General features: G+C 36.2%; 4 protein-coding genes and 2 long non-coding RNA genes across 6 annotated transcripts; 4 read left to right on the forward strand and 2 right to left on the reverse strand.

Annotated features, from left to right (window-relative positions):
* Nucleotides 1-9,624: 9,624 nt before the first annotated feature.
* On the forward strand, nucleotides 9,625-10,328 carry LOC113311436. The gene is made up of 2 exons (XM_026560275.1): nucleotides 9,625-9,715; nucleotides 9,798-10,328. The coding sequence occupies exon 2, from the start codon at nucleotides 9,804-9,806 to the stop codon at nucleotides 10,326-10,328; it is 525 nt and encodes a 174-aa protein (XP_026416060.1). The 5' UTR covers nucleotides 9,625-9,715; nucleotides 9,798-9,803.
* Nucleotides 10,329-10,335: 7 nt separating this feature from the next.
* On the forward strand, nucleotides 10,336-11,250 carry LOC113307562. The gene is made up of 3 exons (XR_003339173.1): nucleotides 10,336-10,574; nucleotides 10,651-10,788; nucleotides 11,089-11,250. It is a non-coding gene; the product is annotated as an uncharacterized LOC113307562 (long non-coding RNA).
* A 1,921-nt stretch (nucleotides 11,251-13,171) lies between these two features.
* Nucleotides 13,172-15,058, reverse strand: LOC113314037 (protein ENHANCED PSEUDOMONAS SUSCEPTIBILTY 1-like). The gene has a single exon (XM_026562811.1). It carries the CDS (start codon nucleotides 14,992-14,994, stop codon nucleotides 13,570-13,572), a length of 1,425 nt encoding a protein of 474 aa, XP_026418596.1. The 5' UTR covers nucleotides 14,995-15,058; the 3' UTR covers nucleotides 13,172-13,569.
* A 27,675-nt stretch (nucleotides 15,059-42,733) lies between these two features.
* LOC113311437 (scopoletin glucosyltransferase-like) lies at nucleotides 42,734-44,209 on the forward strand. Its single transcript, XM_026560276.1, has one exon. The coding sequence runs from the start codon at nucleotides 42,734-42,736 to the stop codon at nucleotides 44,207-44,209; it is 1,476 nt and encodes a 491-aa protein (XP_026416061.1).
* Nucleotides 44,210-45,094: 885 nt separating this feature from the next.
* Nucleotides 45,095-46,012, reverse strand: LOC113313825. Its single transcript, XR_003342062.1, has 2 exons — nucleotides 45,777-46,012; nucleotides 45,095-45,618 (listed from the first exon to the last, which is right to left on the reverse strand). It is a non-coding gene; the product is annotated as an uncharacterized LOC113313825 (long non-coding RNA).
* Nucleotides 46,013-62,734: 16,722 nt separating this feature from the next.
* On the forward strand, nucleotides 62,735-64,649 carry LOC113313570 (3,9-dihydroxypterocarpan 6A-monooxygenase-like). The gene is made up of 2 exons (XM_026562363.1): nucleotides 62,735-63,687; nucleotides 63,817-64,649. The coding sequence occupies exons 1-2, from the start codon at nucleotides 62,773-62,775 to the stop codon at nucleotides 64,450-64,452; spliced, it is 1,551 nt and encodes a 516-aa protein (XP_026418148.1). The 5' UTR covers nucleotides 62,735-62,772; the 3' UTR covers nucleotides 64,453-64,649.
* The last annotated feature ends 7,440 nt before the right edge of the window (nucleotides 64,650-72,089 follow it).

Below are 72,089 nucleotides of genomic sequence, written 5' to 3' on the forward strand. Positions count from 1 at the left end.
TCTACATTTGCTTGCTGCCAATAAGAAAATTCAAGTATAGCTGGATATTGCTCTCATGATCAAGCCCAAGCGGATATGGGTATAGGTCACTACACGAAACCAGAATCTTTTGGCAAATGGGGGTTCAACCAAGAAGTATAAACTTTAAGATTTAACCATTTAATCAAGAGAAGAATTAGATAAAAATAAGAAAATATCTACCTCATCATTGATATTAATCCCAGAATAAAATGGCATCAGTAAAAGCGGATGCAAAAGCTTCTTTCGGAATAGTACTACATATGCTTTATTTAATTTATGGATCATCAAAGAACTTTGTAATCAAGTTGTCCACAAACTTGACGCAGCTAGAAAAAGTTTTCAATACAAGTAATTCCATAAGAAACAATCAACTACTTGTCGGTGATGATAAGAACCATGAGTTCTTCTGAAAGAAAAAATGATTCTCTCATATAGAGAGAGCAACAAAGATTGGACGGTGGCTGTTCTGATGGCTTTAAATCAAAAGAAAGATATTATAAAAGTTAGGGTTTCTGCGGATATTTTTAACAGATAATGGGAATGATTAAATATTTTTTATTCAACTAAAAATTAAGCTTGTTGCTAGGTGACCAACCAAAAATTTTGTTTAATTTATTTTAAACAGTTAATTGTAAATAATTTTCAGTTATTTAGAAATTTGAGATAAATAGAGCAAAATATATATAAGAGAAATTTAAGTTTAGTTAATATCTTCGGTTCTGGATGGTTTTCAAAATATTTTACATATTATTAAAATTAAAATATTGGGTATATGCCTTCTTGCGATACCGTTGTAAGCATATTTTGCAAGAAACTACTCTTTTGCCGCACCACATGCTACATGTGGCTATAAAACTGCTTATTGCTACAGATAAGCCTATGCGTGGCAATAAGGCTTATATTGCTACACCTAGTCCAGAATACGTGAGGCAATAAAGCCATTTTTTTGGAATCTATGATTTTTATTTTAATTTAAAATAGGATTGAGATTAGTTCCCAGTTGTAATTGGTAATTTACATATAGTAAAAATTTGATGAAGAGAGGAATTGGGTTGAAAAGCACAAAGAAATTTAATAGACCGGGTTCTATATTAGTTTTTTTGGTTATAATAATAAAGAAGATTTGAAAAATTTTCCATAGTTGATTAGAAATAAATATAGGATTGAAATGGATAATGACTTTCTTGAGACGTGGTCTTGTTGCAGGAAAGGCTGCGAAGACGACGATAGAAAATCAGAAAATGCTCTGAAATGAGTAGTAAATATATTTTTCTTTGATGGCGGGGAACTAATAAACAAACACCTCATCTCACAACTGTACCTGCCACGTAGGATCAATTGTCAAAGAGTTGTTAACTAGTTGGCCAAGTAGTACAGTTGATTCCAACTGTTGTCTTATAATGTACCGAAATCTCTCTTTCTATGAAAATTCATATTAGAAACCATACGACGTATGCTTAACTAAAATAGTCGCAAGAGATATGATAACCCATGGAATTTGGAAAACATATAATTCCGAAAATCAAAGTTAAAAGATTATCGAATAGTTCTATGATTCTAATCGATATAATCCTTTGATTTTTCTTCAACTACGAAACGAATTTCGTATCACTAGAACATTTTCCTTGATTAGTAACGAAAATTCTTAACGGCCCTTGAAACTGGCTAGGTGTTGAAACGGCTTTGAAGCCGTTACGAATCGTAACGACAAATACTAGAACATGTGTGGTTCGCGTGCATCGGCGGTCACACCTCGGTTACTTTTCCACACAGGTTAGATAGAACTAGAAGATCTTTCCTCTAGTTTCTCTATCATACTTAGTCATTTCTCGATTGTATTCCCCCCATTTCTTCACTCTTTTTTCCTTTCTTCCACTACACCAAATCAACGATTTTAAGACACTTATTTCCGTTGTTATTAATTTAAAACACACATATAAATGTCTCAAATCGTGCGTCCGGAATGCTTTAAGGCGCCTAAAGAGACACTTATAAGTGTCTCTTAATTAATGTATAGGAAGGAGTAAATGAAAGAGTTTAAGGTGGCAATAAGTACTGAAAGAAATCCGACGATGAGTATCAAAAGAAACCTTTATCAACATGAGTATGAAGAGGCTAAATATGAAGATGTGTAGATTTCAAAGAAAATGGGTCGACCAAAGAATGGGGATAGTGAGACAAGTGGCGCACAAGTCAAGACAAATGATCCAATCGTTGCTTCTCAAAAAGGGCATGAAGAGGCGCCGGCTAAGAGGAAAAGTGGTCGACCAAAGACGGGAGAAAGTGGGACAAGTAGCGTTGATAGACGCATTTATGTGTCTAATTTATCCTCAATGTTTCGTATTGTTGGTACTCGTTTTCGTCCTTATTATGGTGTTTTGTGTATTTTTAGGTATTTTTGGAAAATAAATATTGTTGGAAAAATCGGCTTGAAAAATCACTCGGAACACCCCCGGAGGACACTTGATATACGGAGCCCAGATTTGGTTAAGGGGCACCTCAATTACTAAGGGGCACCTCAAAAAAGCATATGATATTCACACCCTACAGCTGGTTAGGGGGACACCATCTTCTTCGTTTGAAACTTAAAAATTGGTAGGAAAAATGTGACAGCTCTCTGAGAATTTTCGATCGAAATTTGAAGATGTTATAGTGTGATTCAATGGCTAAAACTTCACGGGAACACTTGACTGAGATATACAGGCGTGGTATGGGCTTCAAAATCATCCGGATTTGGTTGGATAATCTTCAGTGAAGAAAACAGGGTTGCTCGGGTTTTGGTTGCTCCATCACGAGTTATGTGTAATTGGCGTGTGGATTGATAGAGTTTTACTTCTGGTGGAACGTGAAAACAATGCCCTGAGAGTATATCGACATCAGCAGGCGTGTGAAGAGGCGAGAAAGGAAAGAAAATTTCTTTATTATTTTTTCTTTACTGTCGAAATATGGGAAGATTTTCTGGAGTAATGAGCGAAGATTCTTAGTCTAAAGGTGTATAAATAGGCTACTGGGTTCGAGCAGAAGAGGGACAGAGAGATTGGGAGAATTTTAGAGCACCACAGAGTCAAAAAATCGAATTTGCAGAGAGACCACCTGATGTTGCTGCTGCCATTGAAGAACACTGAAGAACACGAGGAACAGACTTGCCACAACCGTCGTTTTTAAACAGTGTCAGCGACTCATGCTGTGGGTTGCAGATCAGAAACAGACTTAAAAATGCAACAGTACAGTAACGGCTCTTTGTAACGGCTTTTGCAACAGTTATAAGCATTGCAAACCCGATTTTTATTATAATTCTCCCTTATTCATCATTTGTAACCCTTTGAGCATAAATGAAATCAACTTTTGAGCGTGTTTCCAACATGATGAGCGGTTAATTCTCTCGTAACCAAGACAATGGATGAATCTATTCACACATGAACAATGGGTAACTATTTCATTTTCTATATTATTTAATTATAATTCACTCAATCACTGCTTTTGCAGAGTTCTTAAAAGTTTACATAATTTTCTTCATTAGTTTTGATTCAATTAGATAGGTTATGCTTTGGTTAGATAATCTATGCTTAAGGGATACAATTAATTTTTGAGAATATGTTTGATTATTTGTGGATTAAGAAATAAAGGATTAAAAGGATAATTAGAGTTATGAAATATTTGACATCATTCATGTGTAATAGTGGATTCTAGTGTCTTGGTTATTTTCCAATCACTTGAAATCAATTTTGAGTTAAGTTTTCTATATTTTTAAGTTCTATTAAGTCTAGAATTCATTGCCTTCACAAGCCTCAACGAACTCTTTACTACAACATCATTGAAAATATCATCAAGCGTGCATATAGTCCTATAAAATGATACAGTCGTTCATTCACAACATGAAGATCCAATCGATCATTCTCAAGAAAGTCAAGCGCCTACAATACATGAGGAGACAAATGATCTCATCGTTCTTTCTCAAGAGATTCAAGCGAGTACAGGAGGAGTATCAAGGATACGCGTATGGAAAGGACAAGCAAGACAAATGGGTTTTATGGTGACTCTAAGGTCCTCTCTCGGTGATGGAGCAACGCCTAGTGATGAACGAGGTAGACCCATCAAACGTGTTACACCATATTCGAGAAGTATTATTCAAAACTTCTTAAAATCATTAAGCCCTATGTGTTATCAACCGACGACGTGGATACATATGGGAATTGTGGTTATTACGTTGTGTCAGAACAAATAGGCCATATAAGTTTGGCGGACGCTGAGAACCTAACCCAATGCCAATATTTTAGAAAGATGATGGCCATAAGCCTAGAAGATGTTTTGAAATTTTACATTTCGATGATGAAGGAAGGAACAAAAAAAGACAAAGAGTAAAATTTGATGAAATTGTTTCCAGTGTACAGGGGCCAAAGGGGAATCGACCAATTACCCAAGAATATTGGATGAGTATGGCTCTATGTGGTCATCTCTTGGCGGAAACGTGGAGTTGCGTTGTTCATCTATTTGGTAAGGGAACATATTTTACATGCGCATCGAAATACACCATTTGGGATGAATCACTCAAGGAGCAAAGAATTGTTCTATTCAACCCTAACAACATACCTTATATCGGTCTTAGGCTACGTGAATATTGTCCATTACCACTGGTGCGTAGGTTTTGTGAAGACTCAGATCTCACCAAGGAAAGGCTGAAAAAATACGAGCCCAACATGAAGCGGTGGGAAGAGTTGGCGGAGCTGGATTAAATAAAGGGTATCCAAGTGTTGGAATAAGTATTTTCCTTTCTTAAGAACATGAACTATATCAAATGCTTATATTTTTTCTCTTTCGTATATTTTCTGTTGCAAATTGAACCAAGCTTAATGAATGAATTTGCTATAGCATAGCTCGGTTGAACCCACCAAGAGTTGGTATGTCAATTTTGGTTGTCATATTTTAGTGAATCAAAACTCATCTAAGAGTCGTTTGATTATGTAACTAGAGACAACTTCGTATAGGTTAGACTATAAAATCTAGGATTATGAGACATACAAGTATTACTCCACGACCTGAAGAATGTGAAGAAGTAAAGAGCTACAACGACGACATCATCCTTCCTATTGAGGTTAGTAATATTTGACTTGAAATGTTTCATTCCTAGCGTATCTTTCAAGTCGTGCTATATTGAAAACATAACTGCGAAGATGTGAATGATTATACTCTAGTAGTGAGACATTATCATATGATCATGGTGTTAAGGAATTAGAATACGAAGTATAACGCTTATCTTTTGAAATTTGTATATATGACATTGACATAATCGTATGAACAATATTGTGATTATATGTATGTGTAAAGGTGAAGATTTCATCCTAGGAAACAATGTTTACATTTGTTTAAATGAAGTACATTCATGAACTTGTTATATGAATCGAGAGGGAAATCGCTATTCATTGCATATCTTTGGATTACCAATATGTGTGAGTTAGTAGAACCGATCATAACTTGTTATGTATCTTAGTATAACTAATAACAATGCCTGACTTATGATTTGATATGACTTAATTAGTGTAACCGATCCTAAGTAATCACCTGAGATGGTATGATCGATATTTGTAATTGGTGTGACCGATCCTAATAATTGGTGTGACCGATCACAAAAGAATTGTGTAATTGATCCTTGTAATTGGTATAACTAGTCCTAGTAATTGGTGTAACCGATCCTGGTAATTGGTGTAACCGATCCTAGTCACTTGTATAACCAATCACAAGTAATACCATGAGTATATGGTAACCGGTCTTGGTAATTGACGTAACCGATCCTGGTAACTGATATAACCGGTCTCAGTAACCATATTGAGGCAAAACCGATCCTTGTGTTTGGTAAAACCGTGAACCCATGATTAGTGAGTTGATAATTGATCAATCACATAGTTGTCTTGGAATACAGATGAACCAATTCTAAACTTGTTTGGAAGTATGGTATAATCGATTCCAAGATTGTAATTATGAAAGAGGATTTACAAAGCAAAGATGTCAACATACTTTGAACATGAACAGTAACTCTTATCTTTTATTGTTCAAAGATAATGTAGGCGAGAGTTTACAGAATGTTTAGGATTGTTGCTACATGCACCATTCTGAATAAATATACTGAATTGCTCAGTACATGTGTGAGTAGAGAGGCCCGTCCACTCATTACTTTAATATGACTCAGTCCTTTTGCAGATGGCGCATTAAATATAGGGTTTTATATTTTTAGCCCTGAACTAAAACCATCATCAACAGGGATTAATGATAGCAGTGATGGCATCGTACACATCAACAAAAACAAGACTGGGGTTTTTGAAATGCTGTCAACTTAAATTATTATTTATTGTGTTCTTCTTTGTTTTAATGGTTTGTCGTTAAGATTTTGAGCTAAGAGAATTAAAGCGGGCGTTGGTTGTCGAGATTTGAGTCACGTTTTCGATCGATTTCTTCGGTCGGCCGTCCCACCGTGGCAATGGTCTTCTTGTTTAATATATTTTTTTATACCTTCTTCTCTTATACTTTTTCATTATTCTAAGTTCTAACATATTTTTATATTCAAAGGGTCCCACTTCAATTTTTATAATACACAATATCTCACATGGACCCCATAATACATCCACAAATATATATTTAATAAATTAGGGTCCCACTCAACACAATTAAATACTCCCTCCGTCCAAATTAATTGAGCTAATTGGTTTTAAATTTTGTCCCACAAATAATTGAGCTATCTCACTAATCAAGGGGATATTTCTAAAACTACCCTTTTAATTGATTATTGTTACTATAAGTAATATATATAATTTGATAGCCACGTTTATATTCGTTACGTAGGTGTTTTAAATTTTCTTTCAACGGTATAAAATATATAAAAAACCGTGGTATAGTTTAATAGATAAATCATTTCTAAATTTTACTAGTTATCATCCATAAGGGTATAATTATAAAAAATAATTAAACATACTCCCATTTTCTCCTTGACTTAATAATTGGGGTCCTCTTATCTTGTATACCCGCAAACAAGATAGGAATCAGTAAATAACTAATTTTATGCATTTGATTTTATAACTTTATCCTGGAACTAGGATAATTAGTTGAGAGTAAATGTTTAGTATTTTGTTTCCCTTACTACCATTAAAGCTTTATATTAATGCAGGCTTAGTCGCTAATTACAGTAGGACCCAGAGTTTTAGTCAACTAAAACCATAACTAATCCTTGATAAATACGGATTTAATCACTATCTTTAGTTGGTGTCTGGTCCAACGGTAAATATTTATTCTGAAGATTCCTGAATTCTAACTAGTCCAACGGATTTAGTCACTGCTTTTAGCTTTTATTAATTTTTCTACTGTTTTTCCCTTAGTAGTTCTGTAAATCCATTATTGATATCGGTATTACATTGTGGATTAATATTACCACAAAACAAAAAAAATCTATGTACAGTGAAAATACAAATACAATTATTGATTTTGTATAAGGCTTATTATTAATTTCTAATGTCTCTTCCAATCTCATCTATATGTTTTGATAGTTTTAACAAAATCCAAACTTTCGAACCAAATTTTCGAACTTTGTTGATCAAGAGAAATTGTAGGATTGTGGAATTGACTTGCCAAGTCCGCGAACCCAGTCTGCAGACTCAGTCCGCGAACTGACGGAAGTTCTCGACCGAGAATTTCTGCTGGGATTTCCAAAACTCGTTTGTGTGCTAAGTCCGTGAACTCATTCCGCGAACCCAGTCCGCGAACTGGCGGAAGTTCTCGACCTGAGAATTTTTGTTGAGTTTGGAAAACTCAACCGATTAACTTAAGTCCGCGAACTTGTTTGTGAACTTAAGAGGTTATGATCTAAAGATGTGCTCTGAACATGAAACATTAATTATTAAGAAATGCTTTATGCAAACCGTGGCTATAATGTTCATGAGACGATTCTAATCGAATCGAATCATCTTTGTTTCAATTGTGTATTGTGTAGTTACATAAGATCTCATAGAAATTAATAAAGTGTCCTGCTTCAAACCATATAATTAATAAACCGGCCAAACTTTTAAATTCTTTTAGAAACTGGCCTTTCTGTTAGAGTTGACACCTGGGCCCACCAGATCGGTCAGCTGCGTTGAATAAGTCAAACTCGGTAGGAGAATTTACGACTGTGCCCTTGCCCATTTAAAGACCCGTGTGGTCTCTCACCACAATTTCTCTTTCTCCCTCGTTCTCTTTCTCCCTCGTTCTCTTCTCCCTCGTTCTGAAACTAGGGTTAGGTATTGAAGCTGTTTGAAGCTGGTGTTATTGAAGTTGTTTTTGCTGAAGACATAGATGTTAGCAGAAAGACCAGAGTGTATTTGGAAGAAAAGTTATACATATTTAGGGATTCAGAGATAGTGGTGATACAGTGAGATGAGGTACAAACCGGGATTGAACAGTCTGAATCAAGGTAAGATTAACGAAACCCGTGACTTAATATATGATGAAAATCATTGTATTGATAGTTAATTGATTTAATTGATCGATTGATTTTTAGGGTTTCTGTTTTTTTTCCTTTGTAATTAGGGTTTATTTGAAACCAAATTTTTATTGTTTAATTGGGGTTTAATTTTCGTGATTGGGTGTTTGATTTTAAGTAATATTGCTTAATTAGGTTTTCATTGGGTTTTCATAGGTTTATATCTGATTTTGTTTCATTTGTGTTGCAGTCAGTTCAAATTTAGGAATATCAGTGTATATGCGGAGCCAAAGAATGAGACTTTGGTATTTCCTGATTGCCATAGAGATGAAACAGACTTGATGACACTTAAGTATATGGTGTATAAGGGTTTGTCTATGGATGTTAAAGAGAAGTTTAATTTATATTGGTTTAAGGAAGAATGTCTGCCACTGCCATTGTTAAATAATGATGATTTTGATAATTTTTGGGAGGATTCATTTGTAAATGAGGATGGATGTATATGTTTGTGGATGGGGATGAAAGACACAGTGTTTGGGACTCCAAAGACTACACCAAAGAAGAAGACAGTTAGTAAGGGAACCACCCCTAGAAGATCCCCAAGGCTAAATAGTGTGGATAAATCAGTTGAAGGTGCATCAAGAAAGCTGAGTTTCATGGATGTGCCCATATCCAAACATTCTCAGGCTAGTAGCAGTGGTTGCAGTCAGTCAAAAGCTACAAATGAAGTTAAGTTTGTTGAAGATGTGGACAATATTCAGCTGGAAAACACCAAAGAAGATGAATGTCACCCAATTGAGAATCCAGAAGCTCCTCCAGTATATGACAGTGATGAAGACATTGAGTATGGGTCAGATGAAGAAGAACAAGAAGAGAAAGAAGAAGAAGAAGAAGAAGAAGAAGAAGGAGAAAAAGAAGGCAAAGAAAAAGGTATATTTCATTTATAACTGATTTCATTTATTTGCATTTGTAACTTATTATATGGTACTGATGTTGATCTTGAATGTGAAGGTAAGGATGTGGATGAAAGACCTGCTTACATGGATGACTTTGATGATGATTTTGGTCAGTACATGAAGGGTGAAGAACTATAAGGCCACATATGGAGAACTATAAGGCCACATATCTAGCACTAACCTTTACATACTCTGCTTGAGCAGGTACTGCAGTGATTACTATTCAGTGGAGAACTATAAGGCCACATATGCACCAACTTTTGCACCACTAGATGATAAAAGTGAATGGGTCCAGGTACTTTTTCTTCTTAAATTTGTAACTATATGCCCTATTTATATTCTCAACTACATTAATATAAGTGCATTTGTTCTTGTAGCCAAACATGAACAAGAAGATCTTGAACCCTCCTCACAGTAGGAAACCAGGAAGACCCAAGAGCAAGAGGGTAAGAAGTTATGATGAACCTCGTGTTGAGAAGACAAAAAGGAGGTGTGGGAAATGTGGAAATGTTACTAACCACAACAAAAGAACATGTGCTGGTGGTGAAGTGGGATCTAATCCAACTGCAAAGAGGCAAAGGACTGAATGTGATGCACAAAGCTTCACCTTCAGCAACATAGAGCCAAGTCAGACCACCGGAGTTAGGGGTGCAGCTAAGTCAAACAAGAAGAAGAGAACGGCATCATTTGTTGGTGAATGTTTTACAGGGCCTGGCAGTCAGCCTTTGGCAACACCATCTTCTACTCCAGCTTCCACAACACCTATGAGTCTGCCATCTATAGCACCATCTTCTACTCCACCCTCTACAATAAATAACCTTTATCAGAACTTCTTTGGCATTGGATCTGTATCTCAGAATATAAAACAAGGAAAGGGAAAGGGAAATGGAAAGGCTAAGAAGAAATGATTTGAGATCCGTTTTCTGATTTTTTGTGTTTAAGAAGACAATATTTTTTTCTTTTGTAGACTTGAATTAATGCTGAATCAAAAGTGGATGGTTGTTTATTAGTACATTTGCAGGTTACATTTTCAGATTGTTGAGTTCCTTACATATAGCATTAAGTTGTAAACTTGAATGCATAATTCTGTTTTTTGCAGCAATGAAGACTTCATCTGAGACCCATTTAAAACCGTCACAATCTGTACAAGTGAGGTATGCTATGTTCTTGTTGTGTTCATTCTTGCAAAATTTCATCTCCATTTTTGATTTGCAGTGATCTTTGTTGCAGGTTTGATTTTGCAGTGGGCAGTTTTTGAAGCAATGACCAGATTCTCCGCAAGCGTAACAACCATTCTCTACTGGTAATTTCACCATCTTGCATTTGACAGGATCGATGGCATCGTCAAACCATTCAAAGTACTGACAGGTTGGAATTGAACACTTCAAAAACATTTTTTCGTTTGTTTCTTTTGCTTTTGAACACAATAGTTGCCTTATACCATTACATGGTATATATTTGCACCTGGAATAAATCCAAGGACATACCTTTGGATCATGAATTCCCTGTGCACAAATAGAACATGAAATTAGGGGTTGTTTTAATCTTAATCTTACCTTGCTGCTGCTACTGCTGCCTGGAGAGTTTACTTCATTTTGGCTCATGTCTTATTTATTTTTATTTTTTTGATTTGTTGAGTATGACAAATACTATGGTTTTTCTCTGCAGGGCCTAATTTATATGAATGAAGCTGAATCTGACCGTTACAAATCCAACCGTTACAAATCCGACCGTTGCAATGAGTCACCGAGTTGACTCGATACTGGTTTGGTTACGAACTCAGACGAGGGTTAAGTCGTCTTTTACCTAGCAGGTTAACTGCCACGTAGCCAGTTAACTATCTAAATCCGTTTTTTGAAAAAAACGGGATGGAAAATGTCAATATCGGCCAGTTTATATAAAGATTCAAAAAAACGGCCAGTTTCTTAAATATGGTTCAAAAAGGTGGTTACTTTATTAAAAAGCCCATTTTGTATCCGATAATATATTGGATTTCATCTTCGTTAAGTGGTGGACTCCACCGAAAATTTAAAAAATTTACAAGTAAGGGTAAAACGGGAATTAATATTCCATTGATACACCAAACTCAATTCCCCGAGATATTTACTATTCCAATAATAGCTACCAATTCCAAACTAATAAGTATGTACTTAATGCTTGTTATCTTGTATACAACAAGCCCCTAATAATTGTGCAAACTACATTAACTCAATTAATTTGGGACAAAGGGAACATATATTTTTAATCAAATTTGTCATATCTATCATAGGGAAACTCATTTCCATGCCGCATTACATGTCAAATAATTTTTTTGATATAGTGCATAGGAATAGACCTTAGACCTTTTGTTGTCTATATACATTCCAACTTCGGACATTAGCGATGGACTTTATTTTATTTGTTTTTGATCAGTATAGAATTTGATGTTGGCGAGTTTCGAACTCAGGTCACTGATATTACCATCCAATAATTTTATCCCTGTACTACAGTAACACCGACCGTGGATTTTATTATAAGTTTAAAATCTCATGTGTCAATAAATAACAGTTCCAATCACTACTAGAGATGCTCTTTAAAGAATTTATACATAATTAATTGTACACTAATGATTTGGGTCATGAGTAGAAGGAGTATTTACCCAATTCCCACTTCTTTTTTTAATAAGGCTATGCTTTGGATACAAAATGTCTCACTCGACATGTGGCGTCATCTTAGAATGGTAGCAACTTAGTAATATAGGATCACCCACACCTTTTTACCTAGCTTAGTTAACTTAACTTCTAAGCAAATGATACAAATGTAATTTCTATTATTCTCTTCTTCTTAGTGCACGAGGAAAAAGTTCAGGAGAGAGAAGGCAGGTTCTCTTATTCTCTTCTTCTTCTCTTTCATCCTCCACTACCACCTAGATCTATAGCTTCACAAAAACCCTTTAATGAAGTCCTATGTAAAACAAAAATCAAATAATGAAGAAATTTAGATCTAACTAACGTTCGAACCATGTAAAAGAAATTGTGTCGATCTACTTTACTTTTCTTGCACATTTATCTCTAATTTGTTGATAAATATGTTTTGATCTAGGAATTGTTCTACATATACTTTAAAGAAAAAAGTAATTGGGGAATTAAAGAAGAAATAGTGTTTTATACGATTATAAACGAGTGATAATTCACTAGAACAATAACGGGAAAATTTTTGATGGCGCGCTGCGCAAGCAAAACTTGAATGCGCACCTCTACCACTGTCGGATGAGTCAGATGTGACGTCATCAAACTCTTCACCAAGCCGTAGTCATCTATTCGAGTTTAATCGTATATTGCATATTTTTCGGTTTTGTAATCATAATCTGTAATTATTGCTTTCAATAAAATACCCATAATATCCTTATTACATGGCGCGCTAAAAGAAATCAAATATCAGCTGATGATCCAATCCTTGATTCTTGTTTGCTTTCATGATAATACCAACAAAGAAAATTAATTACGGTAAAGAATTGATAAATGATACAGCCACCTTACATATCAATTTTTTCTTTTAGTTTGATAAGGCTGGGACCAAACGAGTTTCAGTAAGTGAGATCACTGATTTGTCAAGAACCACAAATTCAAGTAAAGTTGCATTACAGTGGAGAGATGTTTAATGAAGTACAAATTGAAGTTGTGAAAGATAGTAAGGTGTCCAAAAGGCATGGTTGAATTTTGTACATGAGCTGGAGTTACTTCTTCAACACTTGCGCAGCGCGCGATCCAAATTTTTCCCAACAATAACTTACAAGCTTAACAAAAACAATTATATTTACTAAATTTAACTTACTAGAACAATAACTAACTTGAAAACCATTAGATAGGTTTGAGAAAATGCTGAATTAAATAGATTTGAGAAAATGCTGAATTAAATAGATTTGAGAAAATGCTGAAATATACGACAAGAAATGATGGATACAAATTCGAGATAAAATAGATTTAAGAAGATGCTGGATGTAATCGTCGGTTTCCCATCAGAATAGACCACTCTTCAGCTGTTTTACGACAATTGGGTCTTGAGTCTACAACGTTCCATGCATGTACAAATGGAGGTACAGGACGGATAGGTGAAAGCAGTAGAGAAAACAATTACTGAGTACATCATTATTTAAGATCTTAGAAAAGGTTAAAATATGAAGGCTTTCATGAATTCAGCATCATTTTCCAGAGCCTCGAAAACCTCAATTGGAAGGCTGATACCAATGTCAATACTTCCTTCAACTGGTCCTTCATCCACAGTAGTCACTCCACTTGATTTTCCACGGATACCGGTTCTCACGGCAATAGGTCGACCCCAACCAAAATCGTTTCCATACATGTTGAATCTATGGGAACTCCTCGTACATAGATCCTTCTTTGTATTTCCTGCCTCGTCACTTATGATAAAAGGTTTCTCTGTTATCCGTTCGAGTTCACTTCTAATCCTTCCATCAGTGTTAGAGTTAGCAACCTCATTCAATAACGAAGCTAGGAACCCAAATCCCCTCTGGAGCACCTCGTCGTCCTTTGCAGTTATCATTAGCAAAGATACTGAGTTACCAAAGTAAGCTTCTGGCAAGGGTGGAATCAACTTACTTCTGTTATTTGTCACAAATCCAAATGCAGTCTTTTCATTTTCGTCAGAAGTGCTATCTATGATAGTTCTAGCACGCAATACAGCTATCCAAAGGTGAGCCAATACAGCTTGTAACGAAGAGATTAGTGCTGTATTTTGTTTTGTTTCAGAAATTATTTCAGAATTCGCCCTAGCTTTTAATTTTGCAATGTTTTCTTTAGTAAAATGGAAAATTTTCTCTACATGACCCTTAAACACCAAAGCTTTAGTATTACAGATATTCATTCCTACCGAAAATTCATCAGCCACAGAGAACGGAAGACGGATGGGGCAATCTGTATCCTTGATAAACCAACGCTCAAAGACCGGATGAGGACAAGGAGTATGATTATCAGAAGATCTAGAAATCTCAGACCACAAATTAATAAAATTCCAAAATGATGTACCATCAAGAACAGAATGGTTTACACTACACCCAATGAACACACCGTCTAGAAGTTCAGTTATTTGTATAGAGAGTAAAGGATGTGACTGACCTTCGTAGTTTCTTACCCCATTGAGGGAAAACAATGGATCTATTACGCTTGCAGGAACATAGGTCTGAGCGACGATTTCCTTCACTGATATGTCTGCAGTGGCATGAATGATCTCTGCTCCCTCAAAGTTGCAGTTGATATAAACGGAGACCGTGTTATCATCTTCATTATTTTTGATGCCAAGACGACCAGCTAGAGGAAAAAAATGATCAAGTGTATGTGACATGGAACTTATCATGTTACTGATAACAATATTGTTTGTCTTTCCATCTTCATCTTTTCGCCCGGGAAATGATTGCGATTTAGCAAAGAGAAGACCCCGTTGCGAATATACTTGCCGCAAAAATAGTATATCCCATGGATTTAAATCAATCCGTTTAAAGTTATCTGTAGATTTATGGATGTAACTTGCCGGCCTTACTTTTGTTGTAGAGACACGACGAACTTCGGAAACACTCATTTTGTCACCATATACTCCCTTTAAGAAATACTCTTTGAAAGCTATAATGTCATACTCTAAAACAACTCTGTTGGATATATAATATATATATATATATATATATATATATATATATAAATAAAATATCTTAAATGAAACCTTGTAGATTTTAATCACTGAACACAATGCGAGAAATTGATTAATTTGGGTTAGAGAAACCAACTACCATCCCATGATACCATAGCACATGGCATGGCATGCGCATTGATCTCTCCTCTTTTTTTTCTTTTGTGGTGAAATGAGAAACTAGGACGTCGGCATTATTTATCCTTTTACTTTGGCAGCTAAGAAAAGGGTCCATCAGTAATGGGGTGCAGTAGTAGACACACTAATCTTTACGTCAGTCTGGTTGGTGTACTTAATGTCCAACTACTCCTTATAAAAATTCTCAACTGCTCTATATCAGTACACAGTCCAATTCATTTTACACATTTAGAACGAGTCAATCCTTTGTGAACGATTCAGCGGAAAATGCTTTTCTTTAATGGAAAAAACACCCATCAACTGAATGAGATGTTCATTCTTCGTCATAACTTAGTTTTGTTCATTCATTTTCTCCCGATGTCGAAACTCCAAATCTCTCTCTCTCGAAGAAATACGAATACTTAATCTCGTCTTACTGAAAACTCAATCCCCAAACATAATAATCAAACAAACATTTGATTCAACTGGAGAAACCAAGATCGTCACCAGCAATACCTTTTCTCGAATATTTAGGCAGAAAGTTGATGGAATTCAATTTTCAGTAAATTCGTTTGAAGATTTCATCATTAATACAGATTTTCAAGATAAATTTAATGTATTCTTACGGCTTAATTTCATCGGAAATGTTACTTTATTGATTTGAAGTCAATTTTATTAATTGAAAAAGAAAACAAGGAAAAAAAACAATTCCAAAAACCTAATTATTTCGGGATATTCTTTGTATACCTCCATACAAGATAGGGATTTGTAAACTATTAATTTAATGCATTGAATTTGCAGAATTGTATCGGGACTGTCGGAACTAATTTATAATTCAGAGAAACATTTTATTTGCACTATTACCCTCAGTAATTACAGGAAAATGTCCATTTTCAATCGTTGTAGTGGATCCGGTCGTATCGTCAACAAAAATTTTCATCTTTCCTTATGGTGGGAGCTAGTCGTACAATTAATAAAAAGTTTAATTAATTCTAAACAAATTATGTCCGCAGATCAACCCGGTTGATGCCTAATCTAATGGTCCTAATTGGTTTTCTTAACTTCATTAATCTTCTTAATATTTACTCCTTTCCGGATATGTTGTCGGAAAGATATTGATACCGATTACCGAGTCCTTGAAATTGCATCGGAAAACGCATAAGATCTTAAGGTAATACATCACTTTTGTTGCTCCAAAGTGTAGTTCACTTTTTTTTTGTGGCATACATTCTCACAGCACCAATTATCCTGTTTTTATTCAAACTAAATCTGAGCTTGAAAAACCATATAACCATGAAGAGGAAATGTTAAAAATAAAGGGCGAGGAAAAGTTTATCGCCTTGGGAGAAAAAATACAAGCTTCTTCCACTCTAAAGCTACTGTCCGAAATAGGAGAAACAACATTGTGGGTCTTTATGACTATGATAATAATTGGATTGAAGGAAAAGATCTCTTAGGTGGATGCTTATCTAATAACTTTGAGCAACTGCTGACTACTTCTAATCCCACTATCGACTACAACATTGTTAATCTTATTCCTACTACGATAACTTCTGCCGACAATAATAAGCTCCTGTTAAATCCTAGTATGGAAGAAATCAAAACACACTAGTCCAAAACACGTAATTTAGGACAGACGAGAACTGTCGAAAATAGAGTTATACAATAAATATATCTGTCCTAAAGTCTGTCATATTTTTGGTGTACTATTTATTATAGGACGGTTCATCTTGTCCGATTTTATCAACCAATTTCATTTGTCCAGAAACAATGACAGGTGATGATTATCGAAATTATATAATTGATTCAGCATGATCTGATTCGGGTGACTCAGTTTCAGCCGGATCTAATTGTATAAGATTTTCTTTTCCTCTTGTCTTTTAGTTTTTTTTCCTTCTTCTTTCGTTATTGTTTTTAGATTGACACTACAACCAAGCCAATATATGAATTTTCTAAGCAAATGTAACACATTCAATTAAAATAAACTTTGAATTCAGTTAACAACCCAAGCATCTTTAAGTTCATCAACAAAAGATACTTCTTGTTCAAAACAACAAAGAAGAAAAAAATAATAAAAAAAATATAAACAGTGTGATTTAGCATCCATTAAGTATTGCTTTGGCCATTCAATCGTCTCATCGGGATGAATATATTCAAGTTTTCTATCTCCAACACAGTTCCATATTGCTCTTGTATTGCGTTCTTCTTTACATCTTCCAGTAAAGGATGACGACCTTTCAAAGATCCAAGCTCCACTGTTGCAAGCCACTGCATACAAAAGCATACATATGTCAGAAAACTTGGTGAGAATCTAATTAACATCATATGGTAAGGTACCCACTGTTAGAGAATGTTGTGGGCATATCAAACATGCTTAAAAATACAGAGGTAAAGGCAGTTAAGGGTGTTATAAAAAGATACATCGAAGAGGGCCAGATGAACAAAATTGACATTAAAGAAAAGACTACATACAACATGTTCATCCACTTCATTTAAGAAAATTACCTTTTTAAAGCATCACTAAGGAGTGAATTACCCCCACGGTAAGAAATAATTTTACACAAACTTAATATCTAGATTATTAAAAGTTTATTACCTCGAGCACGACCGTGGGACCATGACACTGCAGCTCTTTAGTTAGTAATGCTAGAAGGCAAACTAAATCAGAGAAGCGGGTTTGTAAATGGATTCTCCAACATTGCACTTTTAGAAATAAAGAATGGTGGCCATGTCCCATCGCTAGTCTAACAACCAATAAGACCAGAATCATGACATATTAATATCGAGTGTGAATAATTGGATTTCCGAAAATGCACAAGCTTATACGACATTAAACATATAAAGCATTTTAGTTTGAGGGAGGTACTCCAGAATCTGACGGGTTCAAAAGAGTAATAGCAGAGCTTCCAAATGCTATGCTTCATAAAGACAAAACAATCAAACAATGTTATAACTGAAATAAGCAGTCAAACAATGTTCTATAAGACAATACATTCCCAAATTGGTAGACTCCTTAAGCATGCTTGTCTTTTTGTAGTAATGCAAGACCTAAAATATAATTTGCATATTATATATCCAAGGACATAAGTATGATAATAATTTCGAATATAGAACCATATTCCGACCAAGTTTGGTTCTAGAAAACTACTCCAGCAATTTAGACCACGAATGAACATAGCTACAATGACTTTGATGATGGTCATAGAATACATTCTAACCCGAGTACCACTTGCATTTAATGATACACAAACTATAAATAAGAAGGCTCTTGGGAGTTCATCGAAGACAAATTTTTAACATAATCATGTATTGCAATTCAAGTAAAACAAAAAAGTAATCCTGCAACCAAAACTCCAACATAAATTCAAATATGCTTGAAACTTTTACCACATATCTTCCCCTTGGATGTTTAAAAAGCTGCACCGGATTTATGGCAAATCATTTTCGCATTTCCTTAATTAGTTGCCAGTAACCACACACATCTGTACCCAAACTATTAAAATTATGGTTGTATCATTAAGCCTAACGAATAATCCCACACAAATTGTATCTAAGGGAATATTAAAACAAAAAGATCGACATAACTAATAAAATAGAAATGAAAATTGAAGAGATTGATGAAACCTCTTGTTCAACAACTCTTTTACAACCCTCCTTTGCTCCTCATCAACCTCTAATCAAACAAACAAAAAATTAATTAAATCTAAAAGAGAAAAAAAAATCACACGAACCTATACTGATTTTACGTCAAGATTTCTCGTCCGCATGGGTTTATTCCTCCATTGCTCCTCTTCAATCTCTATTCAAACAAACAAAAAAGTAACTAAATCTGAAAAAGGAAAAAAAATTATATCAAATCACACAAATCTATAATGATTTTGCGTCTCTATTTTTCGTCCACCTGAGTTTATTCACCTTAATATGAAAGATTTCTAGTCCAGAAATATGGCAACCATAAAGATGGTGATTCTATTCTTCTGATGATTTACGTTCTTCTTTGGCATCCACTTTCATCCTTTCGAGCTAAACTTTCTTTAGGAATTGGAATTGGAATCGGTTTCAGTAAAAATTGGGGTTTTAAATAAAATTAAAGATATTTCTTTGATTGAAGTTGATTAAGTATGTTATTCAAGTTTAATGGCTATGTAAAAGAAAAATAAACTCGTAAAAATCAAGGGGAAGTTGTGAAGTTTCAGTTTTGATAAACACGAAGTAAGAGCAACCACATCGGGCGAGTAAAACTATAAATATGGTCCACAAAGCAGGCACAATGGGACGGACCAAAGAGAAAAACCCGGACTAAAACCAAATATCAGAGTATATTTGGTCTGGGACCAAGACCAAAACCAAATATAGTCGAGCGGACATTATAAGTGCGCCTGATACCGAGCGAAGGTATAATATGATCCTGATCCGTATGATGGTGGGGCGAAGGTATAATGTGATCCTGATGAATGGGGCGAAGGTATAATGTGAGCCTGATGATGGGGCGAAGGTATAATGTGATCCTCAGTGAGGCGAAGGTATAATGTGATCCTGATGGATGGTGGGGCGAAGGTATAAAATGATCCCGTGATGGGGCGGACGTATAAAGTGATCCTGACCAAATTTACTCTTCCACCCTAGTGTGACACCACAGACTAAACTTAAATTTGGTCGTTTTTTTGGTATTTGGTTTATGGTTTTGATCGCACCATTGCAGTTGCTCTAAGAGAATGAAAACATTTATTCTATCAGTGGTTTTCGGTTTTGAGAAGTTTCTAGATCTAATTAGAGGCACTACGATTAAAGTGATCCAAGGATTGGTGATTTGATCCGATTGGGGTGGAAATTTGGGTTAGTGGGGGCAAACAGATAGGAAAAAAAATGGCAAGTTGTTAGCGTTAGTAATCACGGCTAAATTATTTGACAAATCCTATCTATAAAATATTTAATACATGCCTAATCCGTCATTTTCTCGGATCCTGGAGTGTCCTAAAAACCAGCTTTTGGAGATGTACAACTCTCTTCGGAATGCCTCCTATTGCTGGCCCTGGCCCTGGCCCTGATGGCTTTCCTGCTTGTTTCTTTCAAAAAAACTGGGATCTCATGTCCACTGATATTTTTAATACTGTTAACTCTTTCTTTAACAGTAGACACATGCTAAAACAGCTAAACAAGACTTTCATCTCCTTAATCCCCAAAGTTCAACATTCTTCCACTCCAAGTGATTATAGACCCATCAGCTTATGCAATATAGTTTACAAAACCATTTCCTAAGTTATTGCCAATAGAATGAAGGCTTTCCTTCCATTCCTAATCTCCCCTTATCAATCTTCTTTCTCAATCAAAGACAGATTTCCGACAACATTCTCAGTGCCCATGAGTCCATCCACTCTATGAGGAAAAAGAAAAGAAAGGTGGGCTTCATGGGTCTTAAGCTTGATATGGCTAAGGCCTTTGCTAGAGTGGAATGGGGTTTCCTCATGGCTATTCTTGAAAAGATGGGTTTCTGCAAAAGTTGGTGCAATCTAATTTTACAATGCATCATTACTAGCTCCTCTGCCATCCTCATTAATGGAAGCCCTTGTGACTTCTTCAAACCCTCTAGAGGTTTGCTGAAAGGAGACCCATTGTCTCCCTATCTATTTATCTTATGTATGGAATCCTTTTCCAGAACCCTCTATAATGCTGAATCTCTTGGCCTTATTTCTGGTTTCAAAGTCTCCAATAAAAGCCCTTCCATAAGTCACTTGTTTTTCGCAGATGACTGTCTCATCTTTGCCAAATCTACTATCTTTCGAAGTAAAAGCCTCATAAAAGTCCTAACTCATTATGGAAATACTTCTAGTCAGTTGATCAAGTTTCATAAATCTGGCATATTTTTCTCTCCTAAAGTCTCTGGCACCCTCTTCAAGAAATTTTTTAACATCCTACACGTTCAGCGAATTTCTATAAATGATAAATACCTGGGAGCTCCGTTGTTTACCAATAAATCCAAAATTGGCTCTTTTGAAAAAGTGTCTGAAAATGTGGAAAATAGACTCGAAGGATGGAATAGTATAAACCTTTCGCCTGCTAGTAGGAATGTTATTATTAAGACCGTCCTAGAAACCATTCCATTCTATATCATGTCTTGCTTTATCCTTCATTTGAAATCACCAAACAAGCCACTAATTTCATGCGTGACTATTGATGGGGAAAAAATGACAAGAAAGAGGGCTTTTACGTACATAAAATCCTGGGATATCATGTGTAAAGATAAAGAGAATGATGGTAATGGCCTGAAAGATTTAAGAAAGTGGAACTTAGCCCTGATTGATAAGAATGTGTGGCGTCTATTCCACCAACCAGACTCTCTCTGGGCTAGATCCCTGAAGCCGAGATACTTTCCGAATTCTAATCCTTTTCACTCCTCTTGCAATGGTGGTTCCTCTTGGGCCTGGAAATGGGTCTACAGAGGAATCAAATTAATCCAACCCCACTTTATTTGGGAAGTTGGAGATGGGCATTCCATAAATATATGGAAAGGCCTATGGCTCCCATGCCAAACTGTTCCCATAAACCCTAAAAGAAATTCCTTTGCCACCCATGTTAGTGATCTCATCTCTGAAGGTAACTAGAACCTTTCTCTGCTCAATAACACCCTGTCTGGTCCCAATTTTCAGCTAGCCATCCGTATTCCTATCTATAAGCATAAAAAAGACCTCCTAAGATGGAAACACCATCCTCAAGGAATCTTCTCTGTCAAATTCATGTACAATATCCTCGTCAAAAAGAAGAATCTTCCTATTGATAAAATGATAAAAAAATCGGGAACCTAAGGACCATTCTTAGATCCAGATGTTTGCTTGGAAACTGAAAACTAACATTCTTCCAGTCAGTGCTCACCTCTCTTCTTTCATGGAATATATAGACCCAATATGTACTCTTTGCAATAAGTATCCTGAAACAAGCAATCACTTATTCATGGATTGTGATTTCACAAGAGTTGTATGGGCTAAATGTAATATCAATCTCCAAAGAGAAACTCTAGGGTGTGACTACATCTCCAGCTGGTGCCTCACTTGGTTTAAGAAAAACAAATGCCCATCTCACTGGGGAGATTGGGCTGCACTATGTGCTACAATATCCTGGTTTGTCTGGAAAGCCAGATGTAAGGTGGTTTTTCAAAAGAAGAAACCTAACCCTATATTTACAGGAAACCAAATCATAGACCATCTGGAGTATGACAACAACATGGTGGTTCCTACTAAACCACCAATGAGAAGCAACCACATTGAAAACACTATCAATAATAACTTGGTAACTTTCTCCTATTTGGCTATGTATGATGATATTACTGAACTAACATGGATTGGTATCTGTATCCAAACACCTACAAGCTACATTGTTGGCAGGAGAAGCTACTTCATCAGATCTTTTTGAAAAGATGAACCAGACATCCAAGCTTCCCTTGAAGCATTAAAATGGGCTCTCATTTTGAAGTGCAGAGAAATAAACTTAGCAGGCGTAAACAGGAACCTCTCTAGAGCAATAGAAGGAAAAACCAGGAACACCTGTTGGCAGGCTAACTGCACGATCGATATGATTATCAAACTTAAAAGTAGTTTTAATAGAGTACTTTGTAAGGAGTTCAACTCAAGAAAGTTTAAATACATTGGTAACTTAGCTTATCATGGCTATTTTCAAATTTCACCCTCCCGTTGGGTTGATATAATGCAGATCTCTGCTTATCTGTAATCGGATTTTTCTCTATCATCAGGAAAAAAAAAATACACTTTCTTGGTTGTTTAAGGAATGAGACAAACTTAATCATTGTTTTCCTTTTGCCACTATCACATACTACCTCAACATTGCGAGCATTTTTATGTTTGAGCATGTAATGAAATTAACACATTTGGGATTCATCAAAACTCTACATTAGTACACATCGCCTAGAATTTATATGCCAAAGATCAAAATTATACAGAATATTCTATGATTTTTAGGATTTAAATGCAGGGAAAACATTGTAAAATTTTAAAATCCCATGCGCCGAAGGAGCACGAGAGGTTGAGCCCAGGCCTTCGATGATACCCTAGTCCATTTATAGATGACAATATTTAAACCAAAAACAGTTGGAAGCCGTTACATCTATCCCTAGCCGATTACCCTCCTAATCCGTAAAGTATCGAACTTGCGCAAAATAAGATCCGATAGAATTTGTTCGATTTTTTCCTTGGATTAGCTTGAGCACAAGAACAACCACAGATGTGCTAGTTTAATTTGTGATGCAATCAATACTGTATATGGTTAGGATAAGTTAGCATGGATACAATGGTCACAGTCGTAGCTCTCGTTGGGAAACTAGGGGTGGGTGGATATTATTGACATGTTCTGTTTCCTGTGGAATAAGGGGTGTATCTCTCTCTTAAAATCGTGGCTTCCCCACTGCATTTAACCGTGCTAATGTAACGTGCATCTTCCATATCCGGACACTGGGCGGCAACTGGCATGCTAATAATGATGTTCGGACAATTAAACCATGAAATGTTGGGCCCTTTGCAGTTGTACTGCTATGACATGCCCAACCGTATCTGGTCCAGTTAATTAACTTTTTTAAAGGACCACTGTATTGCCGGCCTTTTTTACCTATGTCCGAGGCTATCACGATGTTAGGTTTGTGTTCATTCTCCTCTTTCTCCTTTGCTCTCACGATGGCAGCACTCCACCAGCTCTCCATCTCTTTCGGGTAACATTACAACATTTACACATTTCATCATCACAATGAATGCGGCAAAGCTACCGTGATGTCGGCTCTTCAATCCATTCTTACCGAAAGAGAATTACAAGGCCTAGACAAAATGTTTTAATCTAGACATTTAGAATTTACCTGAAATTATTTGTTAAGAACCTCAGATCAAATAACTTAGATTAGTTTAGACAGAGTTTATCGGTAGTGAAAATTATTCCTGGACTCAAGAGGATGCTTTGTTAAGTAAAATGGTAGAACCGAGATTACAGATCTAACTGTAGGTTACATCAATTTAAATCTCTCAACAAAGGCGAAAATTAGATAAATGATGACTTTCAAAGCTTCAAGAGAAGATTATCGTGGACGCTGATGCATCTCATCAGTATAAGTCAAGGCTGTAATGTACTGTATGCATAATAAATGTTGCTAGAGCATTTCTAAAAATCAATTGCTTAGGCTACAAACTGGAAATGCATACATGAGTCTAATTGGTCGACCAAAGGGAAACCTTCTATAGGGTGATTTATAATGGATTTTGTGCGTCACACTTTTATGGCCCTCAAAATTGTATTTGAAGAAACAAATTAATTCTTCAAAATGATCGAATCTCGATCGTTTTTCTTCAAATTTTTTGCAGTAGAGAGATCTTAATCATAATATCTCATATAAATCGTAAGAATTTCCGAAAAAATTCATCCATGATCAAAGAATTTCTAGATTGAAATTTCAATCAAAAAAAAGTTTTCGTGAAATCTTAATTTTTCGATTATCATAGATTTTACGTCGTTTTTGTAGTTGCAGGAAGTCCTACAACCACACCTCTAGTAAAATCTATAGAACAATCTAAAAAGACCTCTCTCTTTTACAAAGGCGCTCGGCTCCTTATATAGGAGTTTACATAGTGGAGGACAGCTAATAAAGCCCCTTATTTCGGATCTGACGTGCGTCACTTTCGCATAGGGATTTACCATTGCCGCACGACTTCTATACTACCGCATAGATCTTCACACTTTACTCGTGATCAGGTGACGTCATCTGGTGCGTCATTCTGGATACGTAGTATGCGGTCTTCTTCGCTCAGTCCCTGTGGTTATAATTTCGCATAGCTGATAGGTGTGCGGTATTTTGTACCCACGTTTTTCCTCTTCTCATATCGTTCTTCGGTAGAATGATCGGTATGAGGAACTTTACTCGTTGTTTTTCCGCACCCATTCATCTTTTCGCGTTCTTATCTGCCGACACATTCCCGTGATTTTGGCATGAAAACTTACGCGTGTCTTTTCAACCACTTACTATCTGACACGTCTCTAATAACTGCCTCTTCATGTCCATCCATTCTTAATCGAGGCATTAATGAGAAAGGATCTCTTGGGAATCGGGAGTAAATATCTTATTTACTGTCACACGTCTTTTTCTTTCTTCTTTTTACTCTCTTTTGTTTCTATGCAACCTTTATTTTCATCTGTTGAGTTCCTTCTGTTTTCATTGAACCTTTGACCTGGTTATTCCCTTTTTCTTCTCTTTCTCTTTTCATCATTCTTATCATTCTTTTTCCTTTACTTTCTTCGTTCTCATACTCTTTTTCTCATTATCAGCATCTTGATCATCCTGATCTTGATTTTTTTGATCATTTTGAGTAATCCTTCATTATCTTGCATTCCCATACCGAAAATGCCTCTTAAAGCTGGTTGGATGAATGATAGAGAATTCAAAAGGTTAAAGACCAAATTTGGTCAGAGAGGCTTCTTACTATCCATCCCTCCTGGATCAGAACCTTCTTCTACGCTTGGTCCTGAATGGTTTTCGCTTGACCAGTTGAACGATCAGAAGATCATTATTTCAGTGGGAGAACTTATTGTTGGTCTTCCTGTTCCCCTCTATAATCCCCAAACTCCCATGTTCAATGAGATTCTATCTGATGCGAGATTTTTGCGCAACATATTCCAGTTGAGTGGTGACTGTATCAGGATATTTATGGAATACGCTCGTCGTGCGTCATGATTAGAATCTGTTTACTCCCATAGGGAGATCAACCCTTACATAATTGAGATTTTCTTCACTCACTATGACGTTGCCATTATGAAGAATGAATCATTTCGATGGGGCATTCGCTTGACAAGAAAGAACGGTATCGCAGAAGACGAAAGAATCATGTGTGATGTCGATTTTCATAACTCTACTAATATTTCCACTCGTAAATCAAAGATACTCGTTGGGCGGAGTATCCTATTGTTTTGGATGGTCTCTATATAACTGGCAGAAGTGAAGATGGTTCAACTCTTCCCCTTCCTGTGGATTTTCCTGCGTAAAATCCTTGGGAGTTTAAATGGCTCGAGGAGGCTAATGTGGTATGTTATCTTTGACCTTATTTATCTATTTACCTCCTTCCTTTTGTCTTTTATTTCTCTTATCTCTTCTTTTGGTTTCAGATTGCGAAGCAGAAAAAGAAGGCTAATAAAAAATTTCGTCATGCCTCGCCTTCGCACGATAATGAAGTAAGAAATACTCTTTGTTTAATTTTAACAATATTGTTACCTCTGTTTCTTGTCTCTCATTATTCGCGTAGGTGGTAGCTGGAGGCTCTAAGGGTAAGAATAAAATTAGATCCAAGAAAACCACTTCTAAATCTTCATCCAAGAATCCTTCCAAGAAGCGAAAGGCTCCTTCTCCCTCTCCTTCTTATTCTGAAGATGATACTCTTGTTCTCCCTGGTAGCCCCGAGTCCGAGTCCTTTATGGGACAGTTGTCAAGTGTCTTCTCCGAAACATTATGCGGCGTTTGTAATACCTCACTGGGTCGTGCTTGTGAAGCGGTGGTTAAGATATGTGACGCCCCTTCTTTGAGCCACGAATCTCTTCGGGAGTTGCCTCTGTATTAAGTCCAAATTTTCAATTTGCATTTGGATCTTTGGTTAGTTTTCTTCATGTGCTTCATTCTTCGCTACTAATTTAATATGAGTCTACATCTTATATTGATTCTTTCGCTTTCCTTTTATTAATGCAGTACGCCCGTATGTCTCATGCTGTCACTTCTAATCTTCAAAGGAAGATTCACACTCTGGAAACAGAAAATACTAAGCTCCAGGTCAATTACTCTTCTAGCTCCAACCGCGTGGAAGAACTCCGCAATAAGAATGAACAATTAGTCGGTGTGTACCTTTTCCTCCTTCTTTATTCTTCGTCATTTTCGTTCTTCTTTTAGTTGTATGTTCTTGCAGAAATTTACAACTTAACTGATGAGGCCATTCACTATCCCCTCGATGATGAGATCCTTGTAGAACATCTTAATTTGTTTTTAAATAACATTGTTGATGTTGACTTAGAAGCTCTTAACCCAGTGCAATTGAGATGAAATTATTAAGCTGAACATAGGAGCATGTTATCCGCTTGCAATAGCTTTAGACGTCGTTATCGTGAAGCCAAAGGATTGATTAAAGTTTTGGAAAAGAAAAACAAAGATCTTGTAATTGAGAAGGATAATATCGCTGTCAACGGCGCGAAGGCTTTAAAGGAGTTGCATGATGTTAATATCCAAGTTCAAGTGGAAAGAGATCGGGTTGTAAGCGAAAAGAACGGGATGATAGAGCGAGATAATATGATTCGCTCTCGACTTCTTATAGAAAATGAGGTTGAGTTTGATTGGGCTGCTAGGGTTATTGATAACTCTATGAAGGATTTAGCCATAAATGCTAGCTTAGAGGCTGATCATGCCGCATTTGTTAAGGATATTATTTCTAAAAAAGAAGGTTGTTTATTATTCTTATCCATTTATTATTTCCTGAATTCCCATTCTTATGTGGGTTTAACCTTCTGATTTTCTTTCGCAGATGATGAGAAGAAGTATCTTGAGAAAATTGAGAATCTAGAGGCGAGATGTTCCGCTCGTGACTCTAAATACCGCAGACTCAAGAAAAAGTTGACTGTCACTGTTTCCAATTTGAGCAAGGATGATGTTCGCGTTCGTGACGCGGCGGCTGTTAAGAAAGTCTGCGTCGATAATAACATTCCTCTGTCAAATTATAATTTCACTGAAGTTTCTCCTAATAAAAAAGGTTTTGACATCTCTGATAGTGAGGGAGAATATGAGGAATATGAAGAGACTGATGAGGAGGGAAGTGGTTCTGAGGCTGACGAGGGTAATGAAGATGACATGGGTGGAAAATAACTATTCCTTCTGAAGATATTTTCTATATTTTCGCAATTGTAAATTCTTTGTCAGTTCTTTGTATATCGGATATTTCCTAGTCTCTGAGAATTTTTCTTCACTGTGAATTCCTAAGCATTTGATGTTTCTTTAATGTAAATTCTCCCCTTGTTTCCCCTGCACTTATTAAAAAAATGAAAAGCAAAGTACTGTTCTTTCCAACAGTTGGAGTTAATCCTGTGGTAATAACATTTTTGTGGTAATAGTATGTTGCATATTCATTAATAATAATATATAACACATGCGTGAATCTATCATATGGGGGCGACTAAAACTCCTTTATATGCTTGCATTCCCATTCTTTCCTCTGTTAATCGCTGCAAGATGATTGAGTTATGCAGATGTTATGTAGTACTATGTATGAATTTTCATTTATTCATGGGAATTGATATGTGTAAAGTTATCATGTATGCGTGTATCTGCCTTATGCGATATTTCATTATGCGGTAATATATCATTTATTTATTCACATACTTCATTTATACAACTAAATGATTTAATATCATGTCATAATTACCTTTTCTTTACCTTGCTTTACGAACGTGTCTTTGTTTCTGCCTCAGCTATATTATGTTTTATTATTTCGCGTCTATACATCCTCTTATTTCTTGTCTTTAGATTGTATAAGTGTTCTTATCTTTGAGCTCCTTTGTTTCCTGCAAAGCAATGTTAATCTTCGATTTTCTCGTGAGGTCTTATTTGCCTCCCTAATTAGAGGTCTTATTTTTCCTAAGGTATTCTTTTCTTTTGTGCGGAGAAATCACAGGAAGTCTTTAAACTTTCATGCAATGACCCATTGATCTCGCCTTATCATCTTCACGTATTATTGCCTCTACAGGATGTACTGACGCGCAAATACGACAAGACTTATTACCCCCATGAGTAAAAAGCTTCATGATATTTGCGTCTTTTGACACAATTCAGCTCCCTAATGGAGGGTGCCGTCCTTATATTCCCCTGACTTCCCCTTCAAGGAAACTTACCCCTACCGGGTTAGGGTGGGCTATTCACATCCAATAATGCAACAATCAGTTGATTTCGCGGCCTCTTATCCCTCCGCCGATATGGCTTATGGTTAATAGACCGCACCCTAAATGGGGTTTCTTGAGGACCGAGTGCATTATAGTCAAGACTTGTCAAGAGCGGTCGGGTATGCTCCAGAGCCCCAAGCACTCTTGACTCAACCGTGTACCCCGATGCCCTGATTGAGTTTCTGCACTCCTTAGGAGAGACCTTACCACCTTAATCTTTCGACTAAGGCGCCTCTCCTGGATGGACTTTCGTTTCACCTCAAATCTCCATGACTCAGGTTTCAGGGTCGGTGTAGCTTTCCCCCAAGTCATTCCTACTAAGTTTTCCCCAATTATGACGTGCGTTAGGTCTTATATTTTCCTCTTGTTGTATATGCGAACTAGGGTGCACGCCACAATTGGATGCCTAGCCTCCCTAGTTAGAGTCTTTTCTTCTGTTGCCTTATATTAAGGTCTTATTATAAGGTCTTATTTTTGCCTTTTTCTGATATGATATGATTGGTTTGCATAAAGAAGAAGAATTTTTTAATTTGCATTTGTACTCTTGATTAATACAATTCTGATGTCTTTTTTTTTTTATTTATTCGCCTACATAATAACTACCTCTTAAAGAACTTTATATTTGGGATCACTTGTTTATTTCTTTCTCCTTCTATGCTTCATTGAGTTCGCGTACACTTTCCAATATCTTTGTTCGCATATATTCTATTTCTCCTGGTGTGCTATGACTGCCACATGCACCATATTTCTTCAAATATGCTTGGTTCCAAAGTTGACCAGATGGATTTCCTTCCTTGTCATCTATTAATTCATGCGTTGCATTTCAAACAACTTTCTTGACCATATATGGTCCATCCCATGCGTCCCCCAAGCTTCCTTTACCATTTCTTTGGTATGGTGGTTTATGTTGATCCTTTACCATTTCTTTGATATGGTGGTTTATGCCTCAACACCAATTCTCCTTCTTGGAATTCTCTCTTCTTGACACACTTGCTATGTTTATTCTCTCGTGCGGTTGTGCCACCTTGACAGAAGTTTTCCTTATTTCATTTTCCTTGTTCACAGCATCTACCATTAATCTCTCCCCTCGCTTGCCTTCTTGTATCTGCTGTTTCCAATCTATTCGCTTGCTTGCGCATTCTTCACATTTGTCAACATCAATCTCATGACAAGTTCTTCCTTCATTTGGATTTTATCTTATTACTCCAATACCTTGAGGTAAGGGGAACTTGATGCATTGGTGGAAAGTTGGTGCCACTCCCAGAATACCATGTAACCATGGTCTTCCCATCAAAGAATTATATGGAGATTCTACATCAACAACGCATAATAATATTTCTGTGGATATGCTCTTTAGAAGAATTCACATCATTATTTCTCCCTTTGGCTTATTGGCCGATCCATTGAAACCGTATATCTTGTAGGTTGATGGTATGAGGTCGTCATCTCTACCACCCATAGTCTTGTATGTGTGATAAAACAGTATGCCGACTGAACTACCAATATCTATCACTATTCTATTTATAGCCCATGTGTCTGCGTCATCCTATGCATCTTCATCAGCTTTTTCTTTTGGGTTGATTTCCAACTTGACCACTAATGGGCTCTCGTGCGATTCTCCACCTCCTGGTAATTCTGCTGCGGTAAAAGAAATAGGTTGTCTCTGCCAATCTTTCAGTGGTGATACCTTTGCCAGATTGAGTATCTCTCTTCCATCACTATCTCTTTCATAAACTCGGCTTAAGAAATACTTCAATTAGATACTCCAATTATCTCTCTTTCAGTGGACATACTTCAGTGGAAATATTCTATGCTTATGAAAGAATGTATTATCGAAATGCCCTTCTGGTGGTGGTGGTAGATGCTATTGTGGTGCACTAGGAAGTGGTTTAGCTTCATCTGATCAATCATATTGAGTATAATTTTCTTCACATTTCTGCAGTTACTGGTGGTGTGACCGTGGAAACGATGATAAGCACAGAATTCTCTACTTCTCCTCCCTGGTGGTGGCTCATTTCCCATATTTGGTGGCTCAGGGATGTTTTCCATTAAAATTGCTGCTTCCCAGATTTTGTCTATCACAGTTTTTAGATGTGGTATCTTTATCTGCTCCCAAACCACTTTATTACCTCTTGGGCCTTGGTTATAATATTTCTTTTGCCCTCCATAACCTTCTGGTTGGTTATCAAGCCTTTGAATCTTGTTATTTCCTCCACGATTATTGAACTGTCTTTCTCTGTATTCTCTTTCAAACTCTTCTTGATCTCTACTTCCCATGTCTACTAGCTTTTGTTGCGTCTGTAACAATAATACACTCAAGAAAGATGTTAGAATAAAAAGATTAATTTCTGGAAAGTAAATAGACACTCAATTGTACTGCAAACAGAGGACAGAGTCACGTGTTCAACACGCTGTCCTTAACACGATATTTGAACGGTACGCCTCAAGAATGAGTGATGCCTATACCCTGTGGTCAAGTTCGTATCCAGGATAAAACTGCCTGTTGCAAGCACTGTTAGCACTACAGTACTTGCCCACTCTTACGACCTCAACATCAATTGCGCACGGAATGAAAAATAAAGGACCACACAGGGGGAGAAGACGAAAAGAAGAGGATAGTAGCTCTTCTGGACACGAAACGAAATGAGATAAAGTGATCGCTTTATATAGGGGAGAATAGAGAGAGGTCTCATAAACGCGCATTAAAACAATTTCAATTAATTCAGATTTTTTCCAACGGTTTTAAACGTTAATGCATCACTTAATATCGATTTGAAACGTTCATGCGTCATTATGTTTGATACAAAACGTTCATGCAAATTTAAGTTTGATATAAAAACGTTCATGCAAATTTAAGTTTGATATAAAACGTTCATGCAAATTAATGTTTATGCATAAACATAATGTTGCCCAAAGAATTATTTTGTTTCAAATATTAATTCGATAATTCAAAAGAAATTTTGCCAAAAAATATACATCTTGACCCACACCCACACCCACACCCACACCCGAACCTGAGCCCGGCCCGCACGCAAGCATGGCGGCGGCGTGCGTGCTTCGGTGCGAAGCACCGCGCGAGTGTGAAAATGTGCGATTGCACCAACTAGCCCATTGCCTAAGTTCTCTCCCTCGCACAAAAGTGCTAATGACCCAAGGGCCACTCTAATATCAAAAAAATCAATATTTATGGAGAGGTATCATCTTTAGTTTTCCCTATGTGGGACTAAAGGTTCATTCACAAATAGTGAAAATGAGCTAGTGTCCTTAGTGACCAATAGATCCTAAGTTACAATCCCACCAAGACTAAAAAACCAAACTATTGTATAAATTCATTTTCTCTAACAATCCCCCACATGAATGAAATACCGATCAGAAAACGGAAAGCGAGAAATACCACTTAGGCAAGAGGTGTCCATGAGGTCTTGAACCTTTGCTTAGTGAGAAATTGCCGGAACTACTTGATGGACAGTGAACGCGATATCTTGAACTACCATCGTTTGGTGTAATCCGCGATAATAACCACGCGTGATATCTCTCTAGGTGCTTTCGAGTTCGTGTCGTTGTGTACTTTTTGGCCCTGGACAAATCCCGTTTCTCCGAATGCTCTAGAGAATCAGCTCTTTTCTCATAGAAAGCGACCCACTTCCACATTCAGATAGGTGAGTTCTATCAAGAGTGTTTACTGCTACACCCCACTTCAATCTAAAATTGAAATTATAGAACTCATTAAGACTTAATAGAAATTCATCCTCACATGCAGTCACACTATCACGTCTACACCATAGGGAAGGGGCAGAGAATGAATTCTCTGATAGTGTTTACCTTGACCCTCCACAAATTAGTTTCTCATTCGAAACCTTGATCTTGGGATCTCCAGTCAGCAAGGTTGAGTATCCTTCATGGCAAGTTTATTTAATGAGCCTAAGCCCCATCCCCTTAGATGCATTACTTACTATCTCCTTGGACAAACCTTTCGTCAAAGGGTCCGCGATATTCTCCTTGTACTTAACCCAATCAATGGAAATAACGCCTTTTGAGATTAGTTGTTTTAGGGTATCGTGTCTTCTCTTTATATGTATAGACTTCCCATTATAGTAGCTGTTTTTAGCTTTAGCTATGGCAGCTTGATTATCACAATGTATAGATATAGCCGTCACAGGCCTATGCCAGAGAGGAATGTCTTCTAAAAAGCATCTTAGCCAAACGGCTTCCTCTCCTGCTTTATCTAGCGCAATAAACTCAGATTCCATAGTGGATCGAGCTATGCAGGTCTGTTTGGAACTCTTCCAAGAAACAGCCCCACATGCTAGAGTGAAAACATATCCATTCGTAGACTTAGTCTCCTCTGAGTATGATATCCAGTTTGCATCACAAAATCCCTCAAGGACGGCAGGATACCTTTCATAATTCAAACAAAAAGTCAACGTGTATTTCAAATACCTCAACACTCTAAAAAGTGCATCCCAGTGTTCCTGCCCTGGATTACAAGTATACCTACGTAACCTACTCACAGCATAAGCAATGTCTGGCCTAGTACAGTTCATCAAATACATCAGACTTCCTATAACTCGTGAGTATTCAAGTTGTGATACTCCATTACCTCTGTTCTTTTTGAGTTTACAACAAGGATCATACGGAGTATAAGCAGGTTTACAATCAAAATGATTGAATTTTCTAAGCACAGATTCAACATAGTGAGATTGACTAAGACTATAACCGTTAGAATTTCTCCTAATTTTCATCCCTAAGATTACATCTGCAGGGCCTAAGTCTTTCATGTCAAAGTTCTCATTCAGCATGTTCTTAGTGGAATCATGTTTGTACCAAGTATAAGCATATCATCAACATACAAGCATACAATCAGACAGGCATCGTTTACAAGCTTAGTATATACACACTTGTCAGATTCATTGATTCTAAAACCACTAGAAAACATTACATGATAAAAATTTTCATGCCATTGATTAGGTGCTTGTTTCAATCCATACAAAGATTTTTTCAGTTTACAAACTTTGTTTTCACAACCTTTCACTACAAAGCCCTCAGGTTGTTCCATGTAAATTTCTTCATCTAATTCACCATGTAGAAAAGCTGTCTTTACATCCATTTGATGTATTTATAGGTTATGAACCGCGGCTATAGCAATTAACATCCTAATGGAAGTAATTCTCGTAACGGGTGAGTAAGTATCAAAGAAATCTACACCTTCCTTTTGTTTGTAGCCTTTGACTACTAACCTAGCCTTGTATTTTTGAATAGTTCCATCTATGTTACGTTTCCTCCTGAAGATCCATTTACATCCTATGGCCTTACACCCTGGAGGTAAATCTACTATCTCCCATGTATCATTTTCTTTGATGGATTCCATTTCACTAATAGAAGACTCTTTCCACCACGGAGCTTCAGAAGAAGTCATGGCTTCTCTATAAGTCTGAGGATCAGACTCTGCTAGTGTTTTGAAGTCAGGTCCAAAAGAGGTTTTGGTTCTAGCCCTTTTACTCCTCCTAAGATCAAATTCTACTTCATATTCCTCTAAAGGTAAAGTCTGACTGGTTGAAGGAACATCTAGGGGATCAACACCTCTCTTACGAGAGTCATATTTTAAAGGAAAAACATTTTAAAAAAACACAGCATCCCTAGACTCCATAATAGTATTTACACCAGTTTCAGAAACATCAGAATTCACAACCATAAATATATATGCAGGTGTATGCTCAGGATACCCTATGAAGACACACTCAACAGTTTTGGATCCTATCTTGGTTTCTTTAGGTTTAGGGATCTGAACCTTAGCCAAACACCCCCACACTTTAAAGTATGCTAAAGAAGGTTGTCTACCTTTCCACAATTCATATGGAGTTTTATCTGATCCTTTAAAAGGTACTCTGTTCAGGATATAGCAGGCTGATAGGACAGTTTCCCCCCACAAGTTCGAAGGTAATCCTGAACTAATTAACATGGCGTTCATCATCTCCTTAAGGGTGCGGTTCTTACGTTCAGCTACTCCATTCGACTGAGGTGAATAAGGAGGGGTAACCTCGTGTATTATGCCATGTTCTACACAGAAATCTCCTATAGGAGTTATGTACTCGCCACCACGGTCATACCTAATGGTTTTAATGGTAGTATTCAATTGGTTTTCAACTTCTAGTTTATACCTCTTAAATGCTTCTAAGGCATCATCCTTACCTCTAAGCAAATATATATGATGGTACCTAGTACAGTCGTCTATAAAAGTAACAAACCATTTCTTGCCACCTCTAGTTTGAACTGATTTCATGTCAACTAGGTCTGAGTGGATTAATTCTAAGGGTTTAGAATTTCTATGAACATTTTTTCTAAAAGGTTTTCTAGCATACTTTGATTCTACGCATATTTCACATTTGTGTTCCTTTTCCAAACTAAATTTGGGTATGCAACCCACATTGGCTAGTTTAAGCATTGACTTATAATTTACATGTCCAAGTCTACCATGCCAAACGTTCAAAGACTCACAAACATAAGCAGAAGAATCATTATTATTCATTACAGCAGAGTTTACATTAAGCTTAAACAGACCCTCAGTCTTATAACCCTGCCCCACATAATCCTTACCCTTAGTTACAACACATTTCCCAGATTCTATTACAATTTTAAAACCCTTATCATCTAAAACAACACAAGAAACAAGATTTTTGCAGATGTCCGGAACATGAAGAACTTCATTCAAAGTGAGAGTCTTGCCAGAAGTGACCTTGAGCCCAACTTTGCCTTTTCCTACAACCGCAGTTGCAGATGAGTTACCCATATAGAGTTTCTCTCCTTCCCCTACCTTATTGTAGGAGGTGAACATTTCAGACATGTTTGGTAGCCCAGAGTCTACCCACCAGTCTCTCACATTTGTTACCAAATTTACTTCAGACACCGTGCCAGAAAATTCATCTTTGTTGTTTTCAACCAAATTAGCATTATTTTTCTTTTTAAGGTCCTTACGGTTTCTACAGTGAACCGCCATATGGCCAGGATTTCCGCAAGCATAGCAATCACCCTTAATTTTATTAATGCTAGATTTAGGTTTCTGAAACATACCTTTCTTGCCTGGAGGTTTCTTGGAGTTTTTTCGGTTCTTATCAGCATTGGAACCTTTGTGTTCAGTCACATGAGCTTTGTAAGACATGTCCCTTGAAGAAGATACATTTTTGTCCTTGGAGCACAACAATTCTTCAACTTGACTTTTCTTACCCAGTTCAACCATAGTAGCTTCAGCAGTTTCATGTCTCAGTTTCTTCTTGTACTCGGACCAGGAAGTAGGCAATTTCTCGATAGCAGTAGACACTTGAAAAGTTTCATCAATCACCATACCTTCCGCAAGAATTTCATTCATAATTTGCTGGAGTTCAAGGAATTGATCAACCACAGATTTGTCATTCACCATTTTATACTCATAAAGCCTAGCTACCAAGAATTTCTTACTTCCGGCAGTTTCAGCTTGGTATTTTGCCTCCAAAGCGGCCCATAAATCAAAAGCAGAAAAGTTTTCTTTAGCATTGTAAAAATCCTACAAAGCATCCTCCAAGCAATTCAGAATATGATTTTTAGACATGTAATTGTTCCTCTTCCATTCTTCTAAAGAAGACTCACGACCAGCATCATTCAGCGATTCATCAAAAGGTTTCAGAACATAGGAATCCAACTCATGGTAACTTAGAAAGAATAACATTTTTGACTGCCACCTCTTAAAGTCTTTTCCAGAAAACTTTGCAGGCCTTTCAACATCGTTCTTACCCATTGTTACAGACAAAAAACAGAAATATCGTGTTAAGATTGTTGCTTCTGTAACAGTAAAACACTCGAGAAAGATGTTAGAATAAAAAGATTAATTTCTGGAAAGTAAATAGACACTCAATTGGACTGCAAACAGAGGACAGAGTCCCGTGTTCAACACGCTGTCCTTAACACGATATTTGACCGGTACGCCTCAAGAATGAGTGATGCCTATACCCTGTGGTCAAGTTCGTATCCAGGATAAAACTGCCCGTTGCAAGCACTGTTAGCACTACAGTACTTGCACACTCTTACGACCTCAACAGCAATTGCGCACGGAATGAAAAATAAAGGGCCACACAGGGGGAGAAGACGAAAAGAAGAGGATAGTAGCTCTTCTGGACACGAAACGAAATGAGAGAAAGTGATCGCTTTATATAGGGTAGAATAGAGAGAGGTCTCATAAACGCGCATTAAAACAATTTCAATTAATTCATATTTTTTCCAACGGTTTTAAACTTTCATGCATCACTTAATATTGATTTGAAACGTTCATGCGTCATTATGTTTGATATAAAAAGTTCATGCAAATTTAAGTTTGATATAAAAACGTTCAGGAAAATTTAATTTTGATATAAAAAGTTCATGCAAATTAATGTTCATGCATAAACATAATGTTTCCCAAAGAATTATTTTGTTTCAAATGTTAATTCGATAATTCAAAAGAAATTTTGCCGAAAAATATAAGTCTTGACCCACACCCACACTCGAACCCGAGCCCTCCCGCACGGTGGCGGCGTGCGTGCTTCGGTGCAAAGCACCGCGCGTGTGTGAAAATGTGCGATTGCACCAGCTAGCCCATTGTCTAAGTCCTCTCCCTCGCACAAAAGTGCTAATGACCCAAGGGCCACTCTAATATCAAAAAATTCAATATTTATGGAGAGGTATCCTCTTTAGTTTTCCCTATGTGGGACTAAAGGTTCATTCACAAATAGTGAAAATGAGCTAGTGTCCTTAGTGACCAATAGATCCTAAGTTCCAATCCCACCAAGACCAAAAAACCAAACTATTGTATAAATTCATTTTCTCTAACAGCTTTTACTCTTCTTGCATTACATTCTTTCCTTGACTCCCTTGGGATGTACTTGCAACAACGTTTGTTGTTCTTGGAAGTAGACTGGCATTCCCTTATTTTGCGTTCGTGACTGCAACTGGGTAAGACTCCATCTCTTTTTGTTTTTCCTCAAGAGCGATGTAATCTTCCTGGTACTCGTGTAACTCCGCCATGGTTACTGTATCTTTTATCCCAAAGATCTGCGTATACAATAAATCTGTAGGAAAAAGTGAATTTATGAAGGCTAGTATAAGGTTTGTCTCATCTACTCGTCCGTACATTTCATTACACATGCTCCTCCAACGCGTGGTTTAATTACGCAAGCCCTCATTGATTCTTCTGCGTAAGCTGAACACATTCTCTATTCCCGGTGGTAACATGTTATCGTTGATGTATTGTCCTAGGAAGATGTTCTGTAAGTGATGAAATGATCGGATGGTTCCTATTTTCAACCCTTCAAACCATTCCAAAGCTTCCCCTGTCAGGGTCACAGGGAAATATTTACATAACACCGCGTCGTTTTCCTCCTACTGTAATAGGGATCGGCTATACGCCCTTATATATATGCTGCACTGCACACGTGCTTCAATCAAAGATGTTAGTAAATACAGGTAGGATGCATTTAGGCAGTACTACTGCGAGTTGTATTTGTCTTGCGAATGGTGTTTTTCCCGCTTCCTCTATTTCTTCATTTAATTGTCGCCTACCTCCATGTCTTCGCGTCGTCATCATTTCTTTCATTTCTGCTAATTCTCTAAGGATTTCTTCGCTCATGATTTGGTGTGCATCTTGCTGCATGGGACTTTTCAACCTTGCTTGCCTTATTCCGTTGTCATGTCTATTTTGACGCACAACCTCTTATATCTCTCTCTCTTCAGCATCCTCTCTTCTTCGTTTGCGTCTTTCTCTTTCATCCCTTGCATGCATATGTGCGACATTATTCCTTTTCATCCTCCTCTTTGCAGTCATGTTGATTTCTTAACATTTCTCTCCCTTAAAAAATAATTCTTCCATGTTCTTCATCATCTTCATCATCCTGGTCATGATGTGTGCGATAACATTCGCCTTATTGTTCACGTCTATTGCCTCTGTGACCCTCTTGCATGCGGTAATTATCGCCCTGCTGTACATACCGATCATCAGCTGGTTGTTTCTCTATGCAATGTCCACCGCGTTGGCCCTGTATTTTATCATCTTCCTGAAAATTTTCAACAATGTTATCTAAAGGTTGTTCTTGTCTGGTATCTCTTCGACTAGGTTGGCTACGTATTGGCATACTCCTGCCTGTCCTTGACCTTGAGATTGCACGTGTTGTGCTTCTTGATCTTTGCTCCTGTAATCTTATGCTCTCTTCTCTTAGATCATTATTTTGACGCGTCAAATTCATACGTTCTTCGTTTTCTCTTCTTCTTTCTGCAACCAATCTTTGTCGAAGTTCCTCGATTGTCATGTTCTCTTCATTCCCTACTATTAGTCCTGCATCTCCAGTTCTTTGCTCTTCTTCTTCTGTTGAATCTGTATTTGCAGTATGAATGCTCACTCTATCGTAGTCGATGGTATTGTTCTCCGCTAGTTCTTGTTGGATCTGAGTTTGGGCTTTATTTATTCTATTGTTCCTTTCTCCCATCCTTGAGGATTCAGCAACTTCGCTTATTCTTCTACCTGCGATTATTCTGCTCCTTCTAGTTGCTATTGCTTGTTCTGCTGTAGATTCTTGTCTCACCATCTTTGCTTTCTTGTAACAATAAAGGAAAGATTGTTCTTGAAAGAGATGAAAACTTTAAACAATGAAGATTGTTTTTCTGAGATTGAGACTTTTGATTGAACTTTTTAGATTTAAACTTCTAAACTTTCCAAGATTCCTAATAGGGCGACGAAAAACTATGAACAATTTTAAGATGTTTTTTAAGTAGATTCACCAACATGGTATATCAATCCGAGCTGTTTTCTAGCGCCAAAATGTAGTTGCAGGAAATCCTACAACCACACCCTTAGTAAAATATATGGAACAATCTAAGTAATCATCAAAAGAATCATCAGAACTTTCATTAAAATCTTCAAATAAGATACAAAGTTATGAGAAAACCCTAACTTGGGAAGCAAAAAATCTTTCTCTCTCCTAAATATCTTGTCTAAACTCTCTAAAAAGAACTCTCTCTTTTACAAAGGCGCTCGGCTCCTTATATAGGAGTTTACATAGTGGAGGACAGCTAATAAATCCCCTTATTTCGTATCTGACGTGCGTCACTGTCGCATAGGGATTTACCACTACCGCACGACTTCTATACTACCGCATAGATCTTCACACTTTACTCGTAATTAGGTGACGTCATCTGGTGCGTCATTCTGGATATGTAGTATGCGATCGTCTTCGCTCAGTCCTTGTGGTTATAATTTCGCATATCTGATAGGTGTGCGGTATTTTGTACCCACAGTTTTTCTTCGAAAATATTCTGTAATAGAGTTAATAATCATTGTATTGTATATGGGTTCAAGGGAATTTGGATAAATTCAATCAAAATCATGAACTGTGAATTTCAAAATTACCCACAAAAACGGATTTGCAGGGACAGAACGGAGCGAAGAAGAAAGGATCATGGGTTATTTTGTAACAGATATAGACGTTTCAAATTAAGTAAAGTGCGACCGTTGCAAATTCTCAGGATTATGTGGTTTTCAAACCGTGGTTAAATAATTTAGAACTTTTATATCTGTTGCAAATATTTTTTGTTTTTTTTGGACTGACCCGCACTCCACTGCTGCAAAAGTAATCTAGTAATACTTTTTTATTACTATTATTATTAGCTAGGAACTTCCAAATAGTGTGTATCAACTATTAGCAGCACTATGCGACCCACCAATTTTTCTTATTTACCCACTTACCTACAAATCAGGCTACCTTCGGGAAACACACGCACAATATCAGTCTAAGAGTTCCGTGGAGGACGTGGCTGCCCACAACTACATAAGTGCTTTGAGGACAAAGTTCCATATTATGAAACCCTTGGAGGTAATATCCTGGGGACGATGACGTTTTATTGAAAAATATCATTCGTTTACTATCAGAACCTCAATATTGTTTCAAGTGTCTGTAATATCAAATGAGAAACTTGGGAAAATGCCCCAATACAGGGTGCAATGTTGGAAAACTGTCCCAACGTTAAATATAGTTGGAAAAATAACCCAAAATTAGAAAACGCAGTTAAGTCCACATGTGTGAGCTCACACACGCAAAAAAAAGACAATACACCCTTCAGAATTCAGGATCCTGGATGTAAAATTCAGGGATCAAGGTTTAAGGTTAAGGGTTCAAGGTTTAGGGTCATGGGGTTTAGGTTTTTTTGTCATTCTTTATCTTTTTTCACGTGCGCACATGTGGACTTAACTGAGTTTTCTAACTTTAGGGCGTTTTTCCAACTACTTTTAACGTTGGGTCAGTTTTCCAACATTGCACTCTATATTGGGACATTTTCCCATATCAAATCTATAATACCTATGCAACTGTTGTTAGTCCATTTAAAAGAAATAGTCTTACCCTTGATGTATCAATCCAAATATTATTTGAAGACTCCATGTTATTGGATGGGTATTTGCTTAAGTTTCATCAATTTTTTATATGTTTGGGAGGGCATTAATAGTGGTGAGTTTTCTTATTTATGCATAGTTGCGCACCTTAAGACCTAATTTGGGGCCTCAACCAATTTATACTCGCTCCAAATGTTATAGGGGTTCCAAAATATAGTGAAAATATTATTTTGCCGTTCATTAATAATAAATCTAAAAATCCTATTAACCATTTCCAATCCAAACAAAAAAAATCAGAAATTCTATCTCTCCTCTCCTCTTTTCTCTATCCTAACAAACACAAAAGAAAAGAAAAAAAATTCATCGATTGATCATCGTTAGAAACTAAGTGAACTAAAAACCACTAACATACTTGCCATTTGCATTATCTTTGGTGTGTTGATTGTAAAATTAGGCTTTTTAACCGAAAATTTTCAGTTACAGTAAGAGGGTTACAAACCCGAAAAGTCTAAAGCCTAACGATTTTTCATATGCATGCAAAGACTATGAAAAACCGTTAGGATATATGATGTGGGAGATAACGACCTTATTTATGCTATTTTAATTTTGTTTACCTAGATTAAAGTCGTTACCGTATCATAGAAACATATGACGATCCTCACCCCTTTTTAAACGTTAAAGATTCTAAGTGGAAAATAAACAACCTCTATATCCTAAAAATTGAAAGGGTCGTTACTAATTATTATAGAGTCGTCATTTGAAATTTGGGGGTCGTTACTAATTATTATAGAGTCTTCATTTGTAATTTATGGGTCGTTTAAGTGTATATTTTAGAATCGTCATGATTTGTCATATTATTCTGACGATTTTTCATAACCTGGAAAAGTTGCAGGTTTGAGTCGTCAATTTTGGGATCAATTCATCTAGAAGATATGACAACAAATGTTTTCCTAGTACAGGAGGCCATATATGATTTTTCTCGGGCTCGGGGTAGGTAGCTAGCATGTGAGTTTATTGCGTTAGTAACTCTGAGTAGCTAGATTTATGTCTCTGTCACTACCTCCGCTACCAACTGTATATATGACTATATGGGTGCAACCACTAATTACTCACTTTCTCTTGGATTTTTCCCCATCCAAACACAAGTATCAAACCAGCCCCCTCAATCCAGTTTCAAGTTCTAAAATGGCTCCCGCAGCTATTCCTGATAATCATCAACTTCATGTATTTCTGTTCCCGGTCATGGCTCAAAGTCTCATGATTCCGATGGTAGATGTTGCAAGACTATTTGCTGCTCGTGGTCTTAAATCCACTATAATCACTACTCCTCTTAATGCAATGAATGTTTCTAAATCAGTGGAACGGGATAGATTATCTGGTCTCAATATCAATGTGCAAATCATTCCGTTTCCTGGCGTTGAGGCAGGTTTACCAGAAGGAATTGAATGTCTTAATGAGATTACTTCACCTGAAATGATGCCTAAATTTTTCAAGGCTATGGATATGGTTCAAGAACCATTTGAGAAGCTCTTGGAACAACATCGCCCAGATTTTGTAGTCGCGGGTATGTTTTTAACATGGGCAACCGAGTCCACAGCTAAGTTTGGTATTCCTCGATTTGTCTTTCATGCAGCAAACTTCTTTTATCTCAGCGCGAAGGAGAGTTTAAGACTTCACAAACCTTACGAGACGATTAGTACTGATCATACTGATGAAAATTCCTCATCATTTGTGATCCCGGGTCTTCCAGACAAGATAGAGATGAGCACGGCACAGATACCTAGCCATTCCGAAAGTAGCAATTTTGTTGTCGAGATGCAAAAGAAAATAAGTGAATCCGAGGTAAACAGCTACGGGATCTTAGTTAACAGCTTCTATGAGTTGGAGCCAGCTTACGCCGAGCATTACAAAACTGTCTTGGGAAGAAAAGCATGGCATATTGGCCCCATTTCGCTTCTAAATGAGCATGCCGCTGATAAGGCTCAAAGAGGAAAGAAATCGGCAATTGATGAACATTATGTATTGAAGTGGCTCGACTCAAAGGAACCAAATTCAGTTCTTTATGTTTCTTTTGGGAGTGTATCACGGGTTAATGACAATCAGTTGCTGGAACTAGCGATGGGTCTTGAGAGTTCAGGTTGTTCATTCATTTGGGTTGTACGGCAAATAAAGAAGGACGATGAAGAGAGATTTTTACCAACAGGTTTTGAGGAGAGAGTAAAAGGAAGGGGTCTCATAATCAGAGACTGGGCACCGCAGCTATTAATCCTCGACCATCAAGCGGTTGGTGGATTTATGACTCATTGTGGATGGAACTCTGTGTTAGAAAGTATAAGTGCAGGGGTTCCTATGATAACTTGGCCTATGTTTGCTGACCAGTTCTATAACGATATATTTATCACTCAAGTCATTAAGATGGGAACTCCATTAGGACCCAAAGAGCACAATTGGTTAGACTCGAAAAATGTGTCGTTGGTGAAGAACGACAAGATAGAAATGGTGGTCAGCTGGTTGATGGGTGATGGGGAAGAAGCTAAAAACATGAGAAAGAGAGCAAAAGAAATCAGTGAAATGGCCAAGAAATCTGTTGAAGAGGGTGGTTCGTCTTATGCCGACTTGACTAGTTTGATTGAGGAGATGAGAATCTACACTAAGAAATAATCTAACATTTCGCAGGAAGATCACATTTCTCGCGGAATATGTTGTCGATCACTTTTTTTTTTTTTCTTTTCTGTCTCTGTGCGTTTTAATCTTTTTATTCTCTTTATTTCTCCTTTCCATCAGCCACAAAATAAAATGTATGTGTTTGAGTGTTTTATTATTTTCAAGATTTAAGCTAAACTTTGAATAAAAGAATCCATCGAAAATAAAGCATTGAAGGAAATGATAGCTTAGGAGTTAGGATTTGAAAATATTCTCATGAAGCATGCTGCTCCATCATTAGATTCGACTTTTAGTTAGTGTATCCGTTTATAAATTTTAGTAACCAGTTGATAAGGTTGATGTGCTGGAAAAAGTCCCAGTAATGATGCATCTATTGTAATTAACCATAATTAAATAAAAAAACAAAAATTCTAAACAAACCGTGTGATAGAACCACGAGGAAACCGCTAGACACAACAAAGCCCAAAAAATGGGACTGCCTGCTGTCCTCCGCGAGGCTCACCGGAATCACACCAAAAATTTGACAAAAATTTGAGATACGGTTTTGGTGTGGTCTGTTTACACGGCAAGGAAGACAATACCAGGAGTTTCAACCCATCATCAAATCAACTTAAATAACTGTTGTTTTTCTGATATGCGCTTACGCTTAGAGGTGTAAACAATACGTTAAAATTCGAGCACAACACTGCACAACACGTGACTTGACACAACACAGGCACAACACGTTAGCTTAGTGTGTTGTGTTGTGCCGGAAAAATAGGCATATCAGCACGGCACAACATGTGGCACGTGTAAGCACGCGGTACAACACAGCACGACACGCGAAGAAAGCACGCCAAATTATACATAAAATACAACACAATACATCACATCTCATGCATATTTCATAAAAAAAAAATCTTTATTTTAGTCAGTTTTTGATATTTTATTTTCGTCATGCTGATGAATTTCTATAATAATACATATACGAACTAAAATATTGGAAAAATATTTACTTTAGAAAACATAAAATAAGTGGGCAAGCACAGCCCAGTACGGCACAACACGATTATTTTTCTGGCACAGCCCAGCACATCACGCCATTTAGTATGACATAACACAACATGTCTGAATCTCTAGCACAACCCAACACAACATGTAGCACAATGAGCATGTGACTTCGTGGGCTGGGCTGTGCCGGGCCGGCACGTTTTACACCTCTCCTCTTAGCTAACGTACATTATGAATATATAATCGGCCCTGGAGGTGTATTGTAATTCAGCGACGGCTTCTCCCCATGATTTACAAACTCTAGGAATCACAGTCAGAATATCCTGCAGAGGTAGTTTGATAAAGATTAACCCAAGTGCATCTGGTACTAGTTCATCCCAGCATCTCAAATCACCTCCTTCCATCTCAAACAATCCCTGCGCAAAACAACAAATCATAAATCCATCATACATGAAAACTAACACAGAACTCGAACAGAAACCATTTGTATGCAATTCTAAGACAACCTCAGAACATAAAACAAGAACCACAACAAGGGTGAACAGAAAGTTAAGAAAAAATTCTTGATACTTACCAGAAAGGGTTGAAACAACAAGAGAAGATAAACACAAATAAAAAGAAAAGAAAAACACAAGAAAAGCAAGAGAAGTCGAAAGATCTGAAAGAATGTTAAAAAGAAAGTAAATAGCTTGAAATCTTTCCAACAATTAATATAACACGGCTATGGTTCTATATGAGCACAAGTTGGCAAACTATTTATTTCCTCCGATAGAGAATTTAATAGTATCAACCAACTAATCCAATCGGTGTTATTCAATTGAACAAGACATTTATGACACTATATAGAGGTGAGTCATCGGCATATAAATATCCGTTTATGGATGACAATATATAAACCAGGAACAGTTGGGAGGCGTTATCTCTGTCCCTGACCAATTACCCTTGTAAAATATCAGGTTTATGTAAAATTATATCCGAGATAATTCTACAATTATATCCGACCGAATTCGATTGAATTTCTGATCGACAACCACCGTGGGTACGATCATCACTGTATGACCGTATTGGCGTAGTTGTCTGTGGGGTTAATATAGTCGATTGTTTTCTTTCGGGACAGACTATATGTTTTTGGACAGTGAAGGTTTTGGTTTAAATCTGATAACAGTAAGCTAGAACACCATATTTATTTATTCGGAAAATGGGTCATTTGTCCGAAAAATTTTAATACATGGTTTAAATGGACGAATAAAAATTTAGTATGGGTGAAATGGCCAAACAAATTTTAGCAAGGATGAAACTGGATTCATCGCGGCTTAAACTTAAAAAATAGCAAGGATGAAACTGGATGCATCCTGATATATATTAAAAATAAGAAAAAATATTTGAAAATTGGTAGGATGAAACTGGTTACATCCTGGCTATTTTTATATTTTTGTCCATTTGAACAGTATCTTTTTAATTTTTGACCATTTAAACAGTATCAAAATGTACAAGTCTTTTTCATCCAGGAATTGTTAATTTTGGTCTTTTTAACCAATTTTGTGTTATTTATTTTTGTTTTATTAACTGAAAATTATGGAACCATTATTATTTTCAGAAAATGGGCTATATAGCCAAAAAGAGGAGTTCTCTGGGCCATATAGGCAGTTAGGATTCGGCCTGGGTGAAATAGCCAAAGGAATCTTTTTAATGTGTAGAGACATTATTACCCTTAATATCACATTACTTGACATCATTTCTTCTCGTGTTCTTCGTTGAACCAGATCTGAAAAATCATTTCTTCTCTGTTCTCCATCGCCGACATCACCACCGTGTTAAATCAAAACTCCTTCTTCAAAAAACTTCATCACCACCACCAGCACCACCACCAATTATCTCCAAAACCTTCTTCAACTGCTCTCCACCGAATCCATTGATTTCTTCTTCTGCTCTCGATCTTCTCTTTCTCCACCACCACCATCATCAACCATAACCACATCTGCCACCACCACCATCGACACATACTACAACCACCACCATCAGCATCTACGGGAAAATACAAACAACAACACCGCCTTCCTCCACCACCGCAAACATCAACATCATCGTCAACATTGATATCACCACCACCACCACAAAACACCGGCAACCCTAATTAAAAATGGAGAGATCTCAAATTCATTCAAAACAAAATTAGGGGTTTTCTCTTCCATCAATTTCAATGGTAAGTTTCTCGATCCTAATTCCTTTTCATGATTGTAAATTCCAGTTTAAAATTAATTGAATTTTGTTTATATGCAACTAGTTTCATCTAGGTTAAGCTTATGTAAAATTGATTGAATTTGGTTTGGATGAAATTGGTTTCATCTTGTTTTGGATGGAGTTGAAAATTGTTTGCATCAAAGTTTAACCATGGATGAAACTGATTTCATCCCTTTTGAATTTGTTTTTATACAAGTTTAAAATAGGATGAAACTGATTTCACCCTGCTTAATTAGGATGAAACTAGGACGAAACCAGTTTAATCCTTTCTAAGATTGAGTAAAATTTGTTTTTTCTTTTCTTCAAAATATGCAGGATGAAAACTAGTTTCATATAGGTTATTCATTGATATACCATTTTCGTCAGAATACTCAACTAGAAACCAATTTCATCTAGTTGTAAACTTTCATATAACTTGCATATTGATATGCAGGATGAAAACTAGTTTCATATAGCTGTATTTTCGCCAAACGTGCAGGATGAAACCAGTTTCATCTAGTTGTAAACTGTAAACCAATTTCAAATGTGCAGGATGAAACCAGTTTCATATACCTTAATTTCGTAAGAATACTCAGGATGAAACCAATTTCATCTAGTTGTAAACTGTAATATAATTGTTTTTTTTTTGTCAAAATATGCAGGATGAAACTAGTTTCATCTAGTTATAGACTATTATATAATTGTATTTTTATCGGAATATGCTGGATGAAAATCAGTTTCATCTCGTTTTGAAGGTGCGGCTGCAGGGTTGAACCGATGTTGGTCTTGCTGATAAACAGATGAATTCGAGGTTGAGTTGTTGTTGCTGGAAGATTATGATGATGAATTAAGAACGGGTTTGGTTCAAATTCAATGAAGATGGGTTTCTAAAACTTTTGTGTCTTGATGTGTTTATTGAACTACAGGTCTGGATTGTTAAGAATCTGTATTGATGTGGCTGGTTCTTGAACACAATGAAGATGGTGATGGAGTTGATGCAGGTTGTGATGCTGTTGTCGCAGAATGAGAAGGTTCCCAGTACAGCTGCAGATGGATAATGGTTCGAGTCTTAGAAATGTCACATTTCATGAGATATACTTAGAAATGTGCTCCTATGGACAGGATAATCGAAGAAATGGGATTTGTGTAGTTGATATTCAAGTACTAGTCATGAACCAAAAAAAAAACATATTAACAAGTAGTAGTATTGGATGTTGATATTCATATTCTAATGAATCAAGTACTAGTATTGGATGTTGGTTTCTATACTTCAAAATTATGTTTGTTTTAGGGAGTATGATGGGAACCTGAGGGATGAAGCAGTGGTTGGGTTTGTGCCGGAAATTGCGGATGAGAATGAAGGGGATGAACTCGTATTGGTTCATGACTGAGATGGAGCCACAATTGTAAAAGGACTGTAGCTACAAATTTTGCAGGTGAATGAGAATGGTGTTGGTGGATGGTTAGATGTCAGCTGGTGAGTTGCAGGAAGAGAAAGTGTTTGCTGCTGGTATGAAGCAAGAGAAGTAGTTGCTGATGTTGATTGTTCCGCCGCAGTATGTATGAGTTACAGGGCAGGTAGTGAGAATGAGCTGGGAAGTGCAGGTAGACTTATAGCTAATTGCTAAAGACAGATCAAGTGCTAGTGTTATTGAACCTGTGGAGTTGCGAAACTGTCGGTGCTGTTGTGTATGTTCTGGTTGGGTTTGTTAAACTGTTGCACCTGAGATTTCAGTGAAGAATAAGTATCAGTTTCTGCTGTTTGGTGATGCTCAAGTGGATGTGGAGAATAGCTCAGGTGATAGAACTGAAGGTTCTGGTTTTGGTTGTGGTATTGGGTATGAAGAGATTATAGGACTGATGGCTGGAGTAGTGTATTTTTTACAGGCAAAGAGAACTGGCGCTTTTCCATGGTTCAGTGGTCGCGTTTGGTAGTTAAGGGGTAATTTAGGTGATTGATATTTTTTTGTTTTTATTTTCCTGGACCAAATATCCAAATTGGCTATATAAAAAGTATATTTCTGATTTTTGGCTATATAAACAGTATCAAAAGCTAAGAATCTATTTCATCCAGGATATTTCTGTTTTGGTCTTTTTGACCAATTTTGTGTATTATTTTTATTTTTTTATGGAATCTTTTTTTTGTTTTGTTTCATGTATAAAAATTCCTCGTATTATTAGCGGATGAGTGTCGGCACTCGGTAACTCTGAGTCATTTGCCTGGCTACCGTTGAAAACTTATGAGAGGGATGTAAATTCGTTCCTCAGATTATTAGCTTGATCTTTTGTCTGTTTGTAAATTAATATCCGACCAAAGTATATTTTGGAATTCCGACTCAGATGAACCCACGTGAACACAAGAACAACCACAGATCACAGTCGTGACTCTCGTTGGGTGGGGGATATTATTGACATGTTTTTTTTCCTGTGGCTTTGACCTCTCTCTCTTTCTCTTAAAATCGTGGCTCCCCACTGCATTCAACCTATCCGGCCGGACACTGAGCAAATGATGGACAATCAAACCTTTAATGTTGGGCCCTTTACAGTCAGGGACGGAGCTAGAAATTCTATCCAGGGAGGGCTAACCTAAAAAATAAAAAATTTAAGGGGAAAAAATAATAGATTTGTTTTACAATAATAGAATTTATAAGGGACTTTTAATAGATATCAAAAGTTTTAGGAGAGGCGGGAGCCACCCCCGACTCCTACATAGCTCCGTCCCTGTTTATAGTTGTATAGTAATATGACATGCTCAACCATATCTGGTCCAGTTAATTAACTATTTTAAAGGACCACTGCGTTAACTGCCTTCCAACACTAGTACAATTGTGTTTTTTTTTTTAGTTTACAGCCTAGCCACGTTTAGGGTTATTCGCGTGACTACTGGTCATAAGTATAACTATAGCCACGTTTTATATTACCTTGTATCCATAGTGCACCGTTTGGTCATGGGTTTAAACCTAAACTCATCAAGTATAGCCATAAGATACCTTTTGGTCGTGTGTTTACGTCTAAACCCATCACACGTAGCCATAGGTGAGAATATGGCCACATTAGTAATTATGTGGATGTCAAGTTTATAAGTTGGCTTTAGATACGTCTATTAACTCATGATGGAAAGGAATCTGATTAAATCACATTGATTTGTTTATGTATCTATTATGTATAGTTTATTAGATAAAGGGGCCGATCTTTAAGTTATGGTATGCTTCCTACGGAGAACCGAGGTCAAGGGGGCACTTATATATTTATAAATTAATGCTTAAAAACTTACATGTCTTAAATTTGGTATCAAGTTACTCTTTGCATCATTCATATAGGCTACTTATATGATCTTTTTCTTTATTTCTTTTGACAAAGCCCATGTTATAGGGTACAATGAATCTAATTGAGCTATTCTAAGATGATAATTTATGCATAAATAGTTTATTAAGAGAGTGGAAATTCATGCATTGTAATTCGTGTAAATTTTTTGCCTCATTTTTCCTTCGCTATGCCAATCCCTTGGTGAGTCAAAATATTGTGTATCCATGGCTTTGTAAGTATAGATGCAATTCTTTGATCCTAGTTGTAAAAAGTATAAAGTTGTACATGCCACATCGACATCAAGTATATGGAATTTATATGCACTTGATGGATGAACATGTCTGAAATGGAATGTCTAAACGCTATTATACTCCCATTATCTTTTGACAACCCATATTAATATTGTTGATATGTGGGGAAACTCATTGATAACAACAGAAGATTTAAGGGTTTTTGTCGGGAAACTGATTTTCCTCCTTTGAATGGTGCTTTGGAATCAAATTGTGCTTCAGTGGAAAGTAACGGGGGGTCTTCAAATCATAGCAAATGGAGTAATCCTCTTCCAATCATCAGTTCTTCTACAACAACAACAAAGCTAGCTTTTGTAGAACCCAAGAAGATCAATGGGGAAACTTTTGCATTCTTCGATTCAGGTGAACTCAAACCTAAAATTGAAAATTGTGCTTCTTTAGTTGTTGGGTATTTTGTGGGGCAGAGATTGGATTTTAATTTTGTAAAAGAGAAATTAATCTTAAATTGGAAAACTAAGGGAGACTTTTCCATGACTATTCATGGCGAAAATGTCTTTCTTTTTAAGTTTGTACAAGAAGAAGATAGAACAAGGGTGTTGGAGGCTGGTTCTATTGACATTGCTAATCGTCTATTCGTAGTTAGACCTTGGTCAACATTTATTGAACAACAAATTGCTTCAATTCTTTCAATACCAATCTGGATGAAACTAAGAGATGTTCCTATTCACCTTTGGAATGAAATGGGATTTGCAAGATTAGGTAGTGTAGTTGGCAGACCTATTATGACTGATTCTCATACAGCTATGAAGACTAGGATGAATTATGCGAGAATATGTGTCGAAGTTGATATAGATTGCACTTTTCCAGCTGAGATTCCTTACAGAATTGACAATGAAAAGTTTGTGGTGAGGGCAGAGTATCCATGGAAACCCCACTCGTGCTCACACTGTAAGAGTTTTGGTCACCCTAGTGGTAAGTGCAAGCTTGCACCTAAGAGTGCTAAAACAAATAGGTCAGGAGAGAATGAAAGCAGAAACATTGACGTGGAGAATGAAGGCAGAGATCTTGATTCTATAATTTTAGCGAAGAAGATTCCGGATCGAGTATCTGTGGGTAAAGGTGATGTTGACAATGTAGAAATGTCTACAGACATTGCGACTACTAATGCTCTTCTTGAGTTTCTTTAGAAGAAGAAAAAAAGATCAAGGAAAACCAAAGAAATTCTTTCGGTTGAGGAGACCCAAGAAGGTATTAAAATGGATATAAATGCTCAACCGGTCATGGAAGGGGCAAGTACCTCATCCACCGACCCATCAATTCCTCCCGACTTTGAAAACCATAATAGATTTCAGTCCTTAGAAGAAGAAGAGGGGGTTGCCACTTCTCAATTAGCTTTGGAAGACTCAGGGATAAGCATAATGAAGCCATCATCGTCCGAGCCAATTCCTGAATCTTCTAAGAAATTGAGGTTAAAAGCTAAAGCAACAGGTATGTTCCCTACTGGTACTTTAAGTACAAAAAAGAAAAATTTCCAAAAATCTGGAGTCCCTAAAAAGATATCAACAACTAATCTCTTGGATTTTGGTTCTTTATGGGGATTAGATTTTCCCCCTCGGAAAATAGATCGTCAAGACATGTTTAATGATCTTGCGAAAGATAATGATGATTTATCCATAGATGATGTTGAAGAGCATTCTACTTAATAGTAAGAAGTATTCTTTTTCTCTGTTTGCAGTTTGCTTCTTGAATTTAAAGTTCGACAAGTTGGGTCCTCTGCTTTTGATATTCTTTGTGTTCTTAGATATTTGCTCTTTAGTTTGAGATTTGTTGTACTACTGTCTCTTTGAGTTTTTGCTCATATGTAGTTGTATCCGCTTGCACACGGCTTGTGTGCTTTTAATCTATTCTCTTTGATCGATCAAAAAAAAATATTGTTGATATGTATGTGCTAAAGTGCACATGCAACGCTCATTCTCATCAATATTTTTTCAGAAAGAAAAATAGCTTAGTATAACAAAAAGGTACTGGCAATGATCAATTTTTATCAACATTATTTTTTTTAATTACTTCATATTTATACGGAATAATATTATTCTAAAAACAATCTCTCTGAAACTCTTACTCAATTTTATCGGCAAAATTCTGTTACATCATGGTGATATTCAAATTAGATGGACACGAATATGGAAAAACAGTAAAATTCTTCATTATCGAATAGGTTGGTTGCATATACTACACCATTTTTTGGAGATTAGCAACGGCTGCATGTAGTTGCAAAATGGACTTGCAACAGATGCCAGCCATTGCGAAACCTGACATTGCATCTTTTTGCAACAGCTCCTAAGACGTTGCGAATCTTTTTTCGCAACGGTTTTCGGGTCACCCACCTATTTTTTTCTTGGATTTGCAACGGCGCTGTTGCGAATAGGTTTAGCAACTGTTGAATGGCGTTGCAATATTTTTGTCGCAACAACTTCAAGCAGTTGCAACAACTTCAAGCAGTTGCAAAGTTAATAATTTGCAACTGTCCCGTAGCAGTTGCGAAATTTGTAACCAGAATTTTCAGAACGGCTCTGTTTATCCGGACCGGATTTCATTTTTCCGGTTCAAAAATTAGTAACAGTTAGAGAACGGTGCTAAATTTTTTGCAATAAAAAGAAAAAAAAGTCAAGTCAATCTTCTGCTGACCTAGTCATTTTCAGGCTAAATTCAGGCCAAAACACTGAAAACATATCAACAAATCTTTACATATACAAGAATGAAAAAACTAGTCTTACTAATTATACAACATACCAAAGCATGGACAGTTTAATTCTTTTAGGTACCTATATATTTGTAAGCTTTCATCATATCTAAATTAAATACTGTTATAAGTTCAATTATGTAGATTTTTATGTTTTAGATTACTTTCATTATTTATAAATTGAACATTAAAAATTTCCTTACTCTCACTTTTTGTCGTATCATCACCACACTGCACCCTCCAAAAATGCTTTAAGCAATCTTTGATTCACTCTCCACTACTTGTCTTGAAGCCTTCATGGAATGGACGCCAAGGTTATGTCGTATTGATGTAACAATTGTGTTGCATCCATAAGAAATCAAGGTTCGTATAAACATGAAAGGAAGATGAAGAAAAAAACACAACTGAATGATATAAAATAAAACGAATCACACAGTTTACTTACTTACTAGTAGGTGGTTGAATTTCAAGGGAACAATCTTCCACCGGTATCTTCTTCCTCCTTTTGGAGACACTAGTTTCTCCTTTTGAAATTCAACCACCTACTAGTAAGTAATTCTTATGCTTAGATTCCCTAACATTTGTTTGAGAACAACACTATGCATAGGGGTGAGGTTGAAGTATTTGTGCTAGTAAAAAGTTTCATGTAAAACCCGGGTGCACAACTTTCTGAGGAGCCATAAACATTTCTGACAAGCAAGTTAAGCAACAAGATTATACATGATACTTCCAGTGGCTGCAGATGATTTGAGCCAAACTATATTTGTAAGTCTAAATGTTGCATTAAAATGAGTAAAGACTGAAAATAGAAAAGGAACATTTATAAGATTACTCAGAACCCAAAAATTTGTGCAATGGAGCAAGGTTCTGGAGGATCTAACAATTGCAAGTTTCGGTGGCTGATATGAAGAGCGGGAAGATTGAATCAGGACCCAGATTCACTTGGCACACAGTTGGATGAAGCTGTCATCCGCAAATCTTACATCCATCTAAAGTTCATAAAGTAGAGAGATAACTGTAAATCAAAAGGAGAAGAGACATGATACCACAATGTGTCAACAATAACCATGAACCAACAGGTTCTAGTGTTGGTTCATACCTAGGTAAATCTATTAAATATAGAATCATCAACATAAGTTCCTTAGTAAATACATAGCAGTCTCTCAATCGAATATCCTTTGCAGTACTATCAAACGATAAATGGCATGTCAGACAGTTTATCTTAAGAATAATCCCAAAGTTAAGAATAAAACATGCTAGATGATTTGAGAACAATGAAACTTCTCAAATAAACATCTAACCCTAAAGCTACTCGGTTCTTTTGTTCTGACATAACTTCTCCAGCTCTGTTGTGACGCAAGGAGTGCTTTGTTAGTAAAAGGAAATGAAGAAAACAACAAATGAGGCGATATAAATAAAGCATATCAAACCAATCATACACAATAAAAATCACGGGCTAGCGTTCTATACAACCTCATGCCAATTTCATTGCAGCATCATCTGCAACTCAAACAAGCCATCTAATATGCACCCCAAAGACACAACACAATCAACACCAGTATCATCATCTCTTTCTTCCCCTGTCCTAAATCACCACTAGGATCACCAGAAACTGTTGTTTCAGTACATATCTCCTATATTTCCATTAGCAGCAACCGAATCCAAATCTGCAACCATTCAATCTCAATTTAACATCCATTGGACTATAACAGTAGCACTGCTTCTTTAGTTCCTTTGAAATCAACAACTGCAATATCACCAACACCATTTCCCTAGCAACTCAGTTCATTATAACTCATCACCACCAGATCCACATCCATGTCTTTAACTTGTTCATCACCATCATCTTCTTATCTAACAAAAGCTTCATCTCAACTCCAGCTAGAGTTCAATACCACCACTACTTTATACGCAACAACGGGCAACACAACACCAACCATTCCTTGTCAGTATCATAGTTCAATCACCACCAACAGACCCATCTTAGCTTCAATCTTTCTTCGGTTCAAACACCTACCTATCTGCAGAAACCACCACAACTACTAGCCATTACATCATCACCGCATCTCAACAACTACTAGTCTCAGTCCATCACCATCTTTAGTTGCATCAATTCATCACCAGAACCACCAATGGGATAACAAAGATCACGAATAATGCTTCACTCACTCTAAGATTTATTATAACTACAACGAAGACAGGTGAAACTAACCTTTGATAACATCACCTTTTGCTTCCAGTTTTAGCATATCTTTGCTAGAAACTTGCCTTCTTGGAATATGCTCAATCCATGGGATAAACTGCAACAAAACATAGAAAAGGAATTCAGATTGAATTAATGGAAAATGCAACTGATTGGAGTTTAATGTAAGAAAAACATTGAGTAATGTGCAATTATCAACGCATATATATTCTAGCAGATACAAGATGCTCGTTATTTGAACTGAAGTTTATAAGAGAAATAATCATTAAAGAGAATCAAAATTTTTCAAACATATTAATGAGGAGGCATTCTGAGAATCAAAACAAGAAGTAACAAAGGATACAGATTAAACCATGAAGATGGAGAGGAGAAAGAGTTGGATTAGTGACTTTCCAATACTGTGATTTGAAGTTTTGGGTCTTCCTCGAGATGAATAAAATCTTTCTTTATCACCCACTGCACACTTTGGTAAAACTGAAAAAACAAAAAAAATATTAAGAGAGCGAAGACATTGAGGGATGGCACTGAAACCCCCCAACACATAAATCGAAATCCGAACTACCAAACTAACAGAAACCCTAAGTCTGATAAAATTACCTTTAGATGTTGGAGACAGTGTTAGCTACTGAATCTTCTTACAAACTGAAATTAAAACAATAAAATAAATAAATCAGAAACCTTAATACAAACAAGCAGAAGGAGATCCTGATTTGAAGAAACCCTAACCTGGATTTTTTTTGGCGGAGGAAGAACATAAGTTATCATCATATGAAAACTCTAAAACGCAAATCTAAGTAGCAAAAACACAAATTAAATAAAACCCATATGTAAAGTCTCTTTATTATACTCCCTCCGTCCCTAATTAGATGACCTACTTGGTTTTAAGTTTTGTCCCGTAAATAGATGACCTATTTTTGTTAGTATAAGAAATATGTATAATTTGATAGTTATGTTTATATTTGTTATGTAGGTGTTTTAAAATGCTTTTCAACGGTATAAAGTTTACGAAAAACCATGATATAGTTTAAGAGATAAATCATTTCTAAGTTTTACTAACATCCTTGTCTTAAAAATTGTGCAAACTACAACTAGGTCATCTAATTAGGGACGGAGGGAGTAGAAAGTACCCTCACGAAAGAAAGAAAATTTTCTAAGAACCCTAGATTAAACAAATACAGACACAGTAATCTTCGTCACCTAAAACAAAATGGTTTTCTTCACTCCATCGAGATTTCGAATGAAGATCGAATTTGGTTGAGTTTTCAGATTGAGAGAAAATGAGAACTTCAGATTTTTTTAGTCTGAGAAACAAAAGTCGGCTAGAGAAAGAAGAAGAGTGAAGTGAAGAGGGGAAGATGAAGAGAGGTAAGTGTATGTGGGGTTAGGGTAAGTTGAATGGTATAGATTTTATTCTAACTACAATATCTACGGTGGAGATTTACACATTTAAATATAGGTGTAAGGTGGTAGGTGTTACCAAAAACACAGCCGACTCGCACAAGTGAAGTACTGGCGTTACCTGACACATAAACAGGCAACACATTTGGTTTTCTCAGCAGTTGCGAATCAGTTGCGAATTCGTAACTGTGCAAGAGTTGTTGCAAAATTTTGTTGCTAATCGGAAAAAATGGTGTAATGATATAACAAAAAATTATGGACAACTATTAATTTTCAAAGAGTAACAGATTCAAAAAGATAGGCAACTACACATCAAACTAAGCCCCGTGAATTTATTTATAATTTGTTCTAGAAATATCAGTAAGAAGCTTGAATAGTATAAAATTCTATAAAAATATCAATATTTTATATAGTGGAAAACTAAAGTATCACAAAGTCTTAATTCTTTTTCCCTTTTTTTTGGTGGAAACGTTTAATAATTTCGGGCGGCCCTTGGCCACAATTTGGTATGTTGTAGGTGTCTTATATATACAATGTAAGAAGTGATCCTTTCTCCATAGTATGATGTAAGTGGAAATTGAAATACTTTGACATAAAGGCTATCTACAATTGGACCAACTCGAATACAAAACAAAACTTAGACCAACTCCACCAGAAAATTTAGAATACAAAACAAAATTTGGATAAGGTACCCAAGAAAAAAAGTGGCCAAAATCCAAAGCAAAAAAATTAGCGAATTATGGAACCATCATCTACCCCTCAACAATCGTATTTCCTTTCGATCTCATGAGAGACATGCCCACAATAGAAGTTTTACATATATACCAAGCACTTATGTTTTTTTGGATGACTTTTTACGGGCAGCAGAACATTAAAAGCACGTTAATCGTTAAAAAACAAACAAAAAATAACAAAACTAGTCATAAAAACTCAAGGTGACCAAATTTGTGATACAAAAAGCCCATTCAAATGTTGGGATCCATTAAAACTCCATCGTAACCAAAATTGATAAAAAAACCCCAAATTTTTAAAAATTGATACAAAAACTCCAAATTTAAATGTTGGTTTCATCAAATTTTATTTTGGTTTCATCATAGAATTTGATGAAACCAAAATAAAATTTGATGAAACCAACATTTAAATTTGGGATTTTTGTGTTATTTTGTTTTGATGGGGTTTTTGTGTTACTTTTGTTTTGATGGGTTTTTTGTGGAAGGATGGTGACACCTCTGGGATTATAACTCGCGGACCACAAAAAATAATAATTAAAAAGCACTTCAACTTTTGGGTGGAGAACGACGAAAACTCAAACTAAACGAATACTTTCGATCAGAAGAGAGATACCAATTGGGAAAAATAACCTATTTATTTCTAGGTGGTTTTCTTTTGGACTATTTAACGTTTGGTTCAAAGTAAATGTCCCACACATTGCTTTGGTACCCAACATTCTAAAAATTAAGGGTTCGTACTTAAACGTGTCGTTGACTGTCAAAGTCAAACTTTGACCAAATTGTTTTTTATTTAATAAATTATTAATTAAAATAATATCATTTTACACGTATATCCCTAACATCATCTTCTTCCTTGGTTCCTCTTTTCATACCTTAATCAATTTTACGGAATTTCAAGCCTCCATCTTACAGAATTTTAAGCCTCCATTATTCTGGGCAAATAAGGTTTAATTCCTTTTTGAATCAACCTATTATGTATGAATATTATGCGTTGGAGTTGTGAATTGATAAGTAAATCTAAACCTATCAGTGGAAATCAATAATATTGTATCCACCAATTTCAAAACATAAACCTTTAAATAACATAGGAAGATTTTTTCTCAATGACCTTTTAAATTTTTTCTTTCCCAGTTCCTATTGACATGCATCTGTCGGGGCATGATTTTCCCTTCTTTTGTTGTATTCACCTTGTGTTCTCTGCGAAATTACGGAGTTGTTTTTCGTTACATTTTTACAGTTATCCAAAATAACCACCTAAATATGTCCTTATCCTTCAATATTTGTATCTATCCATGAAGATCCATGTCTATCTTGAAAGATTCTTGTATATCCTCACATGATTTGAGTTTATCTTGAAAGATCCTTGTATATCTCCATAAGATTTGTATCTATCTTGAAAGATCCTTGTATATCTTGATAAGATTTGTATCTATCTCGGAACATTCTTATCTATCTCCCAAGATTTGTGTCAATCCCAAAATAACTTCCAAAATAAACCGTATTGGGCTTCTATAATAATCCATGTGGGTTTCCTCAATAAAACCACTGGTTTCCACAATAAACCGTATTGGGCTTCCATAATAAGCCATGTAGGTTTCCTCAATAAACCCACCGGTTTCCACAATAAACCGTATTGGGATTCCATAATAAGCCATGTGGGTTTCCTCAATAAACCCATCGGTTTCCATAATAAACCGCATTGGGCTTCTATAATAAGTCATGTGGGTGTCCTCAATAAACCCACCGGTTTCCACAATAAGAACGATTTTTTGGGGGCCATGGGTTTTTTGGGGGGGGGGCATGATTTTATTTTGGGTAAAGACATTAGAAGTAAATCTAGGTCACCCCTTATCTAGATATTTATATTAATACCTAAATTACCCTCCTGATTAATTTTGGGTGATGATTAGTTAGCGTTACTAAAAGTTAGTGTAATGATTAGTGAAATGATTAAGTTAAAGATAATTAGTGAGATTAAAAAATCAGATGGTTTTTTTTTAAAGAAGTAGAATTACTGAGAGAGTAAAGTTAGAGAAGATGAAGAAGGAAAACATGAAAAACGATGGATTTTACCAACCACAACCGGAGGAAGGGTATTTGGGTACCCAGGTATGCTTCAAACTTAGATAATGTTGGTTGAATTGCTCCAACCTTTCAAGAAAAATGAAATTTTTTATGTAGATTTGGGCCAGTTTGGTTACCATATGTCAAGAACATGTAACCGAACACACCTGAAAGTGTAGTTCGGTTACGTTTTCCAAACACGCAGGTTACCGAACTCGCTCGTTAATGGAGGTTTTGGTCGTACAGTGTAATGTTCGGTTACCTAGGATAAAGTGGTATGTAACCGAACTTTTAACTTAACAATTTATTTGGGTACATCTTGTGTGTTCGGTTAGTTCGCAAACTTCAACGCAACCAAGTTTCCAACCGAACTGCAGGTTAAAAGTAACCTAGTGTTAGAAGTTTGGTTGGTTCGCAAACTTCAACATATTTTGCGAATCAACCGAACTGGGCTTATATATGCATATATGCAATTAGGCAAACGTTAAGTTACTACGAAATTTATTTCTTGGCGAATTAGGTAGAGTTCGGTTACGAAGTTTCAAAGGTAGAGTTCGATTACAAAGAATACTTAATATTTTTGTGAACGAACCGAACTTGTGGACTTCTCATTATTTTCGTAAACTAAAGTTCGATGATATCTTTATTTTGCGAAGGAACCGAACTTATGGACTTGTGTTGTTCTAATACAAGGAGTTCGGTTAAACGTATTTTTTTGCAAATCAACCGAACTCTGAGTTCGGTTAAGAAAAAATTAATTCGTGATAACCGAACTTTTCTCTGAAAAAAAAACCTCCATTAAACCTCTCTGCAACTTCCATTTTCAACTCATTTTAATGATTACTTCTCATGTATTCAACCAAAAACGAATGACAAGTAATGGGTTTGTGAGAATATCTTTGTTAATATTTTAAATTAAGCTATATATATATATATATATATTGGTGGTGGTTGTTGGCGGTGGTGGTAATCGGAGGTGGTGGTGGTAATCGGTGGTTGGTGGTGGTGATAATCAAAGGTGGTGGTGGTGGTAATCGGCGGTGGTGGTGGTGGTAATCGGTGGTTGGTGGTGGTGATAATCGGAGGTGGTGGTGGTGGTAATCGGCAATGGTGGGAGGTGGTGGTGGTTAGATATATATATATATATATATATATATATATATATATATATATATATATATATATATGGTTATTGGGTTGGTTTTAAATTAAATTAGGTTAAGGGTAGGTTAGTCATTTCAATGCTTTAGGACACCCCTTATAACTATAGGGAAGGTGGCCTAATAAAATCATGGTCCCCTCAAAAAAAACCATGGTCCCTAAAAAATCGTTCCACAATTAACCTTATTGGGCTTCCATAATAAGTCATGTGGGTTTCCTCAATAAACCCACTGGTTTTCACAATAAACCGTATTGGGCTTCCATAATAAGCCATGCGGGTTTCCTCAATAAACCTACCGGTTTCCACAATAAAACCTATTTTACCGATATCAAATAGTTTGTGCGGTACACACGTGTACTATTTTAATAGGGCACGAACAGCATGCATCTGTCGGGGACATGATTTTCCCTTCTTTTGTTGTCTTCACCTTCTGTTCTCTGCGGAATTACGGAGTTGTTTTTCGTTACATTTTTACAGTTATTTGAAATGAAAAAAGAATGTCTCCTTTGGGGTTCCGAGATCGATTCACATACTGGGATTTGTTTGATATGAGAAAGAGATGGGCCTTTTGATTATTCTTCCATTACTGTTGATTTTGATGGAGATGAGACAGAAAAAATAAAGAAACCACCGTTAAAAGAGTTTTCTTCTATATCTGATTGCAATTAAACCGATTCAAGTTTCTGCAACTTCTCAAAAATTTCAATGGTGAATCTATAGTATCATCAATGGTGGCAGCAGATCTAGTTATTGTCAACCATTCTTCCACCTCTGTTATGTTTGATTTTAGGGTTAAATGTTCTATATAAAGAAGGGATTTTGTTAAATTAGGTTTTCCACTAACTAATTGGTTTGCAGATGAAAAATGTGGCAAACTTGTGGAGTTCCTAATCTTCGGATATGGGTTGAGACTTGAGATGACTTTGACGTTACGTATGATTTAGATTTTTTTTTCATGTTTCAGCTGGCTTACGATGGCGGCCGTTGTGAGTAGGAGATGTGATAAAGATTAATCATTTCTTTCAGGGGTAGATTCGTCAAATTAAATAATATTCAAAACAAATTATGAAAAATAAAATAAAGACCAGTCAACGTTGAACGGTCAACGAAATAATTAACGGCACAATTAGGTATCAACACTTAATTTTTAAAATGTTAGGTAGCAAAGCAATGTTGAACATTTGTAATTACTAACCTTGACATCATCCGGGGAAGGAAAATGATGTGTGGGTGACTACACTTTACCTAAATATAGTACTCCTGGGTAACTCTCGATTATGTATCATGGTCTTTTAAATAACCAAGCACGGTCGATACCAGTCCACGTACATCAATTTGGTTTGGTTTGGTTTGGTTTGGTTTGTACGAATTACAAAATGGTAGTTGTGTAGAAGTCTTGGAAATGGTAAGCAATTAATCATTACGAACAATGGAAAAACGGATATAAGTAGACGTGCACGAATTACTTATAAAATATATAGACAGAGTAGTAATGTTGTCTGTTTATGATCTCCTCTTCTATATCATTATCTTCTTCGTTTCTTTAGTTTTTATGGTTCTGTTAGGAACTTACTGGAATTACGGATCCAAAAAATACAATCTTCCTCCAAGTCCATTAAGCCTCCCCATCATTGGACACCTTCATCTCCTAGATACCTTTCCAAACAGATCATTTCAGAAACTATCATCTCGTTATGGTCCTATATTTTATCTTCGTCTCGGTTCACATCCATGTGTAGTCGCTTCTTCTCCCGAGCTTGCCAAAGAACTACTCATGAACAATGAGAAAAAATTTCTCACACATCCAGCAAGTATTGCAATACATCATGTTACTTATGAGTCATCTGGTTTCGCATTTTGTTCTTATGGACCTTACTGGAAATTCATGAAGAAACTTGTTATGTCTCAATTTCTTGGAGGTTCAGCTCTTGTTCAACTTCAACCAGTTCGTAAAGATGAGATCCGTCGGTTAGTTCGGTACTTGGTTAACAAATCAAAAGACGGTGAAATAGTTAATGTCACCGATGAACTGATGAAGCTTTCAACCAATATAGTTACTCGTATGATGGTAACTAATAGGTATTCTACTGATGGAAAAGATGCTCAAGACGAGGAACTTCGTAATTTGATCCGAGAGGTGTCAGGAATCTTTGGTCTGCTAAATGTGCATGACTTTTTAGATTTTATTCCGGGGTTTTTTGACTTCCAAGGAGTTCTCAAGACCGCTAAGGATGTTCGACGTAGATACGATGTATTGTTGGAAGAGATCATACTGGAGAGGGAAGAAACTAGAAAGATGAGGAAGGGTGATGAAGAAAGGGATGTTTTGGATATGTTACTAGATGCAGTAGCTGACAAGAATTCAGATGTCAAAATAACAAGAGACAACGTTAAAGCCGTCGTGCTGGTAATTATCTGTTCGTAGTCATGTCTCCATGGTGTCTGTCCGATACAAATCAACGAATTGCTTAGCATAATTTATCAACCAAATCATATTAATATATACTAATGCTTTCAAATTGCACTTTATGTACAGGATATTGTCACGGCTGGAACTGATACATCTGCCGGTGCAGTAGAATGGGGATTAGCTGAACTCATCAACCATCCTAGACTCTTCAAGAAAGCCAGAGAAGAAATTGATTCAGTTGTAGGAGTAAAGAATAGGTTAGTCGAAGAGTCAGACCTCCCGGACCTTCCTTACCTTCAAGCCATATTTAAAGAAATCCTTCGACTACATCCACCTGTTCCATTGCTTATAAGAGACTCGACACAGGATTGTAAAGTTGGAGGTTATGATATTCCAGCTAACACTAGACTCTTTGTGAACGTATGGTCCATGAATAGAAACCCAAAATATTGGAAAGATCCTTTAGAGTTTAAGCCCGAAAGGTTTCTTGCAAATGAGAATACCGGTGAAAACTATGATGTGAAAGGCCAACATTTTGAGTTCTTACCATTTGGAACTGGGAGAAGAGGGTGCCCTGGAATGTGGTTGTCTTTGGTAGAAGTTCCTACAGTGTTGGCTGCAATGATACAATGTTTCGATTGGAAGACAGTCGACAACGAGCGAATGATCGATATGAGTGAACGCTTCGGATTGACACTTCCAAAGGCAGATCCTCTTACGCTTATCCCTGTTACTCGCTTTGATCCTTCTGTTGCCGTCTAAGTTTGGCTTCTGCAAAAGCCCATTAAATAAGCTTTGTGTTTTGCAGTGTGCTCTTACTAAATTCCAGGAGATATTTAATGCTTCTGGTTGAGCACCCAACTAAACCTCAAGCACCTAAATCTTTATGTATCCGCTTTTGCGTATCATTGACGAATCTTGTTTTTCTGAATTAATAGGAACTGCATTTATATCCTAAAGAGTAGAATTGATTTTGCTATAGGAAAATAAGCAATGGATCCCCTTACCTACCTAATGGATGGGCTCGAAATATGCCAATAGATACTTCTCGCATGGACGCTTGGGTCCCATAACACACACCACGTCAGAAATTTCCAGACATGTTGTTTGTTTGGTTTGAGACGTATATATAATTTGCTAATGCTGCCACACATATAAATGTCTCAAAGGAAAATGGGTGTCGCACTAGATTTAAATTAAGAGACATTTCTTATACTCTTGTATATGTCTCAAAATATGGCAGTTTTTTTTTTTTGAAAAGAAGGTTGTATTAAAAGAAAAAACTGTACAATATTACAACTAAGGCTGCACCGAATAGATCGGGTTGGTTCGGGTTTTGTCCCTACCGATCAATGCACCGAATAGATCGGTTAATTCATAAGAAGCCCCCGACTATGGTTAAAAAAATTTGTAGGTCGGTTTTAAACCACCCGATATTTCATCGGCGCTGTCGAATCGGTGGTCGGTTAAAGACGTAATTCTGTTCACAGGTTATTATAAGCAAAATGAAACCCATATTCATGATCCTTTAATCTTTGGTTTCATAATCACTGTAGTTACGATTGTTTTGATTTAAATGTTAGAATCAAAGAAATGAAAAGAAAAAGTTTTAATATTGGATCTTAAAATTAATTGTGCTTGAAATTCATAGAAAGGATGAAAAAAAAGCAAAAAAAAAAAATCATAGAGAAGAAGATTTGAAACAAGCATACAGTTAACTTCGATCAAAAATTAATATACGACTTTTATTGATAGCAACAGTTGTTAGTCCTCCATTTTTACAAGCTTTGTCTTCTGCAGCTACATCTACTACGCCAAGTAGATTTCAAATCCGATCACAGTTCCTTGTAAATGGAGATCTAAACACTCACTTTAATTAGGATTTAGAAAGGGTGTTGTAAGGTGGTAGGGGTGGTGGCGGTGGCAGTACAGAAGAAGAAGAAAAATTATGGTATTGCCGTTACTGGTTGTCTGCTCAAGGGAAGAGACGAAGATTCAGGACTATAAGAATTAGGGCAATGATCAATGGCTCACATCAACATTAGATCAACTGCTAAGGATATGCAATCGGTTGGATTCTTATCTATTCGGTCGGTAACATGGTCTACCCATATAGCAACCGAAATTAAATCGGTTGTGCATTATTTATACCGTTCAATGCCGTAAAATATATCGGGCTCGGTTTGTATCGGTTATTTTTTGCTCGGTTCGGACGGTTTGGTCGGTTGAATCGGGTTGTTGTGCAGCCCTAACTACAACCATGGAATCAAATCTTAAACATACATCATATGTGTAAGATTGAATTCCAATCGAACAAAATTGAATTTACAGGAATATTATCAAAAACCATAGTCTTTGACAACCAAAGAACCAATGTCTGTCTTATGACTAAACACAACTCATCCACAGTCTTAGCTCTGCCTCCATAAACTCTTGAGCACCTCTCCTTCCAAATATGCCATAAAACATCATAGATAAGTTTCCACCATATCTCCCTACCCCTACCTTGAGCATTGTTCAATTTCCAAGCTTCAAAAAGTCTCCAAATAGGAACAGGAGCAACCCAATCAATTCCAAATCTCTCTAAGAATTTTGATAAAACTTTGAAAGCATAATCACAATGCAGCAACATATGATGTGTTGTCTCAACTTCAGCATTGCAGAAAACACAATTCACAGCCTGCAGATCCATTCCTCTATGCCTTAACATTTTTAGTGTAGGAAGAGAATCATGAAAGTAATCCCATAGCATAAAACTGACCTTTGGTGGAACATGTTTCTTCCAAAGAAACTTGTTAAAATCCTCAACTGGATCTTCCTACACTTGTAATTCATAACACTTCTTAACTGAGAAACCTCCCAAGAACTCCACAGTATCTTCCTCTTCATTCAAACCATGCACAGGTCCCATTTCATTACAAAGTAAATCCCACTCCAACTGTTCCATTGCTGACAGATTTCTTCTTGAATTACGATGCAGTCTGCCATTCTCTATCAGGATAACAGGATGTTTTAGTAATTTCATTTATAAGTTTTATATTCTGATTTTATTTTTATTTTCATCTTCATTTCATTGTTCACTAATGCGGCTTTTCTCTTTATCCTTCAGCTTTCGTTTTCTCGGTATCCTTCACAGAGATAACGCTAACCCTATATTACCATAAGTCAAATCAATATCAAAAATCAAATCCATTATTTTTCATCAATTAGATCTATCTCAAGCATGAGAAATCCTGATTTGATATTTTCTCTTTATCCTTCACATAGCTAATATGAGCCCTAATTAAGTGACCAGAAATCAAAACAATACTAGCAATCACATTTTTACCAAAAATCAAATCAATTTCCATTTTCACTAATATGATTTATCTCAAGAATTAAAACCCTCGGGATATGTAATATTTTTAATCTTTGTTTCGTAAATTCTAATTGTTCTTTAATCTTGACTTTGAAACTTGCAAAATGAAATTCAAGTACACGATAATAAGAAGAATAATGTATAAAACGACCCTAACCTTATTACTTATTTTTGGTTTTCAATCTTGATAGATCTGTGAATAATATACTAGCTTGTATTCTGTTTTTCTCTCTGGATTTTTCAATCTGTTTGCTTTGTTGATTTCATGGAGTTTCAAAGCATGGGTATGTTTATGATATCAAATTTCTGAGAGAGATTTTAATTTTGGATCAAATCTCTTAAGGGTCTGATTGCTTTCGTTTTGTGTTTAATCATTATACCAATTAGAATTGTGTATGTATGGTCTTTTCAATAACGAATATCATCGTCTACAAAAAAATTTACCGGCAAATATAATTGTCTCAAAATAATTTTTCTGACGAAGTCATCTGTCTCAAAACAATGTTCTGAGGAAGTCATTCGTCTCAAAAATTTATTATAGGCACAATACTTCCCCCATCAAAACTATCCTGACGAAATAATATCCCCTAAACTATTTTATCAGCATGTTCGTCACCAAATTTTCTTTAGTGACTAGCATGTACTATATCACCGGTCATTCCTAGGACATTTAGTACACAAGAAGTAAACATAAATAAATAAACATTTAATTATATAATTTAGTTGAATAAAAAATAATTAACCATTAAAATAAATTTTTGAAGCAATATCCAAACCAAAAAATATTTGATAAATGAACTCTACCAAAACTAGTAAAAATACCAAGACTAAAACATTAATGTGACTAGTGGTCTAACATTCAACTTTCAGTGGTCATCAGCGGTAATGTTGCTTAGCCCCAGTGTACGCTTTAGATTTTGCATGTTTAGTGAGAACTTTTCATTATCTTTTTTAACTTTTTGATAATCTCATTATGTGTGCATATTTGATCATTCTGAGCTTGAATTCTATTAGCATGCACTTGTATCATTGCATGAAGTCCTTCACTGTTAGAATCATGAGATCTCTTTTCTTTTTGGTTTACATGACGCCAAAACTTGAAGATTAACCAGAATCAAAATAGTTTCATATAGCTTGAATTTCTCTGATTTCGTAACAAAATTAGGGTTTTTCTGTTTATCCATATCTTCTTTCCTAATAAGTGAATATTCTTCTCCTTAAAAATCGAAAATTGCTTCCAGGATAATTGTTATCAATGAAATTTACCTGTCTGGATCGAGTTTAAGATTTACTGACAGCCATTTCATATGCTAATCTATCCACGATTCAATTGTTCACCCCTAAAGAAAAACCTGAAAATCTTTGAAAAAAATTTCAACCAAATCAAATCCTGATTTCTAGTTAGATCCCTTCTACAGTTGAGCTATCTCCATATTTTTGGGTAATCTATAACCAAATTAAAAGAATAAATTTTTCTGTTTTTTAGGGAAGAAAGAAATGAGAACAAAAGTTCTGGAAATTTCGATGGATAGAAAAGAAATTCTCCGAACATATACTAGAGAGTGATAACATGGTGTAGCGAAGTGTAATATAACAAGTTGTTTTTAGTTATGGGCGGTTCAAATATCCAAGTAACACAAATAAAGCTTTGATATCGTTGAACAAAATTAGGCGCATCCAAAATCCGTTGTAACGAAACAATATCCTAGTAAAGGAAATATCATATGCTTCACGATGCACCAAATTAAGATACAATAGAACCCCGGATCCAATAGCAACTTGCCAAGTTGTATACAAAAAAAAATCAAAGGTACACGTGTGTTATTTTTAGGCGGATAATTTTGTTTTTGTTTATATGTCTTGTAGTAAAACCTTAAGAATTTCATTTATCCGTATAAATATTCAAACTCACAGTAAATTGGTTCTAAAACATATGTTGGGGTGCATCTGCACCGGGGACCCGCCAACGCGCCTTCAGCAAGCCTCTACGGAAGATGTATTTAAATTTGTCCTCAAAAATAACTTGGAGGACTTCTAGCTGTCAAGGAGAATGCATATTTTAATACCGAGAAAATGAGTTTTTCCAAGGATTTTAAGGTTACCGATTGACTGAATTTTAAGACGTGTTAACAAATTTCAATGACAATAACAAATTTTTAGTTGGGACGTTAAGTCTTAAATCACGCATGGATTACATTACACTCGTTTTTGTTTTTTTATTAAGTTGGGTGAAATCAGAAAGAAAATTTATTCAACAAATCTTTGGGTCAAGTCTTTACCCTCATTAGAGTACTTGCTCTTTTTTGTAAGGTGTAGAGGAAAAACAAAAATGAGCCTTTCTTGCCTAAACTCAATTACTTATAGTGAGATTGCATGATTATTAAACAAATGAAAGGATACCGAATTACCGAGCAAATTTTATGTCAGATTAAACAAATTTTAGTTATACTGCAAATTCTTCGTGAACAAGCCTTCAAGTGGTTGATCATCTTGTTGTGCTACTGGAATAAAACTATTAAGTAATTGTGATGTGCTACTGCTATTTGACATGTAACTATGTCGTCGGTAATACCATCGGAACACATTTGCTGACATCTTATCTATATTATTGATTCTTTAAGTATTGTTTTTATCCAAAACCACAACTCTAAATCTTATTGAAGAACGCATAACTTTATTTTTTATATAGTACAGTACCCCATATTTTTATGGAGGAATCTCACTGCTTGTCCGTTGTTGGAGATGTTGATAATTCGAAGATTGAATGGAACATAGCTGATTTGAAGATTGTATGGAACATAGATGATTTAAAGATTGTTAGTTTTTAGAATCCATTGTATGAAATGTCATTAGAAACCGAAGGCTAAACTCATAAATGCTTAATTATAAGTTCTTCAACGTTTTCAGAGGAATTGGATGATTTTTTTGTTTAATATACACTTACGTGGTGTAGAAACTTGTACTTAAATGTTTAAGTCCCAAAAATGGATGAATTCCAAATGATTTGGTTTATTGGACAAATTTGATTCCCAAAATGAACCAGGGATATTTGATTTTGTTACTGGCAAACTGTTGATGGTCAAAACCTGACGTTGACCTGCTCAAATCCTGATTTTGTTTCATTTTGACCAAAATCTAGATTTGACCGGCTATTCTTTTGATGTTACAAAAACTTCACAACTGCTATAAATTTAGTTCTTACCTTTTAGTTATGTAGACTGTCCTATGTTGTAACAATTAGTAACCGGTGAGAGCTAAATTTCACAATGGCAGTAGTGCTATTGTGAAATATTACACTATCTTGTTTCGTAAAAGTTCTCATCTGTCGCATCCCTCTTTACAACAAAAATTTACCGTTAATGGACATTAAAAATTGTTTAATGTAAAGGAATCTTTATGGTTTGATAATATTTTTTATTTAGTCTGATACTCTCTTTTTCTCTTGCATTTCATAAATCCAATATGCCTTACTTTTTTCAGTCTAACATATTTTGTTTTTGTATTCTTAGAAATCATTTTTTTCTATTTTAAAATAAAGAATTTAACAATTGTCGTTTACTCAAAACGATTAACATAGATCGTCAGTCTAAGGTGTTGTCCTTCTGCGTGAATTACGCTGACCCGGTACAATTTAGCATGGGGTATAAAGGAAGTGCCAACTATTTTACACATAATAGCCGATAGGAAAGTGGGTTTCCATTATCGCAAAATATAGGCACCAATTAAATTTTGTCAAGTTTCCTCACCATGGCTCCTGAATCTGAGAAAAGCTTATTTCGACAGATAAAAAGCGAATGTTCCATCACTGTTAAATGTGAAAACTTTATTTTTTTAGGGAAATATGACCTCGTCATATTCATCATCAACGGAAACAAGCCTATGAAGGGGCCAAGTGTGGTTGTGGTCCATTTCAATTTGGCCCATTTTTTTTAGTGTCCTTACTCCTTAGTTAGTTGTTATTTTATTTATTTATTTACTTCCTTGTTTTTGGTAATAGCCCACTAATAAGTAAATATATAAGAGCCCACTATCAATATTGGCCCATACAGAAGTGTGTTAGTTTATTTATTTTAATAAGAAAAGATTTATTAATCAGATTAATCAAACATGTTTTGTAGATCACTCTGTAAATCGGCATTCATCCAGCTAGGAGGTGTTAGAGCATTGTTCAGTCGAACTCTCATGCGTAGCTATCTCAAGCATGTTTGTCAATGTTAGTGATCAAAACTATAATTCTTGATTTCTAGTCTACTATAGCCGCGTCTCGGACTAGGATAGAAAGTGTAGTTGCGCTCAAGGACTTCATGGCGATTCATCATACAAGAAAAAGAACTACTCAAGGAACCGGTGGAAATTCTCGACAAAAAGGTATGTGAAGACTTGAACTTATCTATCACTCAAAAGTCTATCTATTCTATCTCCTACTTCTTGAGACAAAAAGTCGTATGCTATATATAGACTTTGATTATGCACAGTGGGTATTTCGAGCCGAGTATACCTCGCCTATCTATATCTCGAAATATGTGTTGGTGAGCTTTTCGCTTGGACCAAGTTTATCTTTACCTGGTGACGAAAGTCATGATATGTTTCAATCACTTTGAAAATTGCTTTGACGAAGAATGTTTCAATGATTGGAATGAGAGTTTATATTACATAACCAATGGTGGACATAAGCATTGTTGTGGAAACACATTTATGTATAAGTACTATTCCTTGAACCAAAGTTTGCGAACTTTGTTGATCAAGAGAACCGGAAGAATGGCGTGAGCCAAGTCCGCAAACTCAGTCCGTGAACTGCCGAAGTTCTCAAACCCGAGAATTTATGCTGGAGTCGACAAACTAGTGCGTGAAGCTAAGTACACGAACTCAGTCCACGAACCCATTCAGCGAACCGGTGAAGTTCTCATCCTGAGAATTTCTGCTGGAGTTTCTAAACTCTGCCCGGTAACTTAAGTCCGCGAACCAAGTCTGCGAACTTAAGAAGTTTATATCTGAAGATGATTTCTGAACTAAAGCTTAAAAAGACTAAGGAATGCAGTTT

Source organism: Papaver somniferum, chromosome 9 (assembly GCF_003573695.1).
Source record: "Papaver somniferum cultivar HN1 chromosome 9, ASM357369v1, whole genome shotgun sequence".
In the NCBI taxonomy this organism is placed as follows: Eukaryota; Viridiplantae; Streptophyta; class Magnoliopsida; order Ranunculales; family Papaveraceae; genus Papaver; species Papaver somniferum.

Coding starts and splice junctions, on each gene's coding strand:
- LOC113311436 (XM_026560275.1), top strand. CDS start 9,804: ATGAACAAGAAGATCTTGAACCCTCCTCACAGTAGGAAACCAGGAAGA.
- LOC113314037 (XM_026562811.1), bottom strand. CDS start 14,994: ATGAGTGTTTCCGAAGTTCGTCGTGTCTCTACAACAAAAGTAAGGCCG.
- LOC113311437 (XM_026560276.1), top strand. CDS start 42,734: ATGGCTCCCGCAGCTATTCCTGATAATCATCAACTTCATGTATTTCTG.
- LOC113313570 (XM_026562363.1), top strand. CDS start 62,773: ATGTTGTCTGTTTATGATCTCCTCTTCTATATCATTATCTTCTTCGTT. Junction 63,688..63,816: donor ACGTTAAAGCCGTCGTGCTG/GTAATTATCTGT, acceptor CTTTATGTACAG/GATATTGTCACGGCTGGAAC.